The sequence below is a fragment of the Falco biarmicus genome, chromosome 3 (assembly GCF_023638135.1).
Source record: "Falco biarmicus isolate bFalBia1 chromosome 3, bFalBia1.pri, whole genome shotgun sequence".
Taxonomy (NCBI): Eukaryota; Metazoa; Chordata; class Aves; order Falconiformes; family Falconidae; genus Falco; species Falco biarmicus.
The window spans coordinates 21,119,840-21,184,315 of record NC_079290.1 but is presented as its reverse complement, the minus strand read 5'-3'; the positions used below and the strand labels follow the sequence as shown (position 1 = coordinate 21,184,315).

General features: G+C 41.0%; 1 protein-coding gene across 3 annotated transcripts; it reads right to left on the bottom strand.

Moving 5' to 3' along the window:
• Positions 1-14,909: 14,909 nt before the first annotated feature.
• RAD21 (RAD21 cohesin complex component) lies at positions 14,910-40,263 on the bottom strand. Of its 3 annotated transcripts, XM_056331424.1 has the most exons (15): positions 40,105-40,263; positions 36,817-36,901; positions 32,816-32,989; positions 30,905-31,034; positions 28,590-28,689; positions 27,419-27,525; positions 26,409-26,612; positions 25,697-25,822; positions 25,376-25,498; positions 23,892-24,115; positions 23,461-23,626; positions 22,931-23,082; positions 21,254-21,403; positions 19,972-20,055; positions 14,910-16,736 (listed from the first exon to the last, which is right to left on the bottom strand). In XM_056331424.1, the coding sequence occupies exons 3-15, from the start codon at positions 32,957-32,959 to the stop codon at positions 16,545-16,547; spliced, it is 1,902 nt and encodes a 633-aa protein (XP_056187399.1). In that variant the 5' UTR covers positions 32,960-32,989; positions 36,817-36,901; positions 40,105-40,263; the 3' UTR covers positions 14,910-16,544. The 3 variants fall into 3 exon arrangements, with proteins under 3 accessions (XP_056187399.1, XP_056187398.1, XP_056187400.1); XM_056331423.1 differs by lacking the exon at positions 36,817-36,901 and having other exon boundaries at positions 40,105-40,262; XM_056331425.1 differs by lacking the exons at positions 30,905-31,034; positions 32,816-32,989; positions 36,817-36,901; positions 40,105-40,263 and adding an exon at positions 29,256-30,867.
• Between the last annotated feature and the right edge of the window lie 24,213 nt (positions 40,264-64,476).

The following is a 64,476-nucleotide window of genomic DNA, read 5'->3' as shown; positions in this document are numbered from 1 at the left end:
AAACTCCCTTGCTTATTTTTTTCAATAAAATCCACCACACCATTTTATTCTATCAGTCTGCTCCATGCGTCAGAAGCCGAAGTGCACATGGGCTTTAGAATAAGGAATAAGGAATAAGGAATAAGGCCATTTGATTCTTCCTTCAGATTAGTATGAATCCCTCATATAATACAGGGAGAATAAGAGTGGCACAGAAAGGATCATGGAAAACAAAGCTGAACAGGGGACAAAGACCTGTTTACTCATGCTACTTATTTTTCCAGAAACATGCTATTGAATTTCTAATTTAACTACTGACAGGTAGAAAAGGTTCAGAAATATGATTTAAGCACGAGGAAAATAACCGTTCGTACTACTAGATGGCTTTCCAGGTGTCAGACTATTTAGTAGGCTGGCTTTAAATAATGATCATAGTACATATTTGTACAGTACCTTACAGCCTGCTCTGCCTTCTGTCACATTTGATAAAGACATAGTCCACTTACTGTATTGAAATTTCAACTGCAAGCCTCTGTAGAAAGCAATCATACAATTTTAGGGCATTTTCCATGCTGGCTATCTGGTGCTATTAGCGAACTTTTCAACTCGTTGCCCATGCTTTTTGCAGCATGATCATACCTTTTCTTTCTTTCTCAGCACTCTTCCTGTTAGCTGTTGCTCACAGAAATCTCCAATACCAGGTGCCCAGGTACAAAGTAAGGCTGCACAGTCTGGCCTGTGGACCTTATTTCTTAAACAGGGAGCTCCTGCACTTACTGTGTGTACCCTTCTGGCACTCTCAGAAAGATGATTGGCTTTCTCCGTCAGTTTCCCTGGCCCTACAAGTAACATATTTACATCAGGTATTCTTGTTTATCTGAACCAGAGCCAAAACAACTCACCATAGGATGAATACATGCATTTGGAGATGAAAAGTTCTATTAGCTGGTTCTCAGATTTGATTTTCTGAATCAAACAGTGCATAGAAAGAAGGAGGATAATGGGCATGTTGTTTTGCCTAGAAAAAGTAGGAGTCTATAAATGAAAATATGGGTAAGAAACAACCAGAAATTACTAGAATGTTGATGCAGTTCAATTTCAGTCTCCAAAACTACAAGCAAGAAAATGAACTGCATCTCAAAGCCTCATAAAAGAAACTGGGGCATTGACTACAATGAGCTTGAAGCTGCTGTAATGAAATCATTCCATCAGATGTGTGCAAACAGCTGGAAGAGGAAAACAGCTGGTGTAAAGACCCTGGGATAAATTGCTCACCAAAGTAAGAGAAACCACAGAAATTTGTCAAATTCGTTCAAGATTCAAGGAGAAGAGACAGCTGCTGACCACACTGGTGCAAAGGAAAAGGGGGCTGCCAAAAAACCCCAAAGGTTATGAGCCATGAAACATCCACATCATCAACAAGACAGATCCTCTTTTCACAGCAGCTCTCGCCTGGGCTTTGACACTTCTGGGAGCTCACAGAATGGAGGAAAACTCGTGGCTGGAGGTTTCACCGAGCTGGTCCCACATGTTTACACAGACCGGAGCCTCCACTGATGACAAAACCACTACAGGCAAGACCTTGCTGGTCCTGTTGTTGTAGCTGGGATGCACTGGGGACTCTTGGGACCTGCCCTGGGACCCTGCTGGGACTGCAGATGCTAGGGATGGAAGGTGGCTTTGATCAGCCCATGGCATGGTTTGCCAGAAGTCGGCGCAGCAGTCCCAAGGGTTTTGTTTTCCTGTATTTGATGTGTTATTGTAATGCCATCAAAATTTGTGCTAATTTTTGATACAGATTGAGTCCATCTGCTCTCCACTAATGGAAATATTTCATTTATTGACACACTTGTTCCAGTTTTCAAACTTACGCTGCTGAGAGAGCTCAAAGGTAATCCTGTGCATCTTGTGAGTGGGATAGAGCAAACAGAAAGGCCACAGCACTGTTAGCTCGCCCACTCATCCCTTCATAAATTCAACTTTTCCTGATGAAGTGCTTCACAAACTAATATTATACACCAAAAAGATTAAGCTTTTGGAATGAAAGAAGCAGCTGGGTCACAGTTTGGTGCGCAGTGGGTGAATGGTAACTGGAAAAAAGCCTGTTTAATATCAAATACAATGGGAACCTTACAGCATATTGTAGGAGCCGCTTGGTTATTTTAAATCTTGTACAATGGACCACCATCACCCTATTCACACTCGCAAATAAATTCGATGAGACTTAATTTTCTATATGTCCCATGGAAGAGTGTGAGGCTGGTTCAACTCAGCCAGAAGAAACGCAGTTCCCGAGAGTCCCACAGTTTCAGTTCAAAGCTCAGATCAATAAAGTATTCCTGTGCCTTAGAATAAAGACTTGTAAATATGTACTTGCCACGTGATTCTCTTTGTAATACAACCAGGGGGTATGTCTCAACAAGTGATAATTGGAAAACAACCACATGTGAGAAATCACCTTCCTTCAGAAAAGAGACAGCCAGAAATAAAACTGAGCAGATCACAGCCCAGGGCGCTCCAGGATCTTTCCACATGAATGAGAGCAAGTGGATATGAAATGGCAAAATCACAGCTGATGACAGCCTGCCTGCCTGTTAGCTGTGACCTGCAAATGGATTTTAAAACATTTCCAACCACTATCACAATTCAGGCTGCATATCCTTGTTACCTGCACACAGAGGGGTATTTTAGAGGGCAAGAGGTGGCTTTTTTTTCTGGCCATACCTCTTAGCAGGTGTGAAGTATCCCCAGACTCCTTGGCTTGGTCTGTGGTGTCTGCTATGCATCTTTCTACGCCAAACACTCCTTTTCCAAGTCACTTTAGGAGTAATGAAATTGCCATTTCCAACAGATGTGAATGCTGTGCCAGCCCTGGTTTGGTGCTAGGAGGCAGGATCCATTGTGCAGGCTGGAGCTTGGCAGGACGAGGTGGGCAGGATGGGTTTCAAACAAGTAGTGGGATTTTAAGAGCAGGAGACCAAACCCAGGGTCTATTTGGTCTCGTACCCTGTGTTCAACAACAGCCAGGGCTGGGGGCCTGCAGGTTTGGGTAGGACAAGATATCCCAGGTATTTGGGAGTCTTCTTTCAGGAATGTGTCTGGTCACCAGACTGACCACTACACAGGTCAGGTGTCTGTACATCAGGGTAGCTTATTTCAGCATTAAAAGCATTTTTGTTTTGCTTCTAACAAAGTGGAGGATGAGATACGCTCAAAGGGCATCAGAAAGCACCACCATGCTTAGGTTGCCTGCATATCTGGATGGAAGCATTGTCCAAGGAAGATGCAGTTTTGGCTAAGGTTACTTTAAAGGAGGATCAAGCATCCCATCTGAGTTCCTGCTCTTTGACAGCAGCCAGATCCATTTCCCCGTTGAGCAGGACAGCCTGACTAGAAGAAACCCAAACTGCAGAATTCGAAGACAGGCTGCTGTTATGGCACGTGGGCTCCTCACTTACCTTCACCACACCAAACACCTTGAGAGGTGAGCGACCATAAAGATTTTAACTGGGCATGGAAATAACTAGCAGACAACAGCTACAACAAAACAGGAAAAGAAAATAACAGACTAGCGATCAGTATTGAACTGTGATACTCGCGCAGTACCTGATCCTCTGCCTAACTTCCTTCAGCCAGCAAGTGGCTTTGTCTGAGGCTGGCAATTTGCCTGTGTTTCTTTTAAACCCCAGAAGACAAGATCACTTCCATCTATCTTGTTCAACCTGCAAAAAATGGAGGGGCAATCTTCCTTCTCTGGGTTGTGGTTTTAATTGCACCAGTCATTTGTAGCGTTTGGTAGATTTATATTTCAGGGGAAGGGGACACACTTTGTGCTCCTGTCTCCAGTAGTGGTCATAACATGGGTCAGACAAGGAGATCCCTGCTGGGACTCCTTCCTCCTCTGTCACTGAAAGCAAAAGGGCAGCACGTAAGTTAACTGACCAAATTGTCCAATGGCCTCATAATGATAATGTTTGAACGTTATTTGTGTTCTCTCAGCATAAGGAATGAGGAGACAGTGGAGGAGTGGTCGACACCAGCCCAGCACAGACCTCTGGGGTGACCACAGTGCTTGGTTGCAGAGGGTCACATCTTCTCATGAGGTGATGAAGACCATCTTTCCACAACACCGTTTCTGTTTGTTATAGTGCTGGTGGTGAGTGAGAGTGAGCAGCGACACAGCAGTGATGCAGCACCAGCTCCCATGGGCCGTGATCACTGGTGTTTCTGGCCAAGACCATAGAGCATCCCTCCCAGTGAGCCCAGCTCCATGGTCCCAAATTCCAGGACTGCAGCTCCAAGTTCACTGAAATCCATGGGCAAATTTCCACTCGCTTCAAGAGTGCTGGCATTTCAGCCAATTTTTGCTTCATGTGACCAGATGCCACACTTACCCAGTCATTTTTTTTGCCCATGTAGCAAAGTTTCCATTAGTATTGGAATGACTTTCACCTGCCTTTGGCCTAGAGCAGGTGGGGTCTTCATACCTGGACAAAGAAAAAAAAACAAAACACATTTGTCCTGTATTTTGAATTTAAAAAAAGAAAAGAAAAAGGAAGAGAAAAATAAATAGAGGAAGATGAAGCCACAGGTAAGGAGGCTAGGACACCTGAAACGAGTAAGTCCTGAAGAGGTGGAGTATTAGAAAGACAGTAGGTCAAAGCTGCACGTTGAGTTTATCACCAGACTTTTTGATTTTTTATATAGTTGTGTCATCCATCACAGGGATGTTTTCTCTAAATGAGTGAAGTGTATGGCAAGCTGCCCTTACAGTTACGTGCACACACAGGAGTAAAATACCTCGTCCTAAGTTTTGCCAGAAATTTCCGAGTATGCTAAGAACACAAGGAGAATTTTTTCTGATTCCACTTACTGTAGGAACATGCTTCTCCCCCTGTTTTATAGTAATTCTGCTCTGAAGGTGGGACATTAGTTGGATTCATTATACTTCATTTATCAGGTCTGCAAAGATACACAGAAGGCATCCCTTGAGGGATGGGAAATTCTGATACTCAGAGAAATAAAATTTAATATCTACTTTGCTGGTGTAATGGAAAATTTTATTACTTTCAGAAATATATTTCAGGTTGGGAGACAAAGGTTTTAGGCAGACCTTTGAGAGAAAATTGTGTTTTATTGAAAATAGATATAAAAGTAGATCAAGTTTCTTCCCATACATACCTTGATCTGCGTCAAGAAGTCATTCCAGCTTATGAAAAATCTGAGCTTGTATACCTGATAGGTTTATCAGGGGACATCGTACAGGTAAGCCCAGTATTTATTTTAAAGCATCCTGAACACTGGGAAGTGTCTGTAAAACCAGGCAAAAGAAAACAAGACTAGACAATTAGAAAATGCATGGTGACCAAAAAAATACATATGACAAACACCTGGGCAAATATCTCAGATGCTGTAATATAATGTAGCAGCAGTAACTTCAAGCAGACAAACTGGAACCGGTGTCTTGGGAGACATGAGCACAGTTTTGATTTCTGCTCTTTTGGCAGCCCCTAAGTAATGAGCTAAGATTTGATACCATTGCCTGGAAGTTAATGTCTCAGAGTAAAACACCATCCTCTGGTGTTGACGCTCTTCTTACTTGCCAGCAGACTTGCAAAGCAGAGTGGACAGGACATCACTGGTGAACTTCAACTGTGGTGAATCTCTTAGATGGACCTCCCATCACCAAGAGGGTCTGAGACATCCATCTCAGTGCCACAAAAAGATGCAAAGGTAGGTCCAGCACAACCCTGTAATGGGCTGTAGTTGGCACAACTGCTAAGGAGGTTGACTGTCCTGGATGCTGTTCTGGGATGGTGACAAAATGCATCAGACCTGCTTCAGCCTCCAGTAACAAACAGCTTGAGAAATGACAGACTCCAGGGAAAAAAAAGATAGTCTCTTTCTGAAGCATATCTGGGAGCGATGCTACTGTTAATCTGTACCATAAAAAAAAAAATCCTTCACCATAGGAAAACCAATATTCCTCCTAAAAATTCTTCTGGACAGATCCATTCTGCCACATCTTCCCAGTGTTCACCCATATGAACTCCTCTGTGCAATTCCCCTGGCCCCAGCATACATCAGCACCACTGCCCTTGTCTCCATTGTTCAGGTCAGTCAACATCTTCCCATACTCCGTGCATGGACAGTGCGCGAATGGCTCCCTGCCCAGAAGGTTTCCTGACACAGCTCTATTGGAATGAGCCATCTTCCTTCCTGCTGCTCTTAGGACCAAAAGCACCTGGTTCTTCTATATCTCCCTACATTCCAGCCAACATATAGCATTTGTACCAGGGAACGGGCCGTACATGGACCTAGGTTAGCAAACAACACTCATGTACACTTTCAACTTGATGGACAATCTGAAAAACTGGAACGTCACGTGAACACAGTTTCCATTGCATCTACAAGAGAAAACTAGCAACAAAGTGATTTGTATGGGGAAAATGCCAGAGGGAACTCTTTTATGCTACTGGAGCTCGGTGGTGATGCTTCGCTAAGCTGAGCACTGCTGCTGATAGCAGATCTGTGCCAGAAGTGCCCTGGGAGTGGAGAGAGAGCAATTGCCAGAAATTGTGGGAATAAGACTCCTCCAAGGATTTTCCAGTAACATTCCCAGCTGAGCAGTTTCCTAACTGGATAGTTTAAAATAAGATTTTATATTCTTTGTCTGGGATATTTAGCTCCTACAGGTTGTTTTTATTGGTTGAGTAGTTTGGGTGATTCCCTTTGTTAGCTGTGACTCCCTCCAAGGCAGCTGGCTTGGCCTTTCCTGGGAGGCTTGTGCTCTGGTGCTGATCTCCTGGCTTCCTCAAGCCTCCTAAAACCTTCTGAAACCTCCCCTTGCTCAGGAGCCATCCTCCCCAGTCACGCCTGGCTGTAACCACCCTGAGAAGCACAGTTCCTTCAATATGAAGTTGGTGTCTTGTGTCATCTGGAGTTGCCACCGCTTTTTGAGTGTGTGGATGACCTTGGCCTCTGGCATTTCAAATGAAGGCTCCGAAACAGCTGGCTAACCTAAATCCAGATCAAGAAGGAACTGGACAGTTACTTTCAAAGTTTTGCCACATACCTAAGTTACGTGGGAGCGTTGTTAAGATGTGGTCTCATTCTAATGAGCAGGGTGAAGGCATCCAAGAAGCCTCTTCTGCCCAGAATACCTTTCAGATTGGAGGACAGAAGAGGAAGAGAATAGAAAGAGTCTCAAAATCTGTTTTCTATACAACTAAACTTCTCCATGGCAAAGAAAGCATATGGTATGAATGCAGAAACTCATTAGTCCAGACCTTTGGGAAACACCACGATTAAGCAAAACAGAGCCAGATGAACATTTGAGAGAAACAACAAATTGCCAACATTGGAGAAAAATAACCGAGAGACATGTGACTACAGCCGCAGACTCATGAAAAGAATACTCAGGAATGTGATTTCTGTGAAAGACTTGTTCTAAGAAAGGTTTTTGGCTCTGTGAGACCAATCCAGGTGTGGAGGGAGCAGGTTAGCTCAGTCCTCAGCGGTGGTGCAGACGGATATTTAGGTTCGTAGCAGAGGACTGATGACATTTTTCTGTGGACTGTACTCATAGTACTTCAAATATCTCAAGAATCTAAGATGCTTCCCTGGACTCCTTAAATTCTTGGTCCTTCTTTTTACAGCCAGGTTCTCTAAAATTAAAATACCAATGCAGAAATGCTATGAAGAAAAGTTTCCTTCCCCTCCCAGGAAGAAAAATGGAGTCACAATTGAAGATAAATACATGTGACCTCACACACATCCTTCAGTCAGCAGGAAATTAACTCCTTTAAATCTTCTTTTCTTGGCCTTTTGCCCACCATTACATGGCTTTCATCAAGAACTCATACCTCCCAGACTTTGTTGTGCTTCTAAACCCTAAGCTGCAAAAGAAGATCTAATTTAGCTGATTGGAGGAAAAAAATATGGAGAAACTACAGTTTGTAGGGGATTATTTTAAATGCTAGCTAGTTCTGCTACACTTAACTGGGATCTAGAAGCTGGTTACAGGAGGACGTGTTTTAAACACATGCAGACTATGTATTGTGGTGATGATCTGTCAAATTATGAGCCAGTTAGTTCTGCAATCAAACTTCATAAACATAGCGCCTCATCGCTACCTGTACCTTTTGGTTAAACTAGATTTCTCTAACCTGTCTTTGGAACAGAATTATTTTGGACAGCATCAATTAGAAGTTGAAGTTTTCAAATAACGTACAGTCTTTGTAGCAGGCTAGTCCAGTGGCCTTAAAACCTTATTCTGGCTTTGAATCTCAGTCCAAAATGTACTGTAACATTTAAAGTTACCTCTTTGGATTTAAAACCTGGTGTTAACTTGGTACCTGTCCATTGGAGTAGGCGGAAGGGAGCCATGGATGAGCATTCATTACTCACATCTGTGTAATATTCAGGTGAAACCAGCCTGATTTCTGCTTAAAGGTTGCATTGTTTTCATGTTCCTACTATAAAGCATACAGATACCCTTTTTGGCCATGGGCCTTGTCCTGGTGCTCTAGTCTAAGTCTTACCCAAGTGGTGAAGAACTGATTGTGCATCAGTGACTTGGGTGCAAGGACTCTGTCCTGACTGTGGGGCTCCTGGTGAGGGATGCTCTCTCCACCTTACTCCTCACGTCTGCCACAGGCAGATCATGATGTGACAGGGAACAGGGTGTTGGCTTTCTTCTGCAGCTGTGATGTGCTCAAGGTGATGAGATATAAGAGTGAAATGTCAGGGCACATACCTTAATCTTCTTCACCAGGTTCTCTCACATGGGCTTCACCCTGCTTAGCCATGATCAGGCTTTCCAGTAGGATGGGCCAGGAAATTCCTCTGCCAGAGGGGATGGAGAATGGGCACTTTGTAGTCCAGGTGATGTGTCAGGTGCTGTTCACAGAGAAGTGTATACACACATCCTTTCACATCCCTGAGGAAAACATCAGCTCCTATGGAGTAGGCAAACCCTGAGTCCAAGGCTGTCAGGGAACTCTGGGCAGTTCACAGCTGGGTACCAGACTTGGTGCCACCACATAACAGCATCCATTTTCCCTTTGGGAAGTAGAACACTCGGGCCAAAGTTTTTACCTGTGTACTTAGAAATTATGCGTGAGCTGGTCACTACCCTACGGGAATCCAGCAGCTGTTGTACCCTTCACAAATACTGCTGTCTCCCTCAACCAGACATAAACACTGATACCATGTGTGCGTTTTCTTTACAGATGACAAGTTATAAATCACACGTACTACATTGCCATGCATCCAGGCATTTTGCAGCCCAGCTCCTCTTACCATAAGGAATAAAGTCTTAGGTTCAAAAAATTGCTGCTGTTCAGTTGTTAACTAAAGCCACATACATTAATACAAAAATAGAAGTGCCACACTTAGGAGGCAGGAGCATGTAACAACAACAATCTAAAGAGTAAGAGTAGTCTCGTCTTTCCTTCCAGTATGGCAAGCATGATTTGGTTGTGTTTTTCCAGGAATGATGCCTTATTTGCATGTGAGGTAAAGGTGTGCTTTGCTTTACAACACAGAATGAGCACATGTAGCCTTGGTTCCAGAAATCTGGTCCTTTGGCAGAAACGTCTTGGCCCTAAAATTAAGCCGAATACTCTGTTACAGCTGAAAAACTGGGCCTCGGGGACCACAGGAATGGAGAGGCGTTTTGAATAAAGACTGCCGAGACAGCATGTTCATATTTATACCCGTGGATCTTTTGAGCAGACGGGTAACTTTGTCATATCCTTGTCCCAGCAGCCGAACTGCAGGCCCTGGCTCTCATCCTGCTGAATCCACCTCCACAGCTGGCAAACTTTATGCCTCCACCTCGCTCGCAATGAAAACCCACAGTTCTCTCACTTTCAGTCCAGCCTCAGAGCTTCAGAGTCCTATGGCTCCACTCTACGTATGCCCAGCACATCTGGCAGGATTTGGTACCCGCTGCACTTCCCTCGGGCATGAATGATCTGCACATCATGTGGAGCAGAAACAGCGTTACTGAGCCATAAGAAGAAAGACTGCCATAAATGCAAAATAATTTTAGATAGGGTTATAGGTGCACACCTCTAGCTAGACCTAACGCTCCTCCCGGAGGCAGGCTCAGCCTCCTCCTGCCCGGGCTCTGCGTGTTGGGAGTGATCAATCGGCACCTGCCCTCCAGGGAACAGCTCCTGGCCATCAGGACAGGGACTACAACAAACTGCATCAAACGCTTCCGCCGCAGCTGCGTGCACCAGAGGCTGAGCTGCTTGCTTGGTTGTGCCGCGTCAAAAGCAGTTCGCTGGTAATCGGCAAAACCTGTTGAACATCTGCAATGCTCCAATGGTCATGTCACCCCTGCCAAGGGAACAGCACAGGCAAGACAGGGGAACGACAGCGGCTCTACCGCTGATGTGACAGATGGTTTAAGTACTCCTGATACATCCCTCTTGCATGCAGCAGCTCTGCTCTTCTTGGGTTTGGTTTTAAACCTTTTTAGGATCAGGACTACCTGCTCAGCTCCGAACAGAGCCTCCCTGTAATTCTGCAGGCTTGGTGGCAAAGGTGACAGAGATCCCAACCCCAATTCACACTGCAGGGAGCAGCCTGCCGCAATTAACAAACTGGAACTGCTTCGACAGATGTGAAGATGAAACCTGGTGCTGGAAGCACCCGGTGTCTTCTGCACTTATTTCAGTCTTGAGAAATGATCAAGCAAAACGTGCAGCTTGTGTTGCTAAGTAGCTGCCACCATAACAAACCTTTTTGTGCCTTTTCTGGCTCATTGCTGCCTCCCTCAGCATCATCAAGACCAGCTACAAGTTTGCATTCATGTGATTACAAAAAGCGCAAAATGGTACACTTCATTTATTTTCGGGGTCTCTCATCAGTTATTTGACCAATCAGAGAAACATTCCTACGTTAAGCATCACATGTGGCTTTTGAATCCAAATGCTAAGCTGCTTCTCCTATTTTTTCTCACAACATTGACTGTGGTTTCTTATTCCTTGAACATCAGCATTTCTTTTGTTTTGGAGATTAGTCCCGTAGTCAAGGAATACAAGAAGCAGCTTAATTTGCACAAAAACAAATTTAGCTGAACTTTTCTGCAAAAATGCTCAGTGGTGGAACGGTTTATGGTATTCCAAACCCTTCGTTTCAGAGTTAACAACCCACTGCGATGTGTGGTAGATGCTGCCTGTGAAGTGCACATTGACTCTATTCTGGCTTGCTCTCAAGTAACATGAGGACTGGATATATTAACATTCACAAAATGAACAGAAAGCAAGTGCAGACACATCCTCTGGCAGAGGCTGGACTTGAGCTCTGTCATAGAAATACCCAATCTGAGGAAGAACATTCAACTTCTGCCTTGGAAAAGCAGAATATTAATACTGGTGCGCAAGCTGACAATAAACATGCCAATCCACCAGTTTTAGGCAGTGCTAGGACTCCTGAATTCAAACAGTATTATTGGGAATAATTTTCTTAGACTGATTTAATACACATGCAAAGTTGGCACAGCCATCTGAAAAAGCAATCCTCACCCCTTCCCTTCTCTATTCTCCTGCCCGGTGCTTCTTGCGTTATGCTGGCACAAGTTTCTGTATGGCTGCCCAGTGCACAGGATGTAGGAATCGATCCAGCCAGAGGAAAAAAAAAACCCAAACCATATTTTTTTGGTGGGTTTTACCCTGAATCAGTTCCCACCATCCCCAAACCTAGATAACTAAATTGTACAAACAATTGCCAGCACTGCCTGGGCACTGCAAGGCACGGAAGGGGAAAGCACTCCAAGAAAGCAGCAGAACAGTTTGATTTCAGGAGGAGTCCTTGCATGGAGAACACTACTGGCTTTAAAACCCCATCTGCTCTAGAAGGATGCTGAGTGTCATGAGCAAATCTGTGTTTCTCATCGCATGTATTCTTGATCAATGTCAAACAACGTCTATAAACATCTGTGATTAAAGATCAACCATACAGTCCTCAATTATTTAGTGTTAATTTCGGGCTATGTTAACTATAATTTTTTTTTGTTATGATGTTTAACATTTTTATCAAAAGCAAAAGTTGGGCAAACAAGAAAAGCAGGGGGGCTGGGGAAGGGAGAGCATGGATAGACCCAGCTCATGACAGCCAGACTACTTGTATCCTTCCTGTCTGCTGGGGAATAGCTAGGGCCAAATGAAGTTGGAGGCTGTGTTCTCCCAGAAAGGTTCTGGCACTTTATTCTACTTATAACACAACATTAATGTTAGTGTTTGGCCAATAGGAATATTTTCTCCTAGCTGAGTTTTTGGACTTTTCTGGACCCTGTATTAAAATGTTTTGAACTAAATCAAATGCAGAACTAGCTCCTGTGAGAATAACACAGGAAAACCTTCCCTTTTTCTATCTCCTGTTCCTGTCTCTCCAGTGGCTTTATCAGATGTTAGCAAGACATGCAGAGAGACTTGTCTTTTCTTCCCTGTGTACCGAGACAATCCATTTCCTGGTCCTTCAGCTTTTCTTTATACTCATTTTACAGAAGTTTGCAGTACATAGCCTAGCAAATTCTTGTACGTATAACAAAAGAAAAAATCTTTGAAAAAGCACAAGCAGGAACATGATAACCACTTGAGGTAACATATTCCACAGTAGTGGACACTTGAGAGCTTTGGAAGCAGAAAAACTTACCAATCCCTCCCCCAAAAAGTAATGTTACATACCACTGTACAGACACACATGTGGCAGTGGGATGACAACAGGGAGTGGAGAACAGCCCCTTTAATTCTAACGACTTTTATTTGCAGGTGTAGGAGAATGTTAGCTGCAAAGACAAAAGAAGAAAAGGCAGTCTAGCACCTGCAAAAAGACAGGCACAGCTCAGCATCCTTAACACCGTATACTTGACCTTCCAACCAACACCCCTGAAGTGAAGCTGCACATGGCCGCTGCCAGGAAGGTTGCTAACCAAGTTGGTTTAAAATCCTGCAGTTCCAGTGATACCTTCAGCAAATTCTTTTTAGCCAGGTTAGAACCTGCCTTGCAAAACACCTTGTGAATTACCGAGTCCTCTACTCATACCCATCCCAGAAGCAGAGAGCTATTCAACCTACAGATGTGGATAACATTACCTGCCTGGCTTCCTCCCTTCTGCCCCAGCTGGAATGAGAACAGAGCTCTCTCGAGGGAGAGCTGGAGCAGTGTGTCTTCAAGGTGGTCAGCCATACAGGGCAGCAATTCATTCAACAACTGAATTTCCTTGCAGGAGTATTCCCTTAGATCCATGGACTGTTTTCTTTTTCACCCACCAAAAAGGAGTAATTTGGAAAGCAGGGCATGCCACAGTAGTCACTGATGTAAATACTTCAGATTTGCAGACAGAACAAACCTGCTGACAGGGGGAAAGACAGAGCACTGAGGTATTCACAGCAGTTCTCTCCCCTCACCGGTGCAGTGTAACGCTATAGCAAAACACACCAGAGACATTCCAGCCTGAACGGTAAAGCAGCAAGGACTACGCTTTACAGTAATGTTATCCATCAAATTAAATCCCTCACAAGAAGACTCGTTTCTGACAAGTAAATGGTGTCTCACTGAACTGCTAGGAAAATGGCTTCTTATCTAGTAAAAACTAACTGAACGCTTACAGTTAATTCCTTTAAAACCACTCAGATGTTTATTTGAAGAGGAACTATAATAAGATGCAGATGCTATACTTTAAGTACTCTAATATCTTTGTACAGAACAGCAGTCATAGGGAAAACAGTAAATGCTGCACAAGACAGCCTTTCTGCATCTCACCACCTGTCTGCACAACAGAATAAAGAATACACTTCTTGCAGATATCGGAGAAACGTAGAGCACAAACGCTTTCTCCATCACCGTTCCTTAGACCTCACTCAGCTGATCAGCCTACTCTCCAACACACACCAGGTCTGTCAGTACTGCTCGCAGGCCACGTACAAAACCAGTAACAAATACTGTACGTTATAAAGCAGCGCTGGCATTCATCACCTCAGGTGACATTTACTGTCATCGGGCATAAACATTTGTGCAAAATCAACTCATCATAAGCACCGACCACAGTGGTGGAACAAAGAGCAAAACTGATGATAAAAACGTCGTAATTATTGATGTAAGAGGAAAAAGGCAGAAAAGCTACCTTCCAGGTAGCCTGAGTACCTGAGTTCCCATACTTCTCTCCTCCCAAAGGAATGTAAAAACCAAGTCCTTTCTTCTTGGCAGGCACGTTGTATGCACACACACACGCTCAGGCCGGCACAACACAGGCCAGCCTGCATCCCACGAGACTTACAGCACAAACAGAATCAGCCCGGTTGCTTCCACAGGTGGCTCAAAAGCAGCACTGGCACTTCTGTGTGGAGCCCAGATTAAGGCAGTTTATTGGATCCAGGCTGGTTCTTCAGCTTCCAGAGACAGCCCACGTCAAACAGAATTCATTACCCCGGACTCTGCAGCAGCTCTGCAGGTACCCCGCCTGACTCCCTAGGAGATTCACTGCTTCTGTAGGCTTGGATCCAAATGTCTGGATCTACCAGGAACACATAGCTTCAGAAGCACCGACATACCCACACGGAAAAGGAATTCTAGAAGCAAGGGAACAGCAGAGCTAAAAGAATTCCAGCTGGGTACGTTCCGGCATTCAGAAGGGACTGGCATGGAGATGAATCCCATTTTATAGACCGTCTCCCCTTATTTTCCACACAGACATTCCTAGCATAGAACGCTTGAACAAAACCACAGTAGGGCCAGTAAAATAACTCTCCTTCCTAATGGCAAGCAATCCATTTACATATTCAAGCTTTAAATCTCTCAAAGACCTAAGTCGTTACACTTCCACTCCTAATACCCAAACCAACAACCAACCTGTAAAAACCAGGTCCCTACTGCAAAAATAAAAGGTATTTAAACAAGACACCTAACTAGTACCGTAACAGCTTATAACACAACTTTTATTAGAAAAGTTATACATAACAGCATCAACTATTTTCAAGAATATTAACCTTGAAAAGCAACAAAAACAGACTAAAAATGTGTAACAAGAAACTAATGACCTTTTCTATAATTAAACATTCAAGTTATCTACAATGTCTCTTTTTACAAAGGGGAAAATCATGGTTTTACAGGCACATCATGTTGAAAATAAAGCTGCAGTAACTTTATACAATTAAGTTTTTCAAGGATTATTAAAACATGGTCATCATGTAGTCTCCGATTTTTTTTAAACATTCACATAATTTTACAGTTGAGTATACACTTAAATTTCAGAGTCCCAAAATTATTTCACAAAAGTGCCAACATTAAAACCAGAACCTTCAGTGTGAATAATTTTGCCCTAAAAAAAAGTTAAGACAGGTTTCCATAATCAACATATTCACATGATTTCTGGTGCTACCTAGTCTAACAGTAAAGCTTCATTCTTTGTAAGTAAAATCAAGTGGGACTTTTTTACAAAACTGAGAAAATGTTTTGAACACAGGAGTGTGCATTATTGGAAAAACTGATACGAAAACCATAAATATATCCAAAGAGCCATTAAAACACTACACAATTAAGTGGAACTGTGCCCGTTTGTACTGTTTATTCAAGTTTGTTGCCCATTCGGTACAGGTGGTATCTGAATTTAGCATCTTTACAAAGGTAATCTGTCCAGCTTCTCTTAATCTTATCTTCATATGCCTGCTTAATAAAAATCAGATAATTTACAATCTAGAAGTCTGTTTTAAAAAGTCTGGAGTTTATATACAGCTCTAACAAACCTAAAGCACTTTGATATCTTAAAAGGTTTAAATGAAATTACTAGAGTCTTTATTTGACGCTTATTAACAGTAATTAGCCATTATCAGTAGTGGACCATAATGAGGTGATAAGTGAAAAGGAATGTTTCGTCTAAAATGCTTAACACGTGTTCTGTCCTTTCATGTATGCAACAGTATCACGTAGAGGAAGTGCTTTCCACAGACACCCGTTTCCCCTTAGCATCAAGGGCTACAAAAATCTGACTGCAAAAATGCAGTGACAAAGCAAGCTGACATATCAGGCACTACCTTTCATATTGGCAGCTTTAAGAGACCCACGGTATGCACAAAGATCTAGAGAAGGGGAAAAAAACCCACTACTATGAGAAGCAGACCGAACATCTTAGACGAGTTTGGCAAAGTTTTTAATCAGACAAAAGGTTGGCCGTTCAGGTTTTACCTGTATAGGTTAAAAATATCACTATTGCATCAACTAGGCAAATTATCGTAAGACGTTTTCATTGATACTCAACATTACATGCACCAATATTGCACACATTGCTCTGAGCTGTTAAAACAATCTTTACCTGGGTCCTTGAGCTGTCTGGTTTCTGCAGTTGGAACTCAAGCCACCCACCCCAGCAGTTTCACTAAAAATTTAAGTGGAAAGTGGAAAATACAAAAACCAAAATAACCCCAAAAGAAAACCAAGGACTTTATACAGACAATAAAATCTAAACTTTCTGCAATGGTCTTGTGGGCCCTACAGATGGGGCAATACACGTACGCACTAGTGAAACAAACACTAGCTCTGCTGCATCTAACCATTCAAATAATATGAAATCTGGGACCAGGTGTTGCAATGATGTCACTGTAAGGCTCCTCCTGTGTCAGCTCTATAGCTTGCTGCTTTTTAAGTACCAGGAAACTGTAGAATTTTGCAGCTGCTTGTTTTCTATTTGTATTTCTGCACAGCTCAAGCAAACTGATAGATTCTGCTCCAGTTTTAGCGAGAGCTCTCTGAAAAACACAAACATTGATACCACAAATTAGAGAACTACATACCAACAAGAATTCTGTTTGTTGTCACCCCAAGGGCACTGAGGGATTGGGAAGGACTCTACGTTGCACGGGGACATTACAGTATGTACATCAAAATTTCTATAAGGATCTTATCTAAATGCAACCAAGTAGGCTTCCCAGAGATGTGTGAAAAATATCAGTCTTTAACTTATTTCAGAAACACCGTAGTATAGCACAAGACTTTATTTCTGCACCAGTAGCTAGCCACTCTTTTTTGACTACAGGACAACTATTTTTAAACAGGAATTAAAAAAACCAAACCTGGTTTATTTCTCAAAAAAAAAATAATTCCAAAAATAATCATGATCTTTTGTTTAAAACAAAATTTCAAGAGCTAAGGTTCTTTAAAAGATGCATAATTTTCTCAAGATGAGAGCCTTTTTATTTCTAAAACTCTTCCGTTTGTCTGAAACTAAGTACCAAAAATCGCTTACATTTTTTCAAAGTCTTGGCCAGAATATAAAAAAAAGAAATATCAGGAAAATACATCTGTTTGCTGGCTAGAACAACAACTGACGTCTTCAATTTAAAACAGAACCGTCTGCTCTGGAATACCTACTAGATGAAAAGATATGAGGCTGGCCAAACAAAATTACTTTATATTAAACAGATCTTAAGTTCAAATCTCATTACTGACTTAATGTTTCAGCCATCCAGTGTGATGCTCCTTTGGGCACATGGAAGAAAGAATTGGAAAAAAAAACCCCCAAAACTTAGACATGGTCCAAAGAGAACTCTGAAGTTCTTTTCAGAAATTGTGATGAAACATTCAGCAAGGAAAACATTACCAACTAAACATCTGTATACTTCAAAAATAACTTTTAAGCGACAGTTGTACTGATTTGGGCTGGGACAGTTGATTCTTAACAGCAGCTCATACAGTTCTATGTTTTGGACAGGAAAAAATGTTTTTGTTTTGGAGCAAGCAGGCTGGGGGGTACACGAGTTGGGAGGGGACAAGTTGTCAGCCAGGACAGCTGACCCCAACTGACCAAAGGAATATTCCATACCATATGACATCATGCTCAGCAATAAAAGCTGAGGGAAAGAAAGAGGGGGTGTGTGTGCATTCGGGGTATTTCTCTTCCCAAGTAACCATTACATGTACCCAAGTCCTGCTTTCCTAGAAATGGCTAAATGTTTGCCTGCTGCTGGGAAGCAATGAATGAATTCCTTATTTTGCTTTGCTTGAGCACATGGCTTTTGCTTTACTTATCAAACTGTCCTTATCTCAACCCATGAGTTTTCTTGCTTTTACTCTTCTGATTCTTTCTGCCATTCCACCCAGGGGTAGTGAGCAAGCAGCTGTGTGGGGCTGAGCTGATTACCAAGGTTAAACTGCAACAACAGTTTAAAACAATCTCACTTTTAAACTAGCAGAATTCTTGCAGGTCTGCAAAAGAACTAACTTAAATCATACTAGTTTACAACGTAATCTGAACTACGTGCAAGTGTATTTAAGTGTCATAAAGGCTATTTAGGAGTTTAAAATTAAGGTTTCACTGTTTAGAGATGTAAGCAAGTAATTCTTACAGTATAACTCTAGTAACATTGTCCAGAAGTGTAAAGCTTTTGCTTGATTAGATTATACTTTAGAGAAACTTAATAGAATACAAAATACTGCTAAATGTCAGGTTACTGAAAACTCAGCAGCACACACACCCACCGCCTGGCAATCCACTATACTGGAAGGTCAGAGATACAGTAACGACAATGAGCTTTTATCAGCAAAGATGGAGCCTATCAATTTCATAAAAAAGTGAGGACAACTTTGGCAAACAAAAACAGCCTAGAGAGATGGAACCGAAACACTTCAGTGACAGGAGAATCTCAGGAATTGCCAAAATGTTTCAGGGAACAAAGGGGTAGGTAGGAACCTGTTGTGATTTAAACCCAACCAACAACTAAGTACCAAGCAGCTGCTCGCTCACTCCCCCCTCCCTCCTGCAGTGGATAAGGGAGAGAATGGGAAAAAGGTAAAACTCATGGGTTGAAATAAGAACAATTTAATAACTGAAATAAAACATTTCATTACAATAGTTGTTGTTAAGGAGATAAAAAGAGGAATAAAACCCAAAGGGGAAAAAAAAAACCTCCCAACACCCAAGCGATGCCCAATCCAGTTGCTCACCACCCACTGACCGATGCCCAGCCAAGTCCCCCAGCAGCAACTGGCAGCCCCAGACAAGTCCCCCCAGTTTATATACTGAGCATGGCGTTCTACGGTGTGGGATATCCCTTTGGCTAGTTCGGGTCAACTGTCCTGGCTCTGCTCCCCCCAACCTTCTTGTGCACCTCCTCGCGGGCAGAGCATGGGGAACTGAAAAGTCCTTGATTTAGAGTTAAGTACTACTTAGCCACAATTAACACATCAGTGTGTTATCAACATTATTCTCATACCAAATCCAAAATACAGCACTGTACCAGTTACCAAGAAGAAAATTAACTCTATCCCAGCCGAAACCAGGACAGAACCACAAACTAGACTGAAAGGCAAGGTAGTCCAAGAACATATAGAAAGACCTAAACGCAAACAGCAGTTTACGCTTAAGTTCAAGTGTATACTAGGGGTGTTCAATTATCAGAAAAAAGCTCTTCAGTTCTAGCAAGCAAGAACCCATCCTACAAAGATTATCTGTCTGCAGACTGCAGCCACATACTCAAAAGTAATGCTGAACCTTCAGCCAAGGTCAGATTCCTGCAGTTATTGATTCAGCTTATCATAGCATGGAAGTTTTCAAACTAGCCTAGCCAGGAGTAAACATCCTGTAAAATGGTTTTATCCCTAGACCTCGATGGGGTTTGCCTAGGGTCACAGAGCACAAAGTCAGAGGTGCTAAGGTTTCATTAAAAACACAATAAAACCCAATTATTTTAAAATTTGAATTTCTCTGAGTCGTACTTGCACATCCAAGTGTGGACACAAAGGTTGATAAACATATTAGGTGAAAAAAAAATCACCTTGAGACGTTCTTTGGGAAAAAATGACAATTATATTATGATTTAATCAATCACAAGCATATTTTTTCTTCTTCTCCAAGACACAACTGGTATTTTAAGTCCGTAACATCTACTGCAATGAAAACTCTTTCTTAACCATTTAACTCAGGTCAAAAGTGTTGGTGAGCACACTCACAAGCTACTTTAAGAGAAAGGAAATCATCACATGTACCTGAAGTCCATGAAGCATTTGTTGAGTCCTCTTGTTCCATCTCCTTTCTTCTTGATCCTGATCACCCCCTGTGCCGTCTTCTTCCTGCAAGCAGCCAAAATTCACGCATTTACAAAATAATATTTTCATCCACTGAGTCATGAAATTAAAAAGTTATTTCTAGATATCACTAGAATTTTTTCTTTTCATCAAGCCAGGTTTGGACAACTTGAGTCACAGGACACATCTGGGAAAGGAGGAAATGGGACAGAGGAAGATACACATGTAAGCTGATGCACCATAGTAAGGTTGCCTACTGCTATGATTATACCTCAAAATGCTGTGCTGACGATTAGTAAAACAAAGAAGTTCAGTCACGACAGCTGAATGAGAAGAGACACTTCAGTTTAATCCTGGATTGCTAGTACTGACCACGGGCTCAACAATGCTTTTATTTCGTAAACACTGATAAACACAGCCGTGTTCTCATTTCACTACGGGAACAGAACCATTGAAAAGGAAAACAGGTTGATGCTAAAAGCCGCAAAGGCTGGCTGTAGCAACTCAGCTCCCCATGTCCTATGGGGCGTTCACCTACACAGAGCAATGTTTATGGAAGATGTGTTACATACGGCTTTTGAAATAAGAACTTATTTCATATCAGCAATTTTTAAAAATGACCACAAAAGAGACACATGCAAGCAATATCTGCTTTGTTTCCGGTCTTAACTCAAGAACCTCAAACAGTGCAGAAAACCCGTACTTCACATGTCCAGATACACTTTTTCCAGCAATAAGTGTTTTAAAAAACCCAATGACTATGCATTTTGGGTATAAAATAAAAAGAATCAATGAAGTTTGATTTTATATCCCCAGAATATTAAATATCGTAGCTAAGAAACAACTTATCATATTTTAGGACATGGATGGTTTTCTTACCAGAATATACTCCTATTAAGTGGCATGAGCTATTTAAAATGGAACCATAAAATGAAGGTGAAACCTTCTTGTATAAGGCATAAATATATAGTGGTTTGATCCAACCACGTGTAAGAACAGGAGAACTCTCTAATTCAAAGCAGAATGTATTTATACTATTTATTATAATTATGTACATATATAATACATTACATTATTAAATGCAATAATATAATTAATATTAACTTGTTATTTTACAATCTACATTTCCAAAGGTTCTACTTTCCCAAGTAAGGACCGAATATTTTTTTCATATGCCATTTAATGAATCTACAGTCAAATAGTGCTGGGGAACACATAAACCATTTCTACATAGAGTTCTTACCTCCTCTTCTTCCTCTTCCTCTTTCTCCTTTTCTTTCTCCTTCTCTTTTTCTGGCAGAAGTTCTAGCTCTGGTATTAGCTGGCAAATGTTTTGAGGCTCCTCTGGAGGCATTTCTACAGGTGGTATTTCCAGCTGTTGTGATGGTTGATGCTTTAAGAGTACACAATACAGTTAAACCAACAGCGTAATTTTATCAGTGCTTTTACAGTAACACTAATGCTACAAATCAGTTTCACAAAATCTAAGCCTCTAAATCTTAGCCACTTGCCAGAATTTTTAATTTTTGAAAAATGAAAAGCAATGTGTTTTGTTTTGCTGTCCATACATCTATTTTTAATCCTTTAGATTCTACTCAAACCAGAAATTACAAATACGACTATAAAGGAAAAAGGTTTTCCAACAGCTCCACTTAGTCCACCATCCTAACAACTGATCTCATTTCTTGGATCCACACATGCAACTTTAAAATCCCACATAACCAGATGCTGTGCTATATGAACACACTTTAACTCACTGGAACAAGACATCTTCAAAATATCAAAATTATGTTCTTTGCAATACAAACACGAAGGAATTAAAATGTAGTACTTTGTAAAGCTTCAAAAAAATGTATGAGTGACTTTGGTGTTCAAGTATCACTCAGATGATATTTATATAAAAAGGAAAACCCAGAAAAGCAGTTTAACAGGATTTATGTAATCATTTTTAATAAAATCAATATATAGTATTCTCCCCCTGCATCTATACACAGTTAAGTGTCTACCAGTAAAGTTACCCTGACACCTGGAACTGTTTATACACACACCCTAAAAAAGCTCAAAGTAATTTCTGGTTTAGAGTCATACAGCAGGTATCGCTACAAGGATGTTGCTAGAGGCCTGATCTGGCTGGTGTGATCAAAGAATTCCCAACACACATCAACAGCATTGACTTCAGCACAGTCTGTCAATGCTAGTTTCACCAAATGACATGGCCAAGAGGAGCACCAGCTGCCACCCTTCTAACAGTCTCATTCTACAGCAAACAACCTGTTAGCCAAGAAACATCTGAGAAGTGGCGTTAAAAAAATGCATAAATACGAGAAAGCATAAACCAGGACTGTTCTCACCAGGTAAGCATTCACAAAAATAATACACTTTTCATTTTGCCCATTTCCTCTCCCCTTCAAAAATACGGTTTCCTTTCACGCTGCATCACGGCTTTCACAGAAGAGGTAGAGGTGAGCTGGTTTCCAAGTCCACTCATAACTCAACTAGGAAATCCTTCCTGAAGACCAAAGTTTTATTTTGAACCCTTAACCCTGGAACACTAGAACTATCTTAAAAAGCAAGTTTGTGCAGCTAGCACAATCCTTCCTTTGTCAGCGAAAGCTGTCCTTACACACTTGCCAAGCAGGAGAACTTGATAACTTTGTAAGCAATACACTTCTTGAAAACTTCTTTTCAGGAGGAAACAGTGTTATTTCTTTATCCTACCTGCATTTTCAATGTTTCCGTAAGCTTTCCACTTAAGAAAAACACCATAAAGGTTACACAGGGACAAAGACTCTGACATTACTCCAGCGTATCTCATACCACAGAAAGCTAGTGCCTCAGATCGGCGTCACTTCCTGCTCAAAAGACACTACCCATCTCTCATTCCCAAAACAAAAAAACCCGCAAACAAAATCTTACTCACAGGTAACACTGGCTCTGGTTCTACTTGCTGCAGTTTGCGTTTAACACCTGTCTGAGGTGGTGGAGGTGGCATAACAGATTCATCCAGGTTGGTTCTGCTGCCTTCCATCATCGACTCTTGTAAACGACTTGGTTCTTCCAGAATAGGTTCATCTATATTCCAGAACAAACCCAGTTTTAATTACTTTGGTACATTTTCAAATTCCATTACTAAGTCAAATCTGCTCTTAATTTTGAATTAAGCACTCTTAACAGCCTGCATAGATTTTGCAGTGACTTAAAGAAAACTGGTACAGATGTGTATACAACTGGATCCAATACCCACTTAATCCACTGGATCAAACTGAACCTCTAAGTGTCTTCTACTTCCAGGAAAAAAAAGCTGTTTTAAGTCATAAACTGTATAGCAAGCTAAATAACCATTACAAAGCCCTTTGCTTCATTCATAATCTTTAGTGACTTAATATAAAGCACAAACAAAAGAGAAAAATAAGCTGAGGAAAAGCAGAGCATCTTTGACAAGACACAAACCAATAACATCTCGTTGCTGCTGTTGCTGCTGTTGTTGCTGCTCCTCTCTGGGAACCTCTGGGTTTTCAAAATCTTTAAGGAACTCATCAAGGTTGTCAGCTTCTCCACCTTTCCTCCTCTTTCTTAGGTCTTCTGGTACCAGAGGTGTAAGACAACGAGTAAAGAGCTACAGGGGAAAAGTTACATTATTCACTATTGTAGTTCTCAGTGTCCTTAATTTAATTTCAGATTAAGTAATTACAGGCCATCTTCCTTTCCCAGTTTTTAAGCTCCTCTCCAACAGTAGTAACATTTTTTAAAAAATCATTTATTTCTGTAACCGATAACACCAATGCTTAAAATATTTATTATTCATATGCTGAGGTTTACTATATAGGAGGCACAATCCTGAATATAGTCCATTTAGAAATGAACCTGCACAAAAACATTACCTTCAGTAGCCTGTTATTCCACAAAGGCTGTGCAGGCAGAGAGAAAAGCTTTTCAACTCCACCAGTTTCTTTCCACATCATCAGTTTCTTAGTAGGAGGTGCCAAGTCCAAAGTAGTAACAATATCAGAGTAGTCACTTAATTGAGCTCGAATAGTCTTGCTATCCAGTTCTTTCACACTGTCCACAATCAGCTTTCTCTTCCTCTTTGCTTTGGTTTCCTTGACTGTTGAGATTTTTAGCAAGTAAAGAATGTTAGCTCAAACAGGTATCACACTGTAGAAGAATCCTGCAGCTTCTTTATAGGTCTTACATGCCCATGTATGAAGCTGCCTCAAGAATCTAAGGCAACGTTAGCTTTGGGAGAAAGAATGAAAAGCCATAAGCACTATGAAAGGTCAAACACTATGAACGCTGTCCCATAACCTACAAGTTCTTCTTATGTATTCTTGTAGTTCTACTGAATTTACCTAAGCCTCAATGTCCTCAGCTGCACACACCTCCCTCCCTCATGGCTTGCTTGCCAGACTGGTGTTTTTCAGCTGCAAACCCCTGAGAGATGTAAGGTCCCTCTGACAAGAGTCAAAATACCACATCAAGTTTTTCCCCCTAATCCCTATCTGAGCTTTGGCAGTGTTAATGCGGGTGGTTATCTTACCTGTACCTCTCATTCTGCTCTAGAATGACTTTACTGTAAATTGCTTACAGGTTGGCCCTCTGCAGCAGACCCTGAAACTCTGGCAAACGCAGTCTTTGCTGGTCCCAGCTGATCAGCTAGGACCTCAGTTGCCAGCTTGCCACCAGAGGGCAGCGCTAGGGCTTTTTAATTGGCCGAGCAGTAAGTCAGGGCCTGGAGGTCAGTCTGAAAACACAGGACAAACTACATTTTTTACAGATCTCAGGTTGTTGTTTTTTGAAATAAAGCAGGGATCTGTTTAGAACGAGCCAAATACAGTACCAGTTAAAATAATAAAGTGTCTTGCATGAAAGAAAAAGACAAGGAATTTCACTATTTGGCAGAACTTCAAATACAAAGATGCATCTCCTGAATTCAGTTGTTCATTAAAGCTATGAATCTCTAGAGGAGCACTCATCTCCACATAAACTGTCACTCCTGGCCATCAAACATAGTGTATCAAGAACTGTACTGCACTAGATACTGTATTAGAATTTAAGACGTGATATGGTCTATTCCAACCCTTATTTTTAACTAGCATGTTTATCAAAACCTACAGTATCATGCTGCTATACATACTAACTGCAGAAACTACAAACTAGTATCCTTCGGGACCATTAACGTAAGAGATCTACCTGGAAAGTACTGGAAGGCTACAGTTAGAATAAAAAGGAATTCAGCACTTGGTCCTTGGTTTCTCTTCCAGCTGAGAAGTAGAGTCAGCAGCAGGGCTAGATACTCATTTCCACTCCAACAAGCTAAGGTGGTCTCTGATGACTGAAGTAAAATACTCCCAAATAGCCTACTCACCTGTTATGTCAATAGGCTCCAGAGCAAAAGCTTCCTCTTCATTGGGAACAAGCGTTGTCTGATCAGTCATAGTTGGTAACGGTTCAACTGGATCTACCGAGTCTGGGCTGTCTGGTCCACCCACTGCCAATTAAGAAAAAGTACCACATGCTATGTCAAAACATTACGAAACTGTGCTACCCTTCCCATCCCCTCCTCCACACCTTAAAGTGGTTTACCATATTTCATACTTTGGAGCTCAACGTGCTTTTAAGGAATTAGAATCTCAATTAAATTAGCTGAAAACAAGTAATTCTAGATCTAGCCCTAGATCATACTCACTTGATACATTATCATCATCATCCATATCATCGTGGGGAGGTTGCTCTGGCATCATTACTCCACTTTCGGAGAGTGCAGGTGGGTCATCAAAAATACCACCATCATTATTGCTGAGAAGTTTGTCATCTGAAAGAACCACATAAAAGAATCAGTTTTGCATGAAACAAGCATAGATGAATTTATGAAGATGTACAAATTTATGACAACTCAGATAAAGATAATGCAAAGGTTAGGGAAACCTATATTTTCAATGCTGACACAAAAGCAATCAGCAGTGCTTTTCCAAGGCGCATTTTGGCTCAAATTTTGAGCTTACAGATAACCTTAATTGCAATACACTTGACACATACTTGATCTTACTAGGTTTCGAGTACCTCACAGAGAAGCACTCAATGAAATTCTCAACATATTAATTAAACCCTTGGAAGGAGTCAAAGAACAAGAAGAGTTGCATGTTGATTTTTCTTAAAGAACATTACATATAAAATGGAAAAGGCTCTGGATGATTTAATTTTACTTCACTTGAAATATGCCAATGCTTAACATGCTACACATCATCTGTGTTGCTATAGCACTCATAAATCAGAATTCCATTGCTGAAAGCGTAACTTAAGAGAGAGATGCTGGCAACAAAAGAAGAAACCTGTCTTCCCAAGAACTAGTTATTGAGGCAGAAGGTAGGACAAAGAAAACCCAAATTTCTCAAACATACCCAATATTCCACCATCATTTCCTTCTCCAAAATTATCATCTTTGTATTGGTCTTCATATTCCAGGTGATTAGACTTCTCATTGAGGTGACTGGTGCTCTGTTCAGGTTCCAGTAAGAGATTGGAAGCACTGGTGCTCACTAGCATGTCATCCTCAAATGCACTACCTTCTCTCATCATCTCACGATCATCCATCCCAAAGTCACCTGCAAGAATATGATTTCACAGCGATAAACCCTGCAGAACCAAGATGCAAGAGACCTAGCTAATCAATCAACAAAAGCCCAAATGTAAGACCAAACTTCATGGTGAAAATACAGTTCAAACCATTATAAAAATAACCATCTCCTCTTCAAAGCATTTTATTATACTTATTTGAATTGATTTTAGCAAGATCCTACTACTAAATTTTAGCTGCACTGAAATCAAGGAAATATGCCTTGAGACTGGCCTTCATGTACAGAGAGCAAATCAATACCAAATCAACACCACCAATACCTAGATTATCCTTTGAAAAAGGTTACTAAATTACAGATTACATTATTATACTCTGGAAACTAGATATTCAAATACAACTGTCTTTGGGCTTTGATTCAGATCTTAGAACACTGTTATTGACAAGATACTGGAAAGATGTGAACTAGTCACCACTGACTGCTTCAGCTTTAGAAATCTAACAGTTTGACTGAAAACAAGCCTACGATTAAAGCATGGCTGACTTAAATTTTCAGAACATGGTGTGAATACAATAATTGACATAGTACTTCACTAATTAACCTGACTGAATATTCTTCAGCTTTATATAGGCAGCTAGAAGCTTGCTGAAGCTTAGAGGACCGTTTTTTTGGTAAAACTGTAATGTACAAACTAAAAACTAAATGTATGGAGACACAGCATGTTTGATCTAATTTGTTTTGTATTTAGTGGGAATTCTGTAGTAATTGCAAAACCATAACTTTACAGTTACCAAACTAGCTTAGCAACACATAATAATACACAAGATTTTTTTTACCAAAGTCATTATCCTGGAGGATACTGATGTTGCCTACTTCTTCTCTCATTGTAATTTCTTCCACTCTACTCTGGTTCAAACTGAACTGCTGGGCCACATCAATATCACTTAAACAAACAGAAGGCAATTATTAAAAAAAATCTCCATTAAAAAAAATTAACAACAGATAAAGCCTGCTTAGATAAATGTGAAATTGGTTCCTAAAAAGTACACTATACACATCAATTTATGAAAAAGCTGATGGTGAATACAAAATACAGTAAGACCATTCACGGTTAAAACCTATCATCCAAATTGTGTAAGCTTCTGGGAAACATAGATATTCTTTACTGTGAGAATGGTGAGGCACTGGCACAGGTTGCCCAGAGCAGCTGTGGATGCCCCATCCCTGGAAGTGTTCAAGGCCAGGCTGGATGGGGCTCTGAGCAACCTGGTCTATTGGAAGGTGCCCCTGCCCACAGCAAAGGTGTTGGAACTAGGTGATCTTTAAGGTTGCTTCAAACCCAAACCATTCTGTGATTCCGTATTTAGTAACAGTATCAAGTTAAGACTCTTTGTGGCCTGTTACGGTATGCTTCTTTGAGTACAAAATTTTTACGAAGTTTCAGATTAGTATCTACTCTAATTCAAAAAATAAACCAAATAGAACACTCAGTAAAGCAAACTGTATCACAGAAATTCCATTATGAATAATCCAAAAGGGTAACATCAATTCTTTAAAGACCAAGAACTATTCAAGTTGTAAACATAATAACAAGTAAACAAGTAACCCAGTAGTATTAAAAAGTTTGAAGAATTGTACCTGCCACTACAGAAGGTCAACAAGGACACTTCTATGCAACTAATCTTGCCTAACCTGCGAACATGTGATATAGACTGCCTTGCATAGAAGAAAAATTAAAACGATAACAACTACCTTGAGCTTTTCAAAAGCTTCTGTAAGGGCATCTTTAACTTTGGTTAAAATTACATACTACTATGAACTTAAATTCAATACAAAGATGATTGCATATTTGCTTGGTATATTAAAAGACTTAAGAATACAAGCTGCCTAAAGACTTTTTTTTTTTTAATTCATCTATGAGTTTGCTGTTTAGAACCAGCTTCTCCTCAACTAAAAACAAGCATCATTTACATGGAAATAAAAAAAACCCAACCAAACCAAACTTACTCTAGATCAGGAAGTGGTTGGTCAAAATCATGAAATTCCTCAGGTAAGGTAATAGCATTGTAAGCAGCCTCTCTGTTTTCCTCAGGCAAATCGACAACCCCTGCAGAGAAGAACAGTCAGACATGAGTTCCCATTCCTTACAAGGACAGCATTTTTCCCTGTGCCTTCAGCATTGTTCCCCCTGCACCAGCAGAGTCTTTAAAATGCTGAATTGAACAGATGCTAGACACCTATGAAGAAACCTTAGATAATGTTAGTATTGAGATTCAGTCTAAATTCAAAATAGACCCTCAAGCCCTTGTACTATTTCATGTAACTGTGGAAGTCTCGAATCACTTCATAATGTTTGCATAGCTGCACAGCTCTACATTGTGCTAACACACGCACTGTATGTCATCACAACACTCCGCAGGTACCTGCTACATAATCATTCTATCATGATGCTCCAGATAAGCCAGTTTAGTCCTACATTTTGGTTTGGGTAAACCAGTGGCCACAAAGTAGCCTGGTTTTGGGTAAAGAAGTGGCACCACTACTTTGCAACTGGTCATTTAGTCAGTTCAATTAGCTCTGAAAGTCCCAGCACAGTACTGACTGTACTCGGGCCGCACAAACTCTTAGGCTTCTGCATTTAAAAGAGCTGGATTAACTAAACCACGTACATACCTTTTTGTATCATCCTGAGATGCTTAATCTGGTATTCAGTGGGCATTCTCAGAGCATGACTATCAGATTAGGCATCACATAAAAACTGAGCCAGCAGTTGGTGCCTCTCTCCTATGCAAAGGTTCAGAGGTCAGGACACTTGAAAGTGCATGGGAAATGCAGGTTCAATTCCTTCTGTAACTTGCAGAAGACTTGAGCTCTATGTTCTGTCTTCTGACCCACACAACACGGGCAATTCTGAGGTACAGATACTCCAGAAACACTCTGCCCACTGTGTTCCCCTCCGCAATGGATACTCAAAGAGCCACTGTCTGGAGAGACCAGGAACCAGCACGAGTCTGCAGTTTACTCATCTTGGTACTTGGCTAGTAATGAAGAAACCTAGTCCATTCTTTCAGGGCTATCCAATATTTTAACCTGTTGGCTGCTTAAAATAAAACATGTAAATGATTCTCAGAGCAGAAAGGATCAAGACAATGCCTAAGCCACAAAGCTAGTAAGCTGAGGCCCCTGTCTTTGTTCTCAGTTTGTTTCAGGTCAGCATAATGCTTTTTGTAGAACTTGTTTTAAGGCATTTCACCTTCTGCATGTGCTCTGTTGGGAGTGAGAAAACTGGGAAAACAGAGGATTGCCTTGTGAAATTAGACAAATTTATGTGTTCTCATCACCTGAGGCAGTTAAATGCAATAGTAAACAAAAAACTGGCAAGTCAATAAATTGCCACTGAAAGCTACATAAAGTTCAAAGCCTGAATCATGACATGAAGATCAGGAAGTGAAGATAAAGGCATTACCTACCTTAACTTTTCTCAAATTTACTGTTGCAACTGGGTTTCAAGAGTTGCCTTTCAAAGGAAGTCTTCATTAAGTTCAGCTTTTAAATCTATTACACTCATAAACTTAAAAAGGTAGAATATGATTCAGCAGCTGTGAGCATCCAGCAGCATCACTGCCACAGCCACACTCCAGCGGGAAATAAGCCTCCCAGGCCAGAATTAAAGAAAACTATCAACTGTGTGTAAGCCAAGTAATTGCTGGATGGAAAGTAATCTCGGTTATTAATATGGCTCCCTATGTTCATGGAAAAAATCTTAAGAGTAAGCAACAACACAGAGGGAAGTTGAGTGTCACACATAAAATGGGAAAATATCTTTGCTATGCACATACAGTTCACATTATTTCCAGAAACTAGAATGTGAAAGTGGTAAAAAAACCCAGCTTACTTCTATACTTTTTCGTAACTCATGGCAAAGCAAACTTTACCCTTGATGAGAAAAAGCTCCCTTCTGTGCTTCTATTCAGTAAATGTAACTGGCCCTTTTCAGACTTGTGACAGAAGGTAAAAAACACACAGCATATTTCCATTTAATATCATACACCACCAACAGCCAAAACAATAATTGAGATTTTACAGAATCAGCACTGAATAAGAAATGTTTTCATTCAGAATTCAATTAGAAGTTGTTTTCCAGCATACAACTCAGTCACATAGCCAGCCTGAAGCTGGGCCAAAGAAAATAACTTCTCCTATAAACCTGCGTAACTTTATGTAATTCTTCTACAGAAATAAGAAGGTAGAACTATACACCTTCTTAATAAATATCATTATGTAACTATGTAACTTTTCAGAGAGTGCTTAAAGACAGATACCTGGACGAAAAGCCATCTTAATCTTAATGAAAGCCTCATTACAGTCTGCAAGAAGATATTTTGCTTTCCTGTGGTAGATTCTAACAACACCTAGTAAGAGATGTCCTGAGGTTCGAAGTGCCATCTTCACCTATAAACAAATGGAACAATCAGTGAATTAGATGTAGCCTATTTTTTTCCCTTTAATGAAATTTCAGTCAGCTTTGTATAAGTTTTTCAGTAACATCAAATATCTAAAACAAGTATAAAAATTAGCAGAAAACTGAAGACATAAAGGATGCAAAGTATACAGTTCAAAACAACGCTCTACATAATATTTATGTATGACCTGCAAATATCAGTAAATTAGTAGCAGCTCACTCCAGGAATTCCCAAACACTGCTCTGTCTAGTTAAAAAACCTAAAAACCACATGACAAGACCAAACCCATTTTACCACATCATCTTCTGACATCTTTGTTACTTTAAATGTGGAAAAAAGTGAAAAATAAAAAAATTTGGACAGTCATTTATTACAACTTTGTTAAGTAAAATATTGTTAAAAACTGTTCTTTGTTACTTCTCCACCATCTGTCCTACAGTTCAGGAGAAAATCAGAGAGAAACAGTGGAAGATGTGGAGTGTCCATAAACAACACTGCCACATTAAAACAAGTTTAAATTCCTTTCCTTGTTAACCTCACTGGCTTTGCTATGTAATTGAGCATCTGCTGTGGGAATAGAGAACTAACAAAAAAAATTCCAGGGGAGGACTCTTCTTAAGTAGTTTAGTCTGAAAGAGCATGAGACTTGGTTTGGAGGCTACATGGAATAACTGTCTCTCAGAAAGATTAAGCCATACAGGGTTTACCATTAAACCTTAAAAGAACTCAAAAATTTTATTATATACTATGTCTTTCTAATGTTACAAATGTTACAAATAATGTTACAAATATATGAAAGAGTGGCTATCAATCTCTCCTTTTTCTAAAAGAATGCTGCAGCTCATTAGCAAGTCCATGAACACCATCATTTTCTTTCTAAATGCTTCCAGAGCTGACACTGAAGCAAATAACTTTTCTGGAATAGTAAATATCACTGTGATTCTACTACACATTTTTTGTTTATACTTTTTTCAAATAGTTATTTTTCTTATAAGACATTCAGAAACCTTTTAAGTGACAAAAGTCACAACCATATCAGTCCACTAGTTCTTAAATAAAAAATCTCATTTTCATGAGAAGTAGATGGAAAAACAACGTTTAAAAACCCAAGTTTCTCAAAATTTCCTCTGGTTTCATGACAGCCATACAGAAGTGTTATGTTCTTTCAGTTTTGTGGCTGTCTATTTGCTTCCCAGAAAACCAGAAACTAAAAGCTTCAAAAGCAAGGCTTTTATACTACAGCGCAGTGTTTTTATTATATGGAAAATGATCCTCCTGTAACCAGTAACATCACAAGCTACCACGATACTTCAGATCTTTTTGCTGTAGCTTAGCAGAAACAGGCTGAGCTTAGGTCACGAGCATAACAAGAGTATCTTACGCATTATTTCTACAGCTCCCAGTAACAGCACTGAAGTTGTCATCATAAGGCCTTTTGAGGTTCCTACTTAGAAAACCTGGGCCTTCCTCTCTTCCAGACATTTGCTTCTAACAATGCATGGTACATCAAGATACAAGTCCTTCATTTATAGGAAGTAAACCATTTAGTAATTCAGTTGCATGATATTTCAGCGTTACAAAACTGACAAGAAAATACTCTTCAGAGTAAGAGTCAACAGCAACAGAGTACTTCACATGTGAACAGACCCTTCCACCCCTTAGAACAGCAACATTAAGAATTTTGTTTCAGCAACCCAAATAGCAACTACCACCTGTACACACAATTTCTCTTCATTACAAAGTAACTTTCCATCAGTGTAAAATAGATACCTTTGGTGAAATGATACTCTCCACGCTGCTCTCCAGATTACATTCAAAAACGTGCGCTTTGGTTAGCTTCTTATCCCAGTGGGCCGCCAGCCAGATCTTGGCTAGCGGCCCACGTTTGCTCAGGACAAAGTGGGCATAGAACATGGTCCCAGATGTCTAAAACAAAGTGCAAACCTGTAAAGAGAAAGCCATTTATTTTTTTCCTAGAATTTTTGTTATGAGGAACATCCTTGTAAACACATCCCTTACCCACAGTAGGCAAAGCACATGTTTGCTTTTCAATTAATAAGGTCAGACTGTTTAAAATTTTTAAGAAGCCAACACTCTGAAGTGGCCATGTAATAGCATATATATTTATTGCAGAGGAAATACAAAGCAGGAAGAACATCAACCAATGACCATTTACATAGTTTAAAAACACTCTACCATCCCACAAGAAAAAAATCCTGACTATATTAAACTTCATGGTAATGATACCAAACTCATATAACGTAAACAAATGTGTCTCAGTTTTCAGTCCATGGTAGTTTTCTACCACTTCCATTTCTTTCTGCTCTTAATTCAGTAGCTACTACTATACCAGTATATATTCTACACTGTTTCAGTAAAACATTTAGCATTATAAAAGACATAGTCCTAAACTTTTTGGACATCACCCTGTTTTCTTAAACAGAAAGTTCAATTACATCTTCATTTCTGAACAGACTGCTCTCCATTTCATAATCTCTTAGTAATACTTCATATTTTTTTATGTTGATAAAAATTTTTAAGTGTTGATAAAAATGGTAAGAAAATAGACCGCATTATTCCAAACTTCCTGAAGATTTAATTTTCTTCTTTCTCCTTTACCAGAAAAACAGATTTCCTTTTATCTATTTATCTAACTTTCTCACGGGGCTGATAAGATGTCAACACATCAAACCATGGGGAAGCAGAACAATGTATCTTATGATCTAAACATGCCAATTTCATGTATGAGGTAAACATAAGATTCAGCTCAACTACAAGTTTGAAAAAACAAAATTTGCTTTTAACAGGTGTAAGATTCTCCACAAACAGCTTTTTCTTCAGCGATATATGTAACTAGGGAAAAAGAAATGAGAGGAGAACAGGAGAGATGCAACAAGTGCTTTTCAGTTTTTACATCCTCTGTGCCTATAGAAAAACTGCCAGAGGAAGCACAGCAACCCAATAGTAAAAGCAGGGCAGCTTAACCTGGGCAGAGCCAGTGTGAGCAGCATCAGTTTCTAGCCATAAAAAAACCCAGTGTTTCCTAAATGCATGCCAACCCAACTTATAAGCAAACAGGGAAGACGGCGAAACACAAAGCATTGGTAAACATGATAGCCAGAGACAGGTTCTCAGGAAGCCAATTCCTAAACCATATCAATTTACTTGTAGGTAAAACAAGTTTCAAAGCAGCTAGGGCACATCCATTGATATTTATAGAGTATGCTTCATAAAAAGAAGAAAAGGAGGAGCACAATTGCGACTGTTAGAAAAAATAAGTATAGGGGCAAAAGCAGCACTGGTATTACTGGTTCAGTGGAAGCACTTGACCTCTAGATACCTGGATAACGAATGAAAAACTGTCGATCTAGGGATAGATCTCTAAAAGTAAAGGCCAATATTCTTTTTTTTCCTTAGTTTTTTTGAACTTATTATTTGATTTTAATAAATGGGATTTGAAGGAATATAAAGGATAGGGAAAATTATCATCATAGTGGTACCATATTCCATACTCTTATCCACTCATTGGTACTGTTCAACATGCAAGATGATGAAAGCTTTGAATTTCAGCTGCATTAGAGAACACAGTTGTTTGGAGAAGAGAACTGATTATCAAGCTTATCTGTCTTAATGACAGACTAGCCACTGATTCTGTTCATAGCCAAGAACGAACACAGGGGAGAGGGTTTAAGGGAAATAAAGGCCACGTTCAGCTTCAGCTCAAGTTAACACAGTGGATAGGGATTAAAAGGATTAAAACTACTCTTAGGAGTGAAGCCAATAGCTTTGAGTCATAACAAAGCTGCAGATTAACAAAATGTTAATCATAAAAGCTAAAACATGACATTTTTATTTGTTGAGATTGTGTGGGGGCTAAGGACAGCACTGCACAAAGATGGACATGAGCAAGCTTTTCCAGGAAGCACAACAAAACAATTTTGGAAGTCCCCTTAATCAATACGTTATCTAAAGGAAGGTATTCTACTCCCCCCTCCCCAGTATTTTTTTAAAGACATCACACTGTCTCAAAGGTCAGCAGACAATTCAATCCCTTGTGCTTCTTCAAAGACTTCAGTATTTCTGTATATGCAGAGACATAACTTCACAGCACAGCATTTTGCTATCTTGAGTTGCTACCACAACTGTGGAGTGCTTTGGTAACAGCAGGCCTGTAAAGTACCGCTTCATATGAGGAACAAGGGAAAACACAAACATACTGTTAACAAAACCACTTGTATTACTCTGCTAAGAACTTCCAACAACTGTTGCAAAAGATCCTACTTTGATTCATGGAGTTTGGCACAATTATTCAGCAATGTTTTACAATAATTAAAATATGTGGCACACGCTTCACAGAACTTCAGACATACAGTTAACTGTAACCCTGAAAATAGATTTCCTGTTAAACATGGAAACATACTATCTGGACAACTCTGACAAACAACTTACCACTTTAAACCCCAGACAGCATGCAAGTGTAAGACAAACAGCTATCCAAGATATCTAAGAGGAAGCAAGGTTCCCAAAAAAACTAAAAAACTAAGGTGTCAGGATCACACCGAGGTTAATGATTTCAGAACTTTTTCATTTTGGTTTTGGTTTGGTTTTTTTTTGGTTTTTTTTTTTGTAAACACACACACTATGAATGTCTGTCTTAAATAACAGACAATCCAAGTACTCCCCATAAGGTGACTTAATATAAGACAATGGGTTTCAAAACATATACTTTGTTAGCAATTAAATCAAAGAACAGAGGCTGAAAACCACTGCACCAAGGGAAGGCACAGAAACAGTAAGAGGTTACTTGTGCTTTTTTCTAGGTTTGACTACCACTCAATACTGGAGTTATGGATCAAACCTATAACTTGCTTGTAAGACTAAAGAGATTATATTACATGTGCAGGGTACTGAAAACTTCTGGAGTGAATATGAATGAAAAATAACTAGCCTCTAACAGAGGTCATCTGTTTCTCTTCATCCATTAATGAAGCCTTGCCACAGTGAAATACATGGAAATAAACAGTGAAAAATCAGACTACAAAGAGTTTTAAAGTGTGTTTTAAGCTGAGCCATTATTAACAAAAACTTCATTCCTTGAAGCACTAATTACTGGTCACAATGTGTCACTTCCAGATTCCAGGAGGTGCTCTGCTTTGTATGGTAATACCTGGGTTACCAGCAATGGTACAAAGTTGAGCTGCAGCAGTTCAGCTACTGTTGTTTAGATCATCAGCACAATTGCCCAAAGCAGGCCCCAATGGTTGCTCTCACTTTCTCCAGATTATTTTCCTTCTTTTCTGATCATTCTTTTCCTTATTCCAGGCTTTTTGTCTGATCTTTAATTCATAGGGCAGCATGCTGATGCAGTGGCATAAAAGGAGAAGAAATAGATTTTCTGGCATAATTTGAGATTGGGATCAATGTTAAAGGAACTAGGAGTTTCTTGGAGTGGCAGAGCTCATGCAGACGTGTAAAACATATGTTGTTGGCTGCAAAAGCAACTCATAAGAATCCTCAAAAGAAAGAGTAGCTGATGGCTCTTGAAAGGCTTGTACGGTGAAATGTAACTGTTAATTTCTGAAATTGACTGGATAGGAACCAGGACCTTAAACATTTGTTCTAAGAACTTACTCATTTTTCTGTCTTGCTTGCACTGCTCCGAGACAAAAGTAATATGTACTCACACAAGGCAAGGTGGGACCAAAACCTGATCTTGCCAAATTGTGCTTTTACAAAACTTTAAATTGGATTTTAATTAACTTAGAATTTACTTCAATGTGCCAGAATTGTCCTCAGGTTCTTCTGCCAAAATTGGTCCTCGACAGCTGCATAATCTTGGTTTTGGTATTTTTCTTTCTATAAAGTGTAAAAAAAAGCTGTAATTCTATACACAAAGTAACCGAACACATGAAGGAAACTAATACAATAGAGATAGTACACAGAGTCTGATCCAGAACCAGTCTGTTTCATTCTCTCGTATGAGTATCTGGTAACCAATCTCTCCAAAGAAGCAACAAGAAATTCGGGTACATGCTACCTATGAACTTTAGCTTAACCATCAATTCACAAATATTAAGTCTTAAAATCCTTCTGCATCTTAGAATGGCTAACTCTCTAACCTCTGAAAAGCACTCTGACATAGCTTGAGTTTCATCCTTCAAGACATTCAGAAAGAAGCTTAATGAACTAACAGTTGACAAGATATAAAATTCGCTTTATTTCAATTTGATCATGGTTCACTCTAGCCTATTAAATCCACTTGCCTGTTACTCTGCTAGGTCAGGTTATGTATACACATGCAAGTTCACAGGTTAAGCTCAGTCTTCTATTTGTTTTATTGGCAGATACTTTTGTTCCTGTTGTAAGGCTACTCCTGAACCAAAATCATCCACTGCTCAGCAGACAACTCCCATACTACAGTTTAAAAACTAATCAGTCATTTTAATTAATTTGTTCTTATGCTATCCTTCAACCTCTCTGCTGGTTGGTTCCCCCTTCCCACACACTTTCTTCCTGTGCTGTCCCCGTTTCTGTTTTGCTAAGCCAAGCCAGCCCTGGGTGATGTGGGGAAGGGTGAGCTCACCCTGTGCAGCTGCTGCAGTCTGAGCTGGCCCTGACAGACTTCAGAAGTCCAGAACAATTACCCTGACTCTGCAATAGTACTTTGAGTTCTTCTACTTTAACTCATAATCCTTCACTATACAGTCCTTCTCACGTATCTAAAACTTTCCTCGTGCAGGCAGGCACTAATGTGTCACCAGCAGGTTTCATTAGCACACTGAACACCTGGTGCCAATGAAAAAAAAATAATTCATCACAGGGCCAGTTTTCACAAACTCCACTAATAACTCCTTACAGCTCAATGGCTCTTTTCAGCACTACCTCATTTCATCTCCTTCCTTCAACCACCTTTATAATTCTCTGGTCAATCTGCATTTTTCTAAATTTTAATATATTCCTTTGTGGTACTTGAAGCTTTACTGAAGTTCAGTGACAAGTCACCTCAATTTCATATGTCCACAAAATAAATTACTGAAAAGATGAAATTGAACTAGTTCAACTTGACATACTTTTGATAAATGCATACACTATTTTCCACTTGTCTGCAGGTCGTGGTTTTCCCATCAACATTTTTTTCTGAAATTTGACATCTGAGGTTGCACTACCAGGTCTATAATTGCTGAAAACATACCACTTCTTTACAGAAACTGCATTCACTTTTCTTCAATTACAATACACTACACACCTAATCAAATTGCTAGAACCAGTGCCCCACTAAAGTTACAGATTCAAAAGGTAGATCACTCAGAATTATTGTACGGTTTGAGATTACTGAATTCTATGAACACTGTTCAATTCCCCCCACTCCCCAACTCCATTTTCATACGTAAACCTCAGCAGGTGTCCTGCCTTTACCCACAGATTTAGAATATCCATTCATCCAGTGGAAAAGAATCTTCAATTTTAAGCCCTATCTCGATTATCCCAACGTTTTGCAAAATTTCAGTTCACAGTCACACATAGGTTTTTTTGCAGAAACCATGTATTACACTCTCCTTAAACATAGGTAAGTTGAACGAGAGAATAGAATTCCTTATGTTATTTTGTCTTTTGCAGCAGTTATTCCTCCACACTCTTCACCCAAGCAGCCCAAATGTAAAAAACTTTAACATTTTGCCTTAAAGAAGTTAAACTCACATATTAACTGAGGCAACTAGTCTCATTTCTGTGGGAAATCCCATGGTATCAGCAACCCTGGTGGCAAGACAAGACTAATTGAATCGTGTGGTAATTTGAGTTTATTGCAGGTCTCACTAACTTTTTGCTCCTCCTCTTATTCCCCCCCCCCCCCCATGACACTTACTTCCTCTCTAGTTAAAACCAGACCAGTGAGCTTTGTGTTTCCAAGTTTCACAGAACGTCAAATATTTACAAATGAACCTTTACAAAATAAAATGCAAGCCTAGCCCTAGTAATGCTTTGATGTTTGTTTCACTATTTTTTGATGTACCAAGTTTTATTGAAGAGATTAATGAAAGCATATGCTTATTGCACATGTTCACACAATGTGGGCCTGAATGATAACTGCTCCAAATTTACAGTATTTTCTTTCATGTGACTAAATGTAAGAAAAAGGCATATTCACTGAAACCCTGTCACACCAATAAGACACATTGACCCCAAACTGCCTTTGTTATTGGCAAAAGCACACCATCTTGTTTTATATTTAACAGAAGCTTTTCATTCAGGATCAGAGGGAAATCTTAAAAACCACAGCAAGATTTATATGGATGTCCACAGGAGCTGCTAGAGTAAGGTCTTAATTCTTCAAAAGAGATGCATTTTTAGAGGGGTCTTTCATTTGCAGATCAACAGTCACAGCACCAAGAGATAGTTCATATACTACCGGCGAAGACTGCCAGAACATTCAGAAGCCTGCTTTATTCAAGTGAGAAGTTAAATTACATTTGAAAATACAAGACGGACAGATGGAACTTTGCTCCTCTTCCCCTCCCAGCCCGCAGCAGCCCCGCCGCCCCTTTTGCCAGCCCACAGCGGGGATCTGTTAGGTTATTCCGGCTACCAGACCCCGACACGTTGTCCCCTGGGCTCCGCCGTGACCCGGCTCCCCCGTGGGAGTGGGGAGGTCAGCGGGCTCCGCGGCTGTCACCGCTCTGGGCTCGCAAACCGCCCGCAGCGCGCACCCCCGGCCCCACGCCGCGCTGCCCCGGGGCTCTGCCCGGGCCGCCGCCAGCCCGGCCCCGGCTCCCCAGCCACCCGGCCCTGCGCCCTGGCGCCTCGGCCGCGGCCCCGCCGTCCTGTCCCTCCCGGGGAGCGCCGCGCACCAGGCCGCCAGGCCGGCCTACCCTCTCCTACCGCCCGCGCCGGCAGAGCCCGGCCGAAGAGCCGGCGCGTCCGTGCCCAGCCGCAGCGGGCCGGCAGCCGCGCCGGAGTAGGCCGGCAGCGCCCCGAGAGCCAAGCTGCGGCCGGCCCCACCGTGCCCCTTCGGGCGGCGGCAGCGGCCGGCGGGAGCAAGCGCGGCTGCAGCCGCTCCTTACCCTGGTCCGCTGCGGGGGGAGGCTGCTGCGGCGGCTGGCGAGACCGGGCTCGGTAGCCGCTGTGCTCCTCCCAGCCGAGCCGCTCACTCAAACAAACAAGATGGCGGCCGCAGCCCTTCCTGCCGCCCAAACCAGCCGTTCAAATCGGCAGGATGTTTACTGTTAAACTGCCCCCTCCTTCCCCCGCCGCTTTGCGCCGCCGCCCGCCGCGCCTGCGCCTCGGGCCGCCAGGAGGCGGGAGCCCCGCCGGACCCGGCCGGCTGCGCATGCTCCCGCTCCTGCCGCGCCGGGGGGAAGGGGCGGGGCAAAGGGGGTGACGAACGGTCGGATGAGTAACCGCGCTCCGTGAAGGGGCGGGGCCAAGGCGGGGCGGGGCCGACTGCGCCTGCGCGGCGCCGTTCTGGCGGAAGGCGGTGCGGCTCGGGCGCGCCGTCGCTGTAGCAGCGCGGGGGTGCCGGGGCCGCGGCCGGTCGCTGGCCTGGCCTGATCGCTGCGCTCTCCAGCGGCGGCGCGGCCTGTCAGGGATCTAGCGACGGGGCCTTGGCCGGGACCGCAGGCCGGCGGGCCGGACAGCCTGCGTGCCGTGTGCCTGACCGGGGGGGGCGGTGGTGGGGTACGCTGCCCGGTGGTGCTGCGTGGTCGGCCCCTGCCTGGGGACGGCGTTCGGCCCGGTGTGCGTGGCGCGGCCTTGGAGGCCAGCCTGGGCTGCACGTGGGGCCCTGCCGGCCTGCATGTGGTGCTTAGCTCTCCTTACACAGCAAGCAAAAAGCGCTGCCTTGAAGCTGACATAAATTTTTAGTTAGTTGGCTTTAAAACAAACAGCCTTTTTTTTACAGCCTGCTTCTTTAAGGCAGTTAACACACCCGGTCATCTTTTTTAGCTTTGCAGCTTACTCTTGCTATCCGGGACCCCACAGGTGTTTCTTTTATGCTGTGGGGGTGGTGTTGATGATGTGAACAATTGCGTGCACCATGCATTTGGATGAACTTTGATCTCAACAGGATTTGGATTTCTTGTTTCAAATTGGGTCATCTATGATAGCCAGCTATCACGTAACAGAGAGGGAACTGTGGCTACAACTGGACTTAAACAGTCCTTGGTTACTAGGTAGAAAGAATGGAAAGGGAAAATAAGGAGGCTGTTTTAGGGAATAGATTTTTCAGGTCTCTGTGAGGCTCTAGGAAGTCTGAAACAATGAGTACATAAAATATCAACAAACAATCTTTAGCCTAAAGAGACCCAATGTACAAAAACCTTGTTAAAATAATCTCTTAAGAAATAGTATTTTTTGTGTAATGAGGCATCAGTTTACATAAAATAATGTTAGAATGCCAAGAAAACCTGCCTACCAAAGGTTTAAAAAGTGTTCCTGCTATCTGTGGCACTCATATCAGTTAATACATCTTAGGGGATGATAACATCAACAAATAATATATAAAAACATGCAGGCTCAGTCTCCCAATTCTCTTTCCTCAGATTCATTTTTGCGGGTTTCAGCATTTATTTTTGTTCATAATGTCTCACTAGAACCTTTATTCAGAATGAACATTGATTCAGTGTATGCCCCGCATAGCATTCTGTTAGGTATAGTAACATTTGGAAGAGTTTTTTTTCTGCAAGAGAGTATCTGCTGTATCACCACTACTTATTCCTTCTTCTGTCACCATACCAAATGAGTTAGTGGTCCAGGCACTGAACCAGGGAGTGTATAGGTTATAGGCCACTGGACCAGTGATTAGAAACTCAAATCCACCACAAGTGTGGACCAGCAAAGATGCATTGTTTGCTGCTATAGGAAAAAGGGGGGGGGGGGTTGGCGGGGAAACCACACCAGTAAAGTAATAGTACAGCAGTGTGAGTCAGGAATCTATACCCCAACATGTTTTACTGAAAAGTCTGTAACATAGCCTTGTTTTGGCTTCCTGAGTAGTTCCCTGAGTTGCATGCATTTTAATAAGAAATCCTTCTTTCTCTGTCTTGGCAGACACTGAGTATTAGGGGCTTTTGGCCAGAATTACTTTTCTAATATTGGCCAGTGTGCGCTGGTTGCCTGTCTAGCAGCCCTGCATCAGACTGCCTTTGACAGCAGAAATTAGTGACATGAGAATTACAATCTTCTGTTTTGTTGGGTTTGTTTGTTTGGGTTTTATTTTTTTTAATTATTGCTACCATTTCCTTAATAATTGCCTATTTTTTTAATAAAACGATAAGAAGTGGATTGCAGATTTTTTTCCCCCTTCATGTTCTATACCATTTGAGCAAGCAATTTGGTCTTCAAAAGGTATCCATTTTGAAACCAAAACCAGGATGCTTAAAAGTTACGTTTTTGGTAATACCTACCATCTAATTGAAAGCATAAAGCTAGTACGTAAGTCCAGTCCATTCCAGAAGACTCTGTAGTCAGAGTTTGCAATGCTTCCAAAGTTTAGTTTCCACTATCTCTATACTTAGTTATTATAGGGCTTTATAAGTTCATATTTCAAAGAAGCAAGTATATGCAAATCCCAGAGAGTTTATAGTCTAAATTTGGCTCAGTTTAAATCTAAAGGATTTGAATTATCACATCTGTTTCTCATGGCAGTATGTGACTACTGTGAAGATCAGTCTGTAATCTTGTCCTCTCATTTATTCCTGAATGTATTGTAAAATGATGCCAGTCTAATTTAATGTGGCTTATTTTTTCCAAGGTCTTTTAGTTTGATACTTTTCTGCTTCATCTAACAAGAATGCTTCCTTCCATCAAAATTAAAATCAAGACAGTTCATTTGCATGGTCCAAAAGTAAGGTTAATTGCCCAATAGAAAAAAATGTTTCATTTCTACTGTGGAGATGAATGCACTTCATCATCAAGTTGATACTTAAACTTCAGCATAATTTTCAGATATTCTGCTAAAAATTAAAACAATTATAGTACAAGAAACAAAGAAGACCAAAATACAGTGTATTGGAACTCCGGTTGATTGAATTCCATCCATTGACCTATCAGTTTTAAAGAACATAAAGGAGCTCTCATCATTATTAACCATATATTAAATTATTGCATGATTCCTTCAAATGTTTATGGTTTTTCAACAGTAGCCTTTTGCACTTTGGTTCTCATGAAGATCAATTACTTAAAAAAAAAAAATATTCTCCATTACTGAATTTTGTTTACAGTTTTATTTTCACTCAGATTGGAAAGTGTCCTGAATATCCTGGCCTGAGACAGACAGTGTAACTCATCTTCCTGCCCCAATTTTTTTGTGCTAAAGAACTACCACAAGAAAAGAGGCACACCGTTTCATTTGTATGTGACACTCAGTACTTTGCTGAATTTCTTCTCTGGCTCTGCTCAGACACATGCATTCCAGATGGTACTTAAAAAAGCAAGTTTATGACTATTATGTACACTCTTGCTAGCATATAGCAGATCACATTATGCAGTGACATTTAGAAAGAAACTGAGGCAAAAAGCCTGTTTTCGTTTCCAGCTTCAGTCAAGTGTATCTATGAGGCAGCACAACCATGATTTTCAAGTGCATAACAACTTAGTTCATATATAAATATTTTTTTCTTAGGAGGAAGGACAACATGTTGTAATTCCTTTTGAATAACTGAAGTAATCATTGTTCCCTGATAAACATTTTCCCTTGAAATTTGAGATCCAGATCCCCTCTTAAGTCACACACTCATCTTCCACTTCCTTCAATCTAAGCTGTTTTGCCTATGCACTTCAAAGTACTAGCAACATGGTTGGCAGATAAGTTGCTTTTTTGAGCCATCAAAGAAATTCAAGACAGTCATAGTCATGCTTCTGTCATGTGAAATAGAAGAAAAAATACCATCATTTGTTAATTGATTAGAACCTGTGTACCCTTAAAAACTTCAACATGTCAAGGCAGATAATCCAAAGTTTGTCCAATATGTTGGACCTTCTCTGAGGAACAATTTCAGCCGCTGTTCACAGCAAGCCAGCTCTGCTGCAGCTGTACAAAAGAGCGGGAGGTGCCAGAAAGGGACCTCCTGCACACAAACAGAAGTTATCAGCTGTAAGCTGCAACTGCCTTTAGGTGGTCTGCAGGTTTCTGAAATGCATTCAGCTGCCACCACAAAATCAGCATAGTACTCTGTTCTGAACATTTAAAGACAAGCGTTTGCACTCTAGCTGGTGCTTTAGACTTCCCATTTTCAGCATGGGCCACCTGGCATGGATGCCGTGTGAAGTGCATGAAAGAAGCAAGGAACTGAAAACATGCATTCTTGCCACTTGGGCTTTTTATTGACAACACATCCTTTTGCCAGTACTCCAGGCAGAAAGCTTTTATATTTGCTGGGAACTCTTTACATGGTACATCAAAGATGTTGCATAGAATCATAGAACTGTTTAGTTCGAAAAAGGCCTTTGTGATCAGCAAGTCCAACTGTTAGGTGTGGCTTGCATAGGTGCAGAAAAAGGTCTTTATCTCTTCCACCATAGCATCTGTATAATAGAAGCACCTACACAGAGGAGGGACTAAAATGTGGTTTATGAAGCCTTTAAACAATGTAGTTGTATACACATTTGAATGCATGCTGGTGAAAATTGTAACATAATCAAACAGTTGCACTGGTGCAAATATTACACTTAAAGCTGGTGTCAGACTGATAAAGGACTGGATTTGTGATGTATGCTTTAAACCATTAGTTAAGACAGTTTGCTTGTTCATTTTTCCTGTTGGAGGAGAAAGCAACAATCTGCTTCCTACCACCTTATTTCATTTGAGGAACTTGAAGAGGTATAACTGAGGCAAAAAGATGTTTAGATTTCTGAAAATGCAGTAAATTCAGCTCTTGACATTTGCTAATAGTGGATAGGTGGAATGTTGTTAGGATCTGACACAGCAAATCATGCATCACATGTTCAGTACAAATAAATTTGTTGTAATGGGGTTTTCAAGGTCTCTAATTTTGTTTCTTAGAATAAAACCAATTTTTTTCCCAGCTCAGGAGAAAGGGTATAGGAATTTCAAATCACAGACTCAGCGTTCTTGTACTGGCCTTTTTGTCTCAATTACATATCAGCCCACTTCTGCTGAATAATTTTTTTAAGTTTGTTGTTACTCAAGAAGAAAACTTTGAAAGCATCCTCCCTTTCTCTTCCTAACACATTTTGTTTCCAGTAAACTGAAATATGTGTTTAGCCATTTGTAACATTAATTTTCTGGAAAGGCTGTTTTGGTTTTTTTAAATTGCAGCTTATCAGATGAACTTTTTCTTGCATACTAGAGCTTAATATGTTTCAGGTTTAACCAATAAATACCACTAATGCTTTCTTGGGCCTGAAGGTTTCAACTTGCTGCTTAGTTGCAGTCTTTATTCTCTCCTATCTTCTATTACACTCTTCCCACACATTTCTGCCTTTCTCCTCCCAGTCTGCTCACTGCAATTTTTGTGGTCATCTTTAACTTATAAAGTTAATCAAAAGGGGGAAGCTGATGAGAAAAGTGGCTGGTAGTAGATGGTCCAGGGAAAAGAGCACAGGGACAGCTCTGCAGGGAAGGGAGAGGCTGAAGGTAAGCATCAGGAATAAAGAAACATTGATTTTTAAATGGATTTTCAGTCAAATCCACAAACTTTATACATATTTGAGTGCTGATGTTCTACAGCATTTTAATTGAGAACAGTCTTACATTAATGTAAACTTGGTAGAAATTAAACTATACATCAGATCTCTATCAGCATGGTGATAATACTAGCCCTGAGATTGGTTCAATACTAAAATGCTCTTGGGATAATTTTATCTGATTCATAGAACCAGAAAGGTGTATAATGCTGATGTATATGAAAATTATCTGTTACTGATAATGCTTGAATGTATTCCCAAAATACAATGCACAAGGAGTTTTGCTATTTCTTACCCATTAAAACCCACCATACATTTCTCTAGAGAACTTTTTTAAAAGAGTACATAATTAAAATCATTAAGGAATCATGAAACCTTCTTTAACTGTGGCTCTGAGGCTAGTACGTCTCTGGAAGATAAAATACAAATTAACTAGATTTTGGCATACTGTAGTAATTAGATGGATAGAAAATTGTAGATTTCATAATGAGAGTGTTAAGTATATATTGTTGGTCCAGTTGTTAGGCAATTTGATTTCACCTCCCTCCCTTTTGTCTGGCTTCTCGGGCTCCTGCAATGTCAATTAATAGCAACATTATTTTTCATGTGTTGACATCAAAGGTATATTTACATCAAAACTGTTGTTTTACTTATCTACTCTACTTATAGCACGGTTGTACTGTATTGGTAGGCGTAAGTCTTTTGAGTTAAAATTGTCAAAGAAGACAAATCTGATTCTTTGGCAAGCGTGTACTTGTAGGCTTTCCAAATTACGCTTTCCCGCATTCCATATCAGTTTGCTCAAAGTGATAGCCATGGTGCAGGCAATAACCATAAAGTGATCTTTCCGATGATATACACCGATATGCGATGGAACTGTTAATAGTCTCCTGGTAAGCCCTAGCACATGTGGGTATCTATTAAATAATGGCACCTGTCTTCAGCACAAGATTTCTTGCTCTCTCTACCTCATAACTTCCCAGTAGCGATGCAGAGTGCTGAGCTTTCAGAGGAAAATAACCACACAGCTCAGCAGGGACAAAGAAGCTCTTAACGCCACTGGGCTTCTGAGGCAGGCTCTGCCCGGAAAGTGCCCATCTTCCTTCTAGTTAAACCACAGCTACGGGGCTAACGGTGCCGAACGTACCTGTCAGTGTTTGTTTTTCACAAGTCTGGGAACAGATTTGCACCGGGCGAAGCTGCCCCAACAGCCGTTCCCGCTGTTGTTGTCCATCTCTGACACTGCAGGGGTGATATGTGGTAGCTGTTCTGAAAAGTGCCGTCAGAGGCTGTCTTGCCCCTGAAGGTGCAGTCACCCAGTGGTGACATATCAAAGACAGAAGATACAAGTTGTACCTTGCTCCCAAACAATGTTGTTGCAGCACAGAAGACTCTTTTGAAAGAGTATGGACAATTACACAGGATTATACTTCGATACTATTAAATTAGAAGTGATGTCTGGAAACAGATCCTGACGCTTTAAAAATTAGATTTTTAGATACTTGGGACTACACTGACTTCCAACCTATACTGGCTGCTGTTAAGTGTCCTCCAAGCCTTCATAGAAGCTGTTCCCCACAGCTCACTGTTTGAAAGGCGAGTGGAGAGAGCAGCAAACTTCTTCCACAAGTTGAACATGTAATTCAAAATGAATTCCGTCCTCTGTATAGAAACAATGCATCATGGTAAAGTAAAAGGCAGCTCATGGACCATGGTTGAAGCATCTCCATTATTGTGACATAACTACGATGAATATTCTTACTGCAAGGTAACCTTCTTGTAGGCAAGGCTGAAGTCTTGGGGAAAAAATGTGGAATAGCGATTCCAAGTGAAACTGTGTAACAGTAATGGATGTTGAGCAAGGTTGCCCAGTGGCATAAATCAGCCTGCTATTACACCAAGTACTGGAAGTTAGTAGAAATACAGTATTTCACATCAGGTAAGTATCAGGCTGTAAAATCTTTTAGGAATGAAATGGCAGTTTTCTCACTGAGTGAGCTTTTTTTCTTTAGCTATGCACTTTTCCTTTGTGAATTCTTACATTTCACAATTCCTGTTTGCAGTTGCTTTACACTTCATAGTGATCATTTAAATATTTTTCAGTACAAATTGTCTGGGACTATCAATCTGTTGATATTTCTGGATATTTTACTGTTATATATAGGTATGGCTATATTTGTTTCTTTGATCAAGTAGAACAATTAATTAAACCATTTAAGTGGGCTACAATGATTTATAGAGAAGTATGATAGAAGTTAGAGCAACACGGTGGATCAAAATAGTTATTAAATAAAGAATGAAGCCAAATGCTGTTTGGCCATAAAAACCTATGTATTATATATGCAGTATAAGAGCTATACTATTCAATTTCTAGTACTGTTAAATATGTCAGCATAGTTGCTCTGTCTTCGTAATCATGAATGACTTTTACAGGATACTATCATTTCATTCTGTTAATAATAAAGATCTGTTTTATAGAGTATAACCTCCCAAACAATAAATTTCTGTAGACGAGTGAATCATACTTTATATGAAGGGTACATTTATAAATACTTCGTGTGGAATTAATAGATGATCAATAAATGTTTTAAATAAGTTACAGCTACATACAGAATAAGCTCAAAGTGCCTGGAAGCATGTAAGTGGAAATGTTAGAGATTTTCATATTACACCAAGGTCATAAGTAAGCTATAGACATATTGGCTGTTACGGTGGTCTTGAAGAGTGATCAAGATGTAGTTTGATGTATGTTTGTAGACTGATGAACCAGAATAGTCTCCTCTGGTTGTCAGCCTTTTGTGGACAAATGACATGAGCTGGAACAGATCAGGGATGATTATGGCAAGCTAGGGCGAGATGCTTAGGAAATGGAGTATATCTTTCCAATTGCCCTCTATTCATTTAGCCTTCGTTTACCTTCTCTGTTTACCCTCTGCTTAACTCTGGTGAGGGCATACCTGAAACACTCTATAAAGGCTGGTCTCTGCCCTGTACGAGGCAGTTGTCATCAGACTGCAGAGGACTACAAAACGATTTGGTGGAAGAGTTGGAGCATATGGCATATGAGGATAGGAAAAGCAAAAAGGACTTCAGCCTCAACAAGAGAAGGCTCAGGTGGGCTCCAAGAGCAGTCTTCCACTCTTTAAATGGCACTTTAGGAAAGACAGGGCCTGCATAGTGAAAGAACAAGGAGCAGCATTTGCAGGCTGCAGTGATGGAAATTTTGATTTAAACATACGAAAAAAGCTTCATTATGATCATGGTTTAGCTCTGGAAGAGGTTGCCCAAGGGTCTGTGAATCTTTGGCCTCGAAAATGTTTAAAACTTAACTGGATAAGTAGGAAATAATGTTGCAACACTTAAGAAATTCCTGTGAAAGATCCTATGGATGTCAGGAGTTGACAATGAGTGGCCTTAATAAACCTTAATTGCCCTGATGAGCCTCACTTGGAACCCCCACCCTCTTCCCACGGGCTCTGGAGTCCCATTTCTGCTCAGTCCTGGCTGAACTTATGCTCTGGGTAAGTCTTAGCCCAGATCTGTCTCTTGCTGACTTGCTAATGTGACTTCCTGGGTTGGTCTTGGACCTAACCCATCACTTTGCATTCATCTGATGGTCACTGAGCTGTCACCAGACCCTGTTCCGGTCAGCACTGCCCTGCTCACCTTGCTCAGGGGCAGCAGGAGGGTGCCCGGTGGGTGGAGGCACTGCCCCTGCCTGTGCGGAGTCACCCTCAGCTCCCACGTCGTTTCCCCTCATGGAGCACCTACACTCCTCCTGCCCCCTGAAAATGGGGGGCAGGAAAATACTGATTTCACTCAGGCATCAGGACATGTATTCCCAGCTAGTCCGTCCAGTGTGCAGACATCAGGATGCTTGAATCCAGGTGGTCTGTCCAGCAGTCCTGTTGAAGGACAGGGACACCGGCTACTGAGACCTCATCTTGTTTCCTGGTCTCTTCCCAGGCACTGCCCCTGCCTGTGCGGAGTCACCCTCAGCTCCCACGTCGTTTCCCCTCATGGAGCACCTACACTCCTCCTGCCCCCTGAAAATGGGGGGCAGGAAAATACTGATTTCACTCAGGCATCAGGACATGTATTCCCAGCTAGTCCGTCCAGTGTGCAGACATCAGGATGCTTGAATCCAGGTGGTCTGTCCAGCAGTCCTGTTGAAGGACAGGGACACCGGCTACTGAGACCTCATCTTGTTTCCTGGTCTCTTCCCAGGCTGGGAGCTATATGCTGATTTTTGCACTCTTTAGGGCATCTCAGTGATGAGTTTCTCCATCCTATCCCACCTCTCACTTCCATGAGTTGTCAGCATTTACTCTCTGTTCTTTGTCTCTGATCTGGGTGTCCTGAGAAGCTGGTATCTATGTGCTAGGATCGTGGTGAACTGCTAATCTCTAGGTGCCTTCAATACGAGGTCATTCCTATTGCTCTTCTGCCTTTGAGCCTTCCTGCAGCTGCTTCCACACCCTATGATCTACCTCTTGGACTTGATGATCTGCAGCGGCTCCTGCAGTTTACATTTCTTATAATTCTGTGGCATAGTCATAATAATGTAATGGAGCCATGGATTGTCTCTGTAAAAAAAAAAATAAAAAATCAGGATCTCCATCTCCTAGAAAACATTTATGATAATAGTACTGAACACCAGGGATACTGGTCTCTTGGGAGTCTGTCATGCGAGTGAAGAAGTGAGAGGAATTATGAGGAGTGGACAAGCCATCTGGTTTTAGCACAAAGAAAACAAAATTTGATTAAAAAGTGCACAAACAAAAAAAGAAATAGGTTAAAGAGTAGGAAAGTGTTGGTAGCTGAAAGTATTTATATGAATGGAAAAAGATGTAAAAAGACTGTGTCTTATCTGTCTGTGAAACTGGATATAAATAGTAAAAAGTAATTGAAGTATCTATACAGTAATTATAAGGGGATTACACAAAAGAAAGAAAAGTTATTAGAACAACCAACTCAAAATATGAAATTAGATGTTACAAGAACAACAGGGACATATTGAATAGCAATCATCTTTGTAAAGCGTGAAATGTTTATAAATAAGCAAGTAGAAATCGCATCTTCAGAAAAAAATGTTAAAGGCAGTTTGGAGTGGAGCAGATTGCTGAATGGTAGATCCTATAAAAGGATATGCCCTATAAAAGGAATACAAAGAGAAAAAAATTAGTTTTACTATGCCTTTTGATGATTGATTTTTTTTTAAAAAAAGAGTTTGTTTCCTGAAGGGAGTGAATGAAGTTGGCCAGAGATCTCCCCTCAGGTTTCAATTTATAATTAGATGCAATTCACTTAAGTGTTAGTCTGTCATTCTGGTATTGATTGGAGAAGAAATGGTAGAATTTAGATATTTCTGAGCCTGGCATCTGACAAGAACACGCACCAAACAGCCACAGAAGCAATCAGAAATGTGCTTCATTAGACTTGCGTTGTGATGGGATGTTCTGGAAAAGGTGGGTTATCAGAAAAGACTTTTAAATAAGTGATCAGAAATTAGTTCGACTATTAATTAAATCGCAGTGTAAACCAAAACAGCTTCTAAGGACCTCATCTGCAAAAGGCTGGTTGATGAGATGTCATCCATATAATGTGTCTGTGAAAATAGAAAACATAATCATCAACTGTATCAAAGTAACTCCAGTGGAGGTACTGACAGCATGTAAATGAAATCTCATTAGTGTCTGAAATTCTGTGGCTATATCTCTATCAGTAAATAAATGGCTCACAAGCCTAAATTGCATTCCCCCTTCCCAACTGTCACCCGTAAAAGAGAAGTCCAGGATTCATCTCAAAGTATCTACTGGGAATGGCCATGACTTGCTCTGTCCCCCAAACTATGCGTTGTCCCGAGGGGTGCCGCGTGGTGTGGCCTAAAGTTGTGCCAAGTAACAAGCTAGCGTTTTGGAGGTATGGATGACACTGTATTTGTGCCCTTGTGCCCTGGTACATACAACATAATTTTTTATTTGTATAAATATCACCTTTACAGTTTTCCATTCCCAGGAACACAGACTTGACTTGCAGTACTGGGAGGTGGGAGTACTGAGAGAAATGGGAGAACAGGCAACATGTTTAGATCAAGAGAATAAAAGGGATGAGTGGATTGAAGTTAACAAAAGAAAAGCAGAGAAGGACGTGATGGTTTTTAGGAATTTTTTTTGCAAGAGGTGAATGCCAGAGATGGTGAAGATTCAGTTGAGCCAACTGTCAGTAATGACTCAAGGACAAATAGATAACATATAGGTTTTCCTTTCTACAGGAAAACTGAGACTAGAAATTAAAATTTGCAAAGATCAGAAAACTGTGACTCTAGGATAAGAAATGTAAAAGTCAAAAGAACTCCCCAGCTGTTTTTAATAGAAAGCTTGGTTAGCTTGTGAAGGGGGTAATATAACATGACTGGCAGATTGTTTCCTATTTGACATTCCTAAAACCTGTGATTTTATTTCCTAAATCTTTACAGATAATCTCTACTCAGGAAGAGCGTTGCTATTTCACATACAGATAGCTAAAATGCATTTAAGCTATTTCATTATCTTTCCAGTACAAAAATAGCATTAGTAATTTTTCTGAGCTGTAACCTTTTCTAAACCCATCTGCTGCGGCGGGGATGACGATATGTGTTCCAAAGTTATACTCTGATGGGCCGAGTTCTGAACCAGTTTCTCAGTCACAGCTCCAGAACCCAATCAGCAGAGGAGCAATGCAATCAAACAGAGATCAAATGAAAGGAGGGGCTGGATCTGAGGGGGAGTTAGGCAAGGCATATTGTAAAAGAAGCGATAAAAGAGGAAAATACACACCATCAGCCCAGCAGAGACCCAGGGTGCCAGGAAACAGTAAGGTTTTTAATGCCTCCAGTCACTAGGCAGAAAGATCAATGGAAAAAGTCTTGTTTACATCTTTGGGACTTGAAGCTCCCAGTGGAGTTTATCTTGCTTAAGTTGTCCTAGTCTACATCAGTAGACTAGGTCTTCTAGTCTTAAAGAAGGTCGATAAACAAGCGAGACTGAGAAGGAGATAAGAGCATAGCCTTCCCCTAGTTTGTAATAGGCTGCAAAGTTTAGCCGCTAGCAAAAGCTCACAGTAGGTACTCCAATACAATTTTTAAAGGCAATATTTATAAAATTCATAAAAGAAAGAAAGAATGAAGCAGCTAATGCAAGACTGACCCATAGCATTTATGTGTAGAGGAATGAAGGCAGCGGGTTGATTAGCATTGATAATATGTAGCTGTGGCCTGGCCTCCAAGGCAGTGGGTTGATTGACATGGATGATGTGCAGCTGTAGCTTGTTCCTGCTAAGTAGTTAAATAGCCCTGAGGATGGTGGGATGGGTGGTTGGATAGAGGAGGAGGCAGGAGAAGGAAGACTCTGGATGCAGCAGGTGCAAGAAGCAGGGTCAACTGGCCTGGAGAGGATGAAGAAACAGCATGGACAGTAGATGAACTTTTGAAACCTTGTGGGGAATTGGTGGTTGTGCCAGGGCAAGGTGTGGGAGCTATTTATTGAAGTTGACCTGGTATGGAATGGTAAAAGCCTTGTTGCAGCTTGATAGTTTTGGTAGTGCTGTGACACTTACAGTTAGACTCAGGTCAAGGACTAAGTAAGGTACATAAATATCAAGGGGTTTTATGTAGATAATATCCCCATATGCAGACAGAATTTTCTCCAGTACTATATAAACCCTGTATGTCATGGCATAAAGCCACTACTACTACGTTATGAAAACAAGGGAACTGTTTCGTGCAAATTGTCTGCCCCATAATTCTTCACTACAAGATTTCTAGCATTTTCTGTTGACATCTATTACTGGTCACTGTTTTATTCTGTGTTACTATGATAACACATTTTAATATAGAATATACATTGTCAATAGAAATAGCAGCAACATGAAAGGAGTAGGGGAAATTAAGATACACTGCACAATAATAAAGGGTGCAGTAAAATAAATTTGCATTGCTGTACTGGTCTCCTTTCCTTGTAGGTGTGCAAACTGGTACCTTGTGGAACATTTTTCAAGCTCAGCTTCTATTGAGCTGATGCAAATGATAAAGGAATTCTTGGCTCTGGTGATACTGTAGGTATTTTAGAATCGGTTCTAATTTGCTGGAAGAGCTTTCATGCTCACTGTAATAGTTACATCAAAAAAGCTGCAAGTAGTAATTTCATATCTAAATACTACAATGTCAAATTTCATCTTACAGTTAGGAAAAAGAAATTTCACTTTTTACTTTGTTCTTCCATTTGCTTAGTGTCCTTCTTGTTGCCAGCAGAAATATCTTTGTATACCTGACATTCTGATGAAGCAGTGTTAATCAGACCTAAATACATACATGTATGTATTTATATGTATATACTTATCACAATTTTTTTGTGATCTCTTTGCAAGAGTTCAATTCAGTGAAAACACTTTTATATGGTACCGTGATGATTATGTCTAATAAGCGGGAAGCCACATGAGCTGCAGAACTACTTAGATTTCATTTCCTAGAAATTTCTGTTGCTGTTGCTGCATATTTCATCTACCCTCACCTGAGAGAGCTCTAGCCTCCCTCATGGCCCCTAGCACTTTTCCTTTTCTTAAAATATTCTTGCTTTGTTTCCCTTAAACCTTTTTTTCCCCCCCCATTTTGTCCTCAGTTTGCTCCCATGGGCAAGGGAAGAGGAAAGCATGTACTGTGGCTGATCCTGGGATGCCAGTTCCCTGGGCATACTGCTGCTGAAGGGCTGCCCGGCAGGCACCACAGGGAACTTGAGCTCACTTGTCTTCTCCACTGGGTATACAATATTTAATTCTTCCTTCTTTTTGTATTTGCTTCTTTTCTGAAAGCATTTAGGAACCTCAGACTGCAGAGACTTCAGTCCCCTTGTCTTTTTTTTTTTATTTTTAAACTGGCCATCTGGCTCAAAAGTTATTAGGGAAGGATTGACAGAAACCTTAATTGAATAAGCCTCATTTCCTTTCAAATTCAGGCTAACAGCTTGCTCTGCTTTACACAGCATTTCACAGAGAAAGCAAACACAGATCAGTAGGATCATGCTTGTATTATGCCAGGCTCCAAATTCCTGCTTCAAGCCATTGGAAAACTACAGCTCCTAAATCCACCTAAATTGTTTAACATGGAATAAATAACTATTTTTCTTACCTTGTGGCTCCCTCTGTTCCAAGAAAGAGATGAATTGCCTCTGGCTGAAAGTTGGAAACAACACTAGTATATAATCACCTACCTCTTTATGTACCTATGTTCTACTTTCACTCTTGACAAATCCTGCTTATCTTTAACTCTGATAGGTAACAATTTCAACATCAAGATCTGTTTTTTTCGGTTTGTAACTATATCTCTTAGTGTGAACATTTAACAGGCTAACTGGAGCACAACAATCCCAGTTTTTTTCTTTAATCAGTATGGTGTTTTGAGGATGAAAGCCATATATGTACACACACCCCCTCACATACTATTCTGAGGTCTTTATGTATCCTCAGAATAAGGTTTTGCATAAACCTTATACAATCATTCAGCACAGCAGAGAAGTTCACCTTGTCAGCGCTTTTTTTTTTTTAATAAAAATGAGTTTTTTCTTATATAGGAACAAACTGGTAGTGTGACAATATTTCTTTTGGGATAAAATTGATGTCACTGGCTCTCACCTGAGTTCTGGTTCAAAATCTAAATATTCCCAGAGGTGTCATAACTAATACACAGAAATCCCTTAGCTCTGAGCTTTCCAGAAAACTTCCTGTGTATAATATCCTCAACTCCCAGCAGTTAAACACCACACGCTGTTATGAATTTGGTTCTAATGTTCTTTCAAAGTAAGTTCACCTTCATATTGTTCCTTTAGCATGGGAAAAAAGTCAGACTGTAGGAAAGCACTTGAAAATGTCCACAGTGACCCAAGGAGAGCCCCAAAGTCAATTTATATGAAATGTAAACTTTGTAGGAATATTATTTAGAAGCCTAGAAATCTCTGTTCCATGAATAGGGAGAAAAGCAGCTTTCAGTCTAATCCATTTATATGAATTACACTACTTCATAATTTCTCTTTATGTATTATTTACTTAATTTTTCCTCAGATGTCAGTAGAATCCTGCTTTTACCTTAGTGATGAAAAGGAATGAATGAACAGGCGGTGCTTTGCCGTGAGCACCTCCTGCATGACTGTATGGTCTATTTGGTAAGGAGAGGCACTCAAAGGAGGAGGAGAAAGAAGGAACAGGAGGGATGGGATCTGATTTCAACTGATGAGGTTTGTAGAGTTAAGCTGAAGGACTGGATTAATTTGATGTTGGGTCTTTGCATGGTAGAGGCCAACCTAGGACATTACTGTTCCAAGATCCAGCAGAACTGAGGTCACAACAGTTAAACTAGAAGCAGCAGAAGTAACCAAGGATATGCACTTCAGAGCGGGACTTGGAGTAGGTGAGACTGGTGAAAAAGGTACTTCTGCATTCAGCTGAGTCTGCTTACCCCTGAGAGTGGTGTTACAGCTTAGCAGTTTGTGGGGTGGACAAGAATGCTATACCATAACAACTCGAAAGTATAAGGTTAACCACACTTTTGGTGTGCTAGTTTGAGTACTTCATTTGGATACTTGACTTTGATACTTTCCAGGACAAGCTCTGGGCCAGAAACACTTCAGCAGCTTTTGTCAGACACACAAGCTCTGTGCTGTCTCCATGAACTGCAGTACTGCAAGCAGAAGTACTGGGCAATGTGGTGTACAGACATCTGAATGGCAAAAAACAAAGCTAAAATGGCTCTGCACTGAAATTAATAAGCATAGCAGGAGACCACTTGGCTCTAATACTTCATGCTGACTGATGCTTTTAAGCTGACACTTAAAAATAAGCAGAAGCACAGTCATTAAGGACAAATTCTCTCCTTGGACGTATACAGATGACTTAGCAGAATCTGTGCTAACAGCTGCAGTCCTATTGTACTGCGATTTTTAAAACAGTTTGTCATATCCATAAAGTCAACATCTGGTTTGCTTTGCTGTAAAAAACTAAAAGCTACTATGAATTTGCCTTATTATTGGGTTTGTTTATCTTACAGCCAAGTACAACATTGCATTTAGTGCTGTAGAGTACATTAGGAAATCCACAGTTTAGTGGGGTTTAAGCTGGGATTCATCCCAGCTGTTTATGGCTTGTGCAGGTTGCCTGAAATGGAAAAGACTTGCACTTGGCTCCTGCTGTACTCTCAGCAAGTCTTAGGTGGCCTGAATAGACTTTGAGAGTGCCTTTCTCATGTTCTTCTGTGCAGTCCCGTGGTATGGCTCGCTCCCAGGATGTGCCTGTCATTCTTCTGTCTCTATGGAAGGTCCCTCAGGCAAATGACTCCTCATGTAGGTATCTTGGAAGAGTATCTAAACAAAGGTGGAGTTGCCTAAACTCCCAAATTACCGAACTCTGATTTAGTTGAAAAAGAATTTTCCGAAGTTGAGATGGAGCTGACCCACCCTCTCAAGTACCCACTATCTCAGTTCTTCAAAACTGATGACTGAAAGGCCTTCTCATCAAGGGAGTCAATCTTGGGAAACAAAGGGAATAAGGATAAGAACATTGTTATGTAAACAACGCAGAAGGAAGTCTCCAAGTGAGAAGGTTGTGGCCGCAAGGGAAGCCAAGCTGGTAAGGGGTTGCAATCCTCAGAAAATCAGTTGAAAGTAGGACAAAGGTAATTGTGGTAATGGGAGATCGAGACCTCCAACTCAGATAGCCCCCCGAAAAAGACTAAACCCCTGCTTGGGGAGCATGTGGAGCTGGTAAAAAACTCCAGGAGTGCTGCCTGAGGGTGTGCATGGATTGGTGTCGGGAGCGAGCAACTTGTAACCAGTCTTGTGCCTGAATGAAAATGAATATGTAATGTACTATGAATATGCAAGCAGTCTATATATAACGTGCACCCTCGAGTAGCTTGGTGTGCATGTTAGGAGGAAAGATCCCCCGTGCACCCAGCTGCAATAAATCAGTGCCAACTTTCTGAACTATCATTGGGTTTGGAGAGTTATTGACGTGTGGAATCGAACTCTACAACTCCAGGAGAGTTATAAAGCCGGTATGTTTATTGCAGGGCTGGGTGCAAGGGGGCTCGCTCCTCCTCACTTGCACACTGTTTCAACAAGCAGTCCGATATTTATTATACAAAGTCATGCATATACATAAGGTTTCTGAACATTCAGAATCTCCTCCCTCCGGTGCCTCTTCAAGATGTACTTTTCATCTTGGGCAGTTACCTGAAGTTCTTGTTTATCTTTGCATACATTAGCAGTCTTTGTTACTTAGTTTCTGTTATTTTAAAACATCTGCTAGCTAACGATTCGTCCTTCCTTATTGTCCACTCTAAACATGGTAAGCTAATACATGCCCACTGGGCTGGTTTTAATCTATATCAGCATGATCCCCCGGGATCCACCTTCTTTGGGGTGGGGGCCATTTGAGTAAGAAGTTGCTTATCTATTACTACCACAATTATTTTACCCTAGTTTGTTTTCTTTTAGCAGTTAGCACTGCTCCTTATTTACATTCTTGTTGAGCTCATCTACATCGGTACTAACTGTCCCTTCTTGAAGTGCTAAGTGCTAAGCTCCCGCCCTTCCCTCTTTCTCGGGTGTTAATGTTTCTGTTATCTATGCAGTTTCTGTCTGCAGCAGAGTTTTAGGTTTTTTTCACTATATCATTATCCTGGTTAGGATTTTTGGTAACAGAGCGAACCCGAGCCTCACAGCGCCCCCAGTGCAACAGTAAGTTTGTGGTGAGCTTTATCTCACTCATCTTCAGTCATCACATGACGGTCTAAGCTAGCTGGCTCCACATTTAGTGGGCTGACACAAGTACGTGCACAGGGCAGCTCCTCTTACTGGTGCCAAACATACAGCTGGGGATGTGTATCTTTGCCTGACAAAGACACTTGTCTCCCTCCACTGACTGGAGAGGTTTCCCAGACAACTGGTTTGAGCTAGATGGGCAACTTTTAGGGAACAGATGTGAAGATAAATGCACCATGGTTGACTGCGTAAAGGTCCCTTTGGAATATTTAGGGCAGGGGTCCTCAAACTACTGCCCACGGGCCGGATACGGCCCCCCAGGGTCCTCAATCTGGCCCCCGGTATTTACAGAACCCCCACCCCCCGCCAGGGGTTGGGGGGGGGGAAACCAAGCAGCCGCAGATGCCTGCCTGCCACTGCATCCGCGCGCCGCCCCCCTGGTTAAAAGGTTTGAGGACCCCTGGTTTAGGGAGACATTAGCACTGATAGCACTGGGCGTAGACTTATGTTTTAGGAAGAGATCTGCACGACAGGCAGTCAAAATGTTGTGGCTGAAGAAGATAGAAAGGGACTTTTCTTATTGCAGCTTTATTTTCTTCAGCTAGGTCTTGATTTGAACATCTGCCAGAAAAGACACGTAAGTACAGAAGAGAACTTCCATGTTTTGGGTCCTCTAACATATTTTTAAAATATATCTTTTTGAAAAAGTGTACCTATAGTTTCCTGTGGCATGTTTTGTATCTTAAATTTTTGGGTTTTCCTCTTGTCTTCCCAGAACAGTGTAACATATCTTTTAAAAACATCTGTGAAAATAAACTAATATCTGACTTCAGCTCAGATGATTCCTAAAACTGTGCTGTGGTAACATGTCCCATCACAGAAGAATCTTGCCCCTGACACGATGCTATATTGCTAAGATACCTTTTCACATATAGCAGAAACAGAGCCCTGAGAAGACCCGAGACAGAAGGGATTTAATGGAAGAAAATTCAGCAGAGTCCTTTTACAGAAAATTGCAGGTTTTTAAAGGTGACCGGCAGAGAATTTTTAAAATGTTGTTTGTAACCTGTTTGTGTTTCCTTACAATGAGCAAAGAAACTTGAAATGTGTTATTTTTCCTAAAGCCAGTAACAAGTTTGAAAAGGAAGCATCTTTCCAAAGGGAGATTTCATGCCTGCTACGGAAAATGTAACAGCGATGAGAAACGCATGCCCGGCTCCAGAACCCTCTTCATGCCGGCAGTTTGTACTTCCAGCTCACTCATCAGTTTAACCACAACTGTTCAGGTATCAGCGTATGTTTGTTCACAGGGGGAGAGAGAGGCTCTTGTAGGTGTGTGTGCTATTGTTTTGCACCATGAAGAAGGATGAAGAGAAATAATGTGTTTGGTTTTTTTCACTAAGCATCTACCTGTTTTCCATAGAACTTAGATTTGGGAAACAAGTTCCTATCTAAGGCTATACTTGCATGTCCTTTTAGAAACCAGGAGAAAACTGTGAAGTTTGGGGCTGGAGGGAAGCATGAAGGCTGTTTTAAAGGCCTGTTTTGAGCAAAGAGAAGTGGTGATGGGGGAGGAGAGGGCAGAGCAACATTTGGTACCTTTTGGCTGTGCTGCTGAAGACTGCACGTGTGCAATGCTCACATCAGCTGCTCACTGGTCCTGCTTCCTGGGGATCGTGGGCCACTGCTGTAGCCTTGTTGGCATGACCTTAGCTAGTGACTGAGTTCAAGTCCCGTCAGAGAGGTTCAATGCATTCTTTTCAGTAGTGCTGCTCCCAGTTGTGAGTTAAATCACCTCAAGAATAAACCTGCATCCAAATTAACCTTTCCATCACCTCCTATTTCTTTTTAAAGCCTCACCGAGGAGGCTTTTTTTCACACAGCTGAAACATTGGAGGATTATTATTGTTTGGAGTTTATTTTATTTTTGAGATTACAGTGTAATTCTCTGATCCAAGAAGCAACAAATATCAGAAAAGCTGAAAAGTCATGGTCTTTTCTGCTCTGTACAACACCTATCCAAAATTATTTTGCCTCTGGAGATAAGAAAGACAAGAAATATGTAACAGATACTTTGATTTATTTTCTTCTGTACTAAAGCTAAGGTCTGGCAATTCAAACACAGAGCCTGGAGGCTTGGTTCTCTATTTTACACTGGAATAAAACTGATACAGTGGAGTAAAGAAGCAGGCCCAGTACACATTATATATGTATATATATACCGGTGCCAGGGCTCTTGGGAATATTTTAGCCATTCCTGATGAAAGAAGTTCTAGGGAATCCCTGTACAGTTGAAATCAAGTAGCAACTTTTTAATACTGAAGATTATGATAATGTGAGAGATTAATGTCAGAGCTTACGCTTTAAATCCTTGCATAGCGGGACAAGGTTGCTTTCAAAGCTCCTTTAGTCAGTGAGGAGGTGTACAGCATCACTGTGAGATTGCCTTCATCCACAGTGTCTTCACCTGCCAGCTCACCCAGCTGCTGAAAGCTCAGCAAACCTCACCTGTCTCCTGTCAAAATATCCTGTGCATGCACCCATAGTGTGTGTGTTGCAGTCTTCTAGCTCTGCCCTGCCTTTTCTCAGGTTGCATGCAATGCATCTTCTCTCTACATTTCTGATGCATCTAAGGATGCCATGTCCTTTCATCAGTCAATATATGCTCTTGGTTTTTAAGCATTTTGTGGCAAATCTCGTCTGCCAGATTTTGTCATCCTTTTATTCTTCCTTTAACTCTTCTCAGTGAAGATTTCAAAAGGAAATTAGAAGTTCTGTCAACATCTACATGAAAGACAATGGTAGGGAAGCTGTATCTTTCTGTATTTCTCCCTGGAACAGACTAGTGCAAATGAGATATTCTTGAAAGACGTTCTGAGTCTCTTTCTGAGTAGAATTTTTACGAAAGTTCTTGCCTCTTATTAGATATGTTTGTCCGAGTTGTGAGAAATTCACATGCTATTAATCATCGGATGTATTAATGTATAGATTTGCATAGAATCTCTGAAGTTTTTATCAGCCTAGCTTCCTAACAAGGCTAGGCTGTCTCTGTAGTTAAACCAGAAAGAATATATAGTCTTTGAAAAAAAACCCAAACAACTGAAAACATCCTCCTACCATGCCATTTTAAAATAAAAAGCTGACTACTGTGTTGCTGATTTTGTGTTGCAAAAAAAAATTTCATTTCCAAAGCAGATAAATTTTAGTCTTTTGGTTTGAGGGATTTGAAGGGTGATCACTTTTAAAAAGTGTATTGCTTATTTAACATTTTTACCAAGATCAGCCTGCAAGACATCCTGTAAAAGAGATAAGTCATTGCCCTACTAAATGAACTTTACGCTAAGATATACAGTGGCAGGTGACTTTTTTAAAAAAAACATTTTTTATTCTTATATATTTTATTATTTGGTACTCTTCTACCTTCTGCCTGGCAGAAAAGGACCTGGGGGTGCTGGTCAACAGCCAGCTGAACATGAGCCAGCAGTGTGCCCAGGTGGCCCAGAAGGCCAACAGCATCCTGGCCTGTATCAGCAGTCGTGTGGCCAGCAGGACAAGGGCAGTGACCGTCCCCCTGCACTGGGCACTGGTGAGGCAGCACCTGGAACCCTGTGTTCAGTGTTGGGCCCCTCACTGCAGGGGGGACACGGAGGGGCTGGAGCGTGTCCAGAGACGGGCAACGGGGCTGGGGAAGGGGCTGGGGCACAAGTCTGATGGGGAGCGGCTGAGGGAGCTGGGGGTGTTCAGCCTGGAGAAAAGGAGGCTGAGGGGGGACCTTGTCGCTCTCTGCAGCTCCCTGACAGGGGGCTGTAGGCAGGGGGGGTCGGTCTCTTCTCCCAGGGAACAAGCGACAGGACAAGAGGAAATGGCCTAAGTTACACCACGGGTGATTTAGATTGGATATTGGGAAAACTTTGCTGAAGGGGATGGTTAAGCATCGGAACAGGCTGCTGAGGGAGGTGGTGGAGTCACCTGTACATGTTTTAAAAATGTGTAGATGTGATGCTTAGGGACATAGTTTAGTGGTGGACTTGGCAGTGCTGGGTTAATGGTTGGACTTGATGAACTTAAAGGTCTTTTCCAGCCTAAATGATTCTATGATTCTACACAGGCAAGAGAGAACGATACATTTAAATGTTCTTTGCACAATTTCTTTATCTTGTCCTGGTGCAGGGAAGGTAGGTGTGATCTTCAAGGATGTATTTCTTGTTGGTTATAGGGAGCATGCCCTGGCATTTTCACTGTTGGATATATAAAATCACTTTTGTATTTCAGATTAAGACATGACAACCTTTGTCAGTAGTCTACTTAGTGGTTTACAACAGTTTTTTCTGTACTGAACTAATGCAGTGTTCTTAGCACTGCTAACACCCCATCACATCTGATGAGCATGTGACAAGCAGCAGCTGCATACAGCGCTGGCGCTGAAATGACGGATATTTTAGTGTCTGAGGCAAACTTACTTAATTCATAAGGGGACTGTAGCCTTCACGGCAGTACGGGTATAGCACCAGAGTACCAGTACAGCACAGTACACCACTGTTGCACCTCGGTGTGGAACCAGGGCATAAATAGTTGGTGCCAAGGTGCAAGTAGAGCCTGTCTCAGCAGCAGCCCTTCTGAGCAATGTAAATTGTTTGGTAAGCCACAAGTAGCTTGGAAACTGGGAGCTGGCCTCCTTTGCCATGACTTTTAATGACTGGAAAACTATGACAGATCCGTGCTGACTTCCTAAACTAATCATCTAGGCACAAGTTCTCCTCCCAGACAGTGCCAGGTAGGTGAGAAATCAAAAGTAGCCTGCCTTGATACTTCAGCCTCAAGGCTGGTGTGGCCTCAGTAGTCCCTGTAGTCTGCTTAGAAAAAGAAAGACTGAAAATAGGGGTCCCCACAGAGTTTTATTCTGTAATTCACAGGGCCTATAAACCTATTAATCAACCCTAATGATTCTCCAAAATATTTTCACCTCAACACTAATGGCTAGCTTGCCCCATAACTGAGACAGATTTTATGGTATTTTGTCTAGTTCTGTTGTACTTTTAGTGGCTGGAAAGCTTCCATATAAGTTAATCTCTTGTCTGTCCTTCAGGAAAGAAGGTCAACTATAGCATCAGTTTAATATATGGCACTACCTCTACCGAGATTTCTGGATCTTGCAGCTGCAGGGTACAGTTTCAAATCCTTTTGAATGTGCAGTCCTTTGCTAATATTAAATAGGAAAATCCCCTTAAAGACAATTAAAACTGCTTTGATTTTTCTACCTTCTCTGTTTGTCTCTCAATTAAATCCAAACTCATCATGCTTTATGTGCCTTGGAGGGTAAGGTTTCTTTGGCATTACCTCTCTATTCCCTGTTTGACACAGTCCTACTGCCTCTGGTTCTCTTATTCCGTGGCTGTTTCTCTGCTGCCCTGCCTCTGTTCCCTGGCTTCTATCAGTCAGCCTGGAAATACAGTTACACTTTCTGCCCTGAGTTTTTCCCACACCCAATTAGACTTCCAAACATTCATTCCTGGCTAATATTTATCAGACTTTCTTTATTATCTAGTTTCAGTATCCACTGAGATGCCCTTCACTGCTGTTCTTTCCTAGCCAAACCAGAGGGTTTCCTTCAGTGCAGATCCCGCTTCATGCAGTCTTGAGGATCACTGACACTTCTCCACATCATCTTCCTTTCCACCCTATCATTTGGTGAGCCCGTACTCTCTGCTTTCTACTTTTACCTCAAACACTGTTCTCTTCAGCACCTTCTCTGGTAGATCCTCCCACTCCCTCTCACTATCTGTTGGCACCCTTCAGATCTGCATCCTCAGTTCTCCTCCTTTTATCTTTATAGTCTCTATTTTGACTAACTCATCCTCCCCAACATTTTTTCCTCCTGTTGTGGATTTTTGCCTCTGACATACCTTCTTTGCTGCTACCTTGCCATTTCAAACTCTCTTCAGACGAGATTTTTTAGCTGTCTGAAGAATGCTCCTTTTTCCCTTTTTTGTTTGTTTGGAATTT

What these genes read in the sequence shown, in the direction of transcription:
- RAD21 (XM_056331424.1), bottom strand. Translation starts at nt 32,959, where the DNA reads ATGTTCTATGCCCACTTTGTCCTGAGCAAACGTGGGCCGCTAGCCAAG. An exon ending in GGAATAACAGGCTACTGAAG is followed by an intron (nt 23,627 to 23,891) that starts GTAATGTTTTTG and finishes TTTCCCCTGTAG; the next exon opens with CTCTTTACTCGTTGTCTTAC. An exon ending in AGGAAGAGGAAGAAGAGGAG is followed by an intron (nt 20,056 to 21,253) that starts GTAAGAACTCTA and finishes GGCTGCTTGCAG; the next exon opens with GAAGAAGACGGCACAGGGGG.